The sequence below is a fragment of the Rhipicephalus sanguineus genome, chromosome 10 (genome assembly GCF_013339695.2).
Source record: "Rhipicephalus sanguineus isolate Rsan-2018 chromosome 10, BIME_Rsan_1.4, whole genome shotgun sequence".
Classification (NCBI taxonomy): domain Eukaryota; kingdom Metazoa; phylum Arthropoda; class Arachnida; order Ixodida; family Ixodidae; genus Rhipicephalus; species Rhipicephalus sanguineus.
In genome coordinates, this window is record NC_051185.1 from 3882400 (window position 1) to 3942317 (window position 59918).

Genomic DNA, 59918 nt, shown 5'->3' on the forward strand with positions numbered 1-59918 from the left:
GAAAGTTATGGTCCTTTTTTTGTGACTACACTCAAATTGAAATGACATGTTCGGAAAATTTAATTATTGTTTTTCTCGAAACTTCATTTTCAGTAGGTTTTTGTTGCGAAAAAGCTCATAGCTAATGAACAGATCAATATTTTCCCATGAAACTTTCCATGCTTCTTGCTCAGACATTTACTTGCGCCTGTGCAATGAACTAGAATCATTGAAACGATAAATAACTTTTAATGTTATAATAATTCAATTGAAATGCAACCTTCTGAAACAACACGACTTATGGTGGTTTTAGGCTATAATATACCTAATAATAATGATAGCGCAAGGATTCTAGCTCATCGCACAGCCTACATACACAGCAGGGGCGTAGCAAGAATTTTTTTTTTTGGGGGGGGGGGGGGGTGGTTCAATCATGTTCGTGCGTGCCTTTGTATGTGTGCGTGTATATATACATATGCAAAAATGAAAAATTTGGGGGGGGGGGGGGGCGGGCGGTTGAACCCCGCAACACCCGCCCCCTTGGCTACGCCCCTGGTACACAGCTATAATGCTGCGAAGCCATTTTTTTTTTTGTATGGTTGGATTGGTATAGTTATAACTATTGCCGTGATGGCCGTGTTATGCGTAATATTGTTAATTACATTATAATTACCTTCCGTTCTTTTACTGAACGCACTTGCAGAGCCCTTTTAAACTGTTCGCCCAAAGGCAAACACAAAACAATTAATTTTGGGTCAAAACCTAAGATTTCTAAAAAGGTGGAAACATACCTAAAAAATTGCCGGCTCTCGCGCTTGTACCATTACTATGCACTAGCTGCTGGTCAAAACGTCATGTGTTCGTTTTGTCGGCAGGTTGAAAGATTTATTAGTTCAAAGGAAACATTCGTACACGAAGCAAGTTTATTTGAACTCTGCAATAAAGAGCTATCTACAGAACACAGGTCTTAGCCCACTTGGCTTTCATTTTTTCCTCCTCATGGTTAACCCCCTTTAAAAATAAATGCACCCGAGTTAAGGAATAAAAGTGTACAACATATCACGCTGTACGCGCTGTGTCGTTCACTTCAGACTACGCAATACCAACGAGCCCAACGTCGTTCCCCTCTACGTGCCTTGCGTCGAAATGCTTCTCGCATTGTGCTGCGTTCCTTGTCAGCTGCCTCTCAGCTCTCGGTATCGCACGACCTTACTTCTAAAATAACTCTTTCCACGCCAGTACTCGGAACAAACATGCCTTTTCTGTCGACGAACAGTACCCAGAGTTGCAGCCAGGAACGAAGCAACAACGTGCAGCTTTCTTCTTCAGTTTATATCCTCACACCTCAAAAATCCGTGACCCTCGAGCAATAAGCACCACTTGAACGATGAAAAATACGACGCCGCGTTGCCAAGTGCTAGGCTTTCCTCCGGTAATCTGCAACGGCGGCGGCCGTACCGGCCGTACCACGCATGGATGGATGGATGGATGCTATGAGCGTCCCCTTTATAACGGGGCGGTGACATGTCTGCCACCAGGCTCGAAAAAAAAAAAAAAAAAAAAAAAGCTTCCTTGTTTCATGTTGGCCTAATACCTTATCTACATTGATTAAATCTATGTTATTATACCAAAAAATATAAATTCACGGTCCATCTCTCTGCCTCTTAAGGCAGAATGACCTTATTTTCCCCCCATTATTTATTTTTGTTCTTTATCTCTACTTTTCTGCCACCAATACTCTAACCGTCTCTTACTTATTTCTATCGCGGACGTGTTCAGCTTTCCATTGTTGTCCCTAAAACCCAAGGCTTCATGTAGACTCGTGCCCACACGTATACCTGGGTGAATATCGCCACATTCAATCAGTACATGTTCCATCGTTTCCTTAGTTCCCCCGCAGCATGTACATTGTTCTTCTTCGTTACTAAATCTCGCTTTATAACTACGCGTTCTAAGGCAGCCCGACCTTGCTTCAAACAGTAAAGCGCTTCCCCTTGAATTATCATAAAACCTTTCCCTCCTTATTTCGTTTTTTCCTTTTCGGTAGTTACTCAGAGCCGGCTTCTTTTCCATCGCTGTCATCCAATAAGTCCTCTCCGCCTCTCTGACCTTCCGCTTAATGCTCCTTGTTGCCATATCGCCCGCACTGCCAGCCGTATATTTACTGGTGAGCCTCCTAGTTCTTTTTCCGCCCCTTGCAGCAGCGCCCCTGGCGGCATCGGCGCGCAGAGGGACCCTCTCTGGCAAGGGAAACACGCTGCGCTCAGCACACCTCCCCCACCTCCCCGTTCTAGCCACCCTAGCCTGGCACCTTAGACGACTGCTGTCTGCGTAAGTAGCCGTGTTGCGCATTTTCTTCGTCGTAAAGTAAATTTTGTTGCTGGGATGACGGTTTCTTCACGGCTGGTGGCATCGCTAAACATCAATGGAGCTTTCAATATGCACTTTTTCTGTTACGCCTTTCTAGTAACGCTGATGGCCGTGCCATAGGTCTAGCTGGAGCGAAGCTGTCGGGTTCGGCGATCGATTTTGTTTCGCTGCACGGAGTGCCGCTATCCGTAGTACATGAATTACAAGATTTGAAAATATGCTGTTGTTCCTTATTGCGGTTAAGTTCTCCGTAAAAGTCCCAACTGCTGTGCTGTTTCCACGGCGAGGCAGCTGCCACTTAACAGCGCATTTGCCTGATGTGCGTCTTGTCGGGGTAAACAACCTAGTGTTTTCGCGCTGTTAATGGGTAAATATAACATGTAGCGTTATGCGTGGGTGACTTGACTGTAAGCATAGATTGCTTTCTACGGTGACACTCCTCATGGTGTCGTGACGCGCGGTTTTTTAACGCACCTAAAGTCGTCGCACAGTTGCGCTGTTTTTGGGACATCTCGCGTTGTGTCGTCATCGGCGGAAGGGGGGAGAGCTATATAAAATTTTCAACCCTCTGATAGACAGTGTTGCACAGACGAATTGGCTGGTCGGGTCTCTCGTACCCTCCTTTCTGGCCTCTGCTTAACGGCAGCTTTGGAATCAGGTACACGAAGCTTTGCGTTTGTTGTCACTTGCACACGCTAACCTCTTGGGTACGCATGGTTTATTTATTTTTTTTTTCTAAAATAGCCTACGTACCGAAGGAACGCAAACCCTAGTACACGTACGCTATTCGAAAATTGCCGAATGTCTGGTGCTGTGTGTGGCTAGCACAGTGTCGCAGAATGAATAGATACCGGATAGCAGCGGACAGTGTCAATTTCGAACTTTATTGTGAGACTTCTTTGCGACAAAAGTATGCACAATTCATTCGCCGCTTCGAGCTAAGTTCGCAAACAAACTTAACACACATCCTAGACCTGTTTCCACTATTTATGGGAAGTCCTTGAAAAGTGGCCGTAAATAGGTTCGGTGCATTCAGTTTCTAGCATTGCTGTTAAAATGACAGAAATGAAAAAATGGCACATTTATTCATCAAACTGGAACAGGTGTGAACAAATATGCACACACTAGTGTTGATGAGGGAGATACTGAATGCACGCAGCAACAGTACATTTGAAGCAAAGTCAAGTAATAACTACTCGATACTGTCACGTGGTTGTGACTCTGAAGAATGCAAAATGCAGCCAGTAAAGAGTGGCCGGTAAACACAGCTTTATTGGGCAACTTGTACCCAGTAAAGGAGTCGCGCTCAAAACGCAGCTGAAGTGGCAAGCACATGTGTCCGGTAATCTCATCATCGGCGGAGCGCGTCTTCTTTTATGCGTCAGTGATCGAACCTTTCAGCGCGTTATCGCTGGTGCTCGCTTAAGCTCTCGAATAAACTTGAGTAGTCACGTCTTGCGCGTAATCTTAATGGAACAATCTGAAACAATCACGAAGCCTCCACAACATTGCTGCACAGCCTGTGCCGAGCGATGCTAGCAGTTTTTGTGGGTGAAACCCAATCAAATCAATAAGGGTGCGTGGCAAAACAGTGCACACATCCATTTGCTCAGGTTTTCACGCTCTTTTCTGCTTATTGGACCAGGCGAGTGAACGTGGCGAAGTGATGTAGCCAGAGTCGTAGCTTTCCCACTAGTTCAGAAGGGAGTCAAGCTGGACTAACTGTGCACACAAAATAAACCTGTCATTGGCGTGATTAAAGCTTGCAAGCCTGTTTACAAGGTTCATACCAGCAGTATAGTAGAGTGTTTTAATTTGTCCATAGACTTCCTATCATTTAAGCATTACTGGAGTCATTGACGGCTGTAGCAGAGCTGTTAGCTGCATCTTGTTGCATTTTGTAAAACTACAATACCTTTGCAAATATTGTCAGTTGCATCGGTGTTCTTGTCAAAACAAGATAATGAAAGTACTGTGGGATAATTGCTGGCAGTGGTTTAAACCAATAAGTAGTCAAGTAGAACATGTAAATCAGTGCAGTATTAGCTTAAGAGCGAATGTATCAAGGGCTCATTTCTTTGTTCGACACAACATAATTAAGCCAATGCACAATGAAGCCAAGGAAAGCATAGGGGACATTATTTGTAGTTTTTAACTATTAATCAAACTTTCTGCAGGTACCGTAGGGACCAAACCTACAACATTGAATAACGCATTTGGGAGCATCAAAAAATACCTTTATTGGGTTCTTATTTGGTTCTAACAGAAAACACTAACCCCTGGTCATAACTGTATTTGTTGGTTGTAAAGTGTATGTGCAGAAATTTGATGAATCTGTATTAACCCTTTCAAATGCAACCTATGAAGAACTGTCTGTAAATGCATCAAATCGATACAATTTTATTTCAAGGCACTTGATATTATGTGCAACAAAAATAATTTCATAGCACATTCATTTACGTGTGTTATAGTAATCATTCCTAATTACTTTGGAATTAAATATCTATTTATTCTGAATTCATTCATGCTCCGTTTTTGCATAAATAGAATGAAATGTCAGGCTAGAAATATAGTGCAAATTCATTTTTGGTTATGTCCATGCTGAGCAAAGAAAAATTATGCTTTTGACGTGGGTCACGGCTAGCGGCACATTGAACTACTCGTCAAATATGGTAGTGCCTTCGGCAAAGTGATCATATGCAACAGTACACTGCAAAATGAAGTTAAATGAAGGCAAATTTATTATGCAGGAGGTTCAATTCATCCAAAGCTCAACATATTTTGTGCTTTCTTAGCCCCTAGTTGACACAAATAGCAAAAACAAGTAGTGTACACAATTGTGTACATAGCGTCACAAAGGGCGTCTTAATGTCCAGAATACTCAACAGTGCTCATGTGGCTATGAGGAAAACTAGTTCCATGTTTAGAGGCTTTAATCGTGCACAGCGCTCTCTGAAATCCAAACTCTGACTGAGCTCTGTACAAACATCTTCAAATAATTAATTGCGGTGAGCTTTTCAGCCATGATAAAGAGGGTCACTAGCTACTAGGAAAAAACAAGATGCAATATTTTTGTGTCATTACACCTTTAGCAGCCATTGAGAGGAAGGACAGTGACGTGCAAGAACTATGTACGTAACATATGTTTTTTATAATGTGATGTGTCCATTCATGGTACACAGGGTGTCACCATCATGTCTGAAGACAAGCCCATGGAAGAGGGCACGGTCTACGGTGGCTGCGAGGGGCCCGATGCTATGTACGTCAAGCTCATCTCATCTGATGGCCACGAATTCATCATCAAGCGTATGCACGCGCTCACTTCGGGCACCATCAAGGCTATGCTGTCGGGCCCAGGCCAGTTTGCTGAGAACGAGACCAACGAGGTCAACTTCCGAGAGATACCGTGAGTGCTGCCTTCAGTAGAACAGGAATTTTTCTTTCACCCAGTTGCTTTCAAGAGGGGCTCATTATTCATTGGATACTTGTTTGTAGGGGCTAACAGGCTATGAATTTCAGCGGTTAAAGGGGTCATGAAGCACCCCTTGGGCTGGTTGAAAAAACACATCCTGCAGAAAGCTGACACGGATATGAACTGCCCTGCAAAATATTACAGTCGTGCGCGCCGCGTAAAGGCCACAAGCGGAGCGCGAAGTTGCCGTTTCCCCAGGCACCCTCTTTTCAAACAGAGGCCGGTTCTCACTCTCGTCGGGGCGTCTGCAGGTTGACGTCGCAAGAGACATAGCATGCTTATTGGCCAATACCCGACATAAATAAAGGGCGGTGCTTGGATCAGATCCGCTTGTTCCCATTGACACTGTGTATAATAGTTGTAGTTAAATAAACAGGCTGAAATATGGAAGAACTTCGTTCCGAGTTTTCGAAAAGATGACTCACTTCCGGTAGAAGCCAACTGTCGTCTGCTGAACTCGGTGCGCCCGCGCACGTTCGAGCGTAACTTAAATTTGGCTGCACGACTTTTCGGTATCGCAGTTTCTTGTGCCTCGCTTGTTTCGATTAGTCTTGTACGTCATAACTGGCCTCAAACCTTACAAAACTTTTGTGTGGCGTTGAGTGCTAATGACTTGGATCTCGTGCTGACTTGATCAGTGCGTGCACAGATCGAGTTGCAAGCAAGTTCTTAATTAACAGACCGGAGAGCGGCCCCTCGTGAACCATGAGGGTTGGATTATAGCTGAGGGTTTTAACACTATTATTCTGTTGACAGAGAATGCACACGATCCTTTGACCTTTGGATAATACACTTCACGTCGAAGATATCCCGAAGATGGATTCAGCGGTAAGGTCGAAATAATACAACCTGAGTTCCACTGCCAACTCACAGAGTACTTTTGCTTCCATCGTCTTCAAAGAACAACCATCGGCCTGTGTTTAAGCTACATAATTTGTGGAGTGTCATGCAGGCAGAAGTGAACACCTTCGGCTCCGAATTCTTCGGTTCGTGGTGTCGTGCTGTTATAAAAATGATAAACGTGTGCCCTCTTGAGTGCTTCTCCATATATCAACAATGCTTCGCTCGCCTGAAATTCGTGGATACCAGCGTGACAAAGGTATCTTCAGTTGGCCGAACGTATCTGCATTTCATGGGCGTATGCTGTGGGGCAATTTTAGTAATTTCTGCTGTGAGCTGCACACGTCCAGTGGCAGCAGCGTGTTCTGAGCTGTTCTGAGACCGCCTGTATTTGCATTGTAGGGGTCTGGGCCAGCCGTAGCGCAGAACCCCTGAGAGACGAGGACGAGACGTTGAACACGGCCGCTCGATCTCCCCGTGCACTCAGCAACACGTCTTTATCATTCCAAGACTCGGCCACGACTCACTGTCAATGGCCACTGAGCGCGAGCCGCGAGCGTGTCCGTGTCCATCGTTCTCTTCTAGCCATTGGTGTGCTCGCGGCTGCCGCTCCCATAGCATATAAAAGTGACACACGAAGTCGCCACAGTTACAAGGATATTGTAACGCGCCTATATAGGTGCATTTAAAGCGCGCCTACTGTCGCGAGCTGCACGCAGGGGCAACAGCGCCTTGTGAGCAGCTGAACGATAATATATTTCCACAATGAGTACTTATTTGCAATTCGCGCTTTAGTGTGGCATACAGTGGTTCTCTATAACTGATATTTTGTATTTAGTTGCTTTCATACTCGTAGACTACCTACTATCTTACTAATTAACCGTTATTGTTAAGCATCACACCACCGCGCTAAAGCGAATGCCAAAAGCGTGCCCCCGATGTCAAGCTAATCTAGTAACGTTGGTCAAGCACAACATCCACAAATTTACCAGTGACATGTCTCCCGCCAAATAAAAAAGTTAATGCACTTAAACTTCACCCTTGTGAACGTCCATGTGTACTTGGCATTCCCCATGCACAGATGACGCAGAACGAATTAAAAAAATTGAATTGCTAGTATACTATATTCACAGCAGTAGACAGGTTGGCTTGTTCACAATTCAGAATGTTACATACATAACATAGAAACACGAGGACTATAGCAGATAGGTACAAAACCGGAAAAGCTCGGTCATATATGCACTCCCTGCACATTAAGTTGAAGTCCACCTGCACATTAAGTTGAAGTTTACTTATACAACAGGCACCTTCATTTATGCTACGATTAATGAAATATCACCCAACCTACGTTCGAACACAGTGGATGACTTGTTGCCTAACTGCCTGTCACCTATTTCTCTTCCACAATGTGTTCTAATGTGTAAATCATCTGTTCTATTTGTTTGGTAATAAAACACAATCCGTTACATTGAGCGAGCAGTGTTTCACCAATTTGTATTTACATGCAGAAGTTAATTTCTTCCATTTGCATGCACGACCAATAGCCATACCTCAACTGATGCAAGAAACAGTGTTTGCACTATTTTATTGGCATCAAAACAGTAGCAGTTCTCACGTCAGTGCAAGCATATGTATATTTCCGTCTTTGTTGCTCAGAACCTGCACCCAATACTGAACACATAGAACAACATATACAGTACAGCCCAAGCACTATATATAATTCACAGCAGTAAAGCAACATGAAAGTAGTGTGTGAAACCTCCTCATAATGCCTACTGACATGTGCACTTCACAGTGCCAGTATCTAAGCACAATCCAAAGAAATGGGATGCACAAGGAACTTGGTGTCAACCTACACATGAAGGCAACTAAATTAGTACAATAAGGCTAGCCTTACTTTTGAGAAATATGCAACCATGCAGATGGGCATGTTCTAGTATTTTTATTGCATTAGTTTGCACTATGGCATCAAAACATGTCGCACATGATCATACAGTTGAGTTTCCTGCAGAAAAGTCTAAAATTTATTGTAGATCCACTTACCACAATTTATAAAAGCATTCAGCAATGCCTACAAAATGACAATGCGGCCTTCATATACTGATGCACATATTTGCTCACAGATATCTGAAAACTAACGTAAATTTCTGGAATTATGCTTGGGAACTTGTCGGCATTATCACATGACTACAATGTACCAATACTTCTATTATGCATAATTAGTACATCTATGTTTATAATATAGCCATGCCAGCTAGTGCCATCTGCAACTTAAAGTTCTTCATATTTAATTCCTCACTTCGTGGCTTATGCATAATTACCACATCAAAAATTAAGCCCAGGATTATGGCTTCAAGATGAACTTGAAATTAGGCAATAATGTGCCCGAAATTAAAAATTTCCTATAAATAGTGGCTGATGGCTTGGCACATTGGATCCTAGGACTTGATATGCCATGAGATTGAATAAAATTTCACCACACACTTATAGAGACTGTAAAGAAGTCGGGACTTAAGTTCATAGTAAAAGAAAGCGGGAAAACAAAACCACAACACACGTAGAAATGAAGGGGACAGGACGACTCAGTACTAGCAACTGAAGTTTAACACGTGCTTGGCTTTTTTAGACATGTTTTTCTCTTTCTGCGACCGCGTTATTTTTTAATTTTGTAGTTTTTCATTCTGTGTGTGTATATCTTTCTGCAGTTGGCATTAAACTTCAGTTGCTAGTAGCGCATCATCCTGTGCCTTTCATTCTCATTTCTCTGTGCTGTGGGATTTTTTTCCGTACTTTAACTATGAATACACATCAACTCGCCCAACTGTCCATTTTAGGATAAAGTTTGCTGAATAAAGCCGGTTCCACTAAGTGCCATTTTGAACAATGCGAAATTTTCAAATGCACATGCTACAGGAAAGGTTGCATGCAGTATCATGCATAACACTCTGCATCAATCCCAGTTTTTGCCCAAATGCTGTAAGATGTAAGAAATGTTCGAGATAGTGTACAGTGAGGCACAGTGGAGTGTTCCCACAGTACGCTGTCCCGTACACAAGCAGTGGGTGAGCAACTCTTGCTGCTTTGCCAGAAATGTCTTCCTGAAAATGATATAAAAAAGAAGTTCATTAAGCTTTCTGTGTTCATTAAAATGAATTTCTCACCAAGGACTTACACTTCATTATACTTATTGCAGACCTTTTAACAAAACGTGAAACAAATGCAAAATTGTGAGGCTGCTAAGTAGTTCCTTGTCGACTTTTCAAGTACACTGGGCGAAAAATACACGAAGGTAAAGAAATGCGAAACAACACGAGAAGTGTTACTCTTGTCCTGTGTACCACCATTCGGGTTGATTTCGATGTCAGTCAAGTTATCATTATAGTGCAAAGGGGTGTGAATGTTAGTGAGGTTCACTTCGTATTTAAACATGTTGGACACTAGCTTCTTGATCAACCACAGCTGCTCTGTTTAGGACTGAATATTGGGCAACTTTGGTATTGATTCATGGCAAAAATTGACAGCATACTTGTAATGATGACAAAAGAAGCCCTGGACACAATGCCAGCGTTTTTACCTTGTCAGAAATTGTGTCAACAGTGAGAATACTGTGTACAGATAATAAACACTATGTAAACATAATTCAAAACAAAATAACGAGAGGGAAGAAACAAGGTGGTTCAACATGTTCAACTGGCTTATATCAATGTGATTAAAATAGCCTTGCATAACTAATACATCTCCTAAAGGCTATAAATATGCATATGTAATCCTGGCAAGTTCCAGTGCTGATATTTGACTAATGAAGTGACAATACCATAAAATGCATGTTCTTCACAACAACACACACTGTCGCTTAGCGGATGTCTGTCACATCATATAGTCATAATTATCTGACGATTATGCCACATGTCAACGCGCACAAATTGGCATCGAGACAGAGGATCAAAACAGGCAAATCAAGCATGAAAACAGCATAAACAGAAAACAAATTTGGCCTCAATGCACATTTCCTCACATGACAACGAGATAATACCAGCTTCTTTTTTTGCTTTGTGTACAGTGAAACCTCGGTGATGCGATCACAGCTCATACGAATTTCGGGGTGATACGAATTTTTCGTTGGTCCTGGCCAAGGCCCATTGGCGTCAATGTAATAGAGTACGGTTGTTTCGAACTGAGTTTCACGCAGCGACGCTTCATACGAACCTCCACTACCACCCAGGTTCGAAGAGGTGCTGTCCGCGCTGTCGCGGAAGACGCGCCAAACACGTGCGAGCGCGGGTACGCAAGCGTGGACATGCGCCCCTCACCGCGAAATTCTCAGAATCATGGTGTAAGAAAAACACCTACGGTCAGAATAAACCTTCAGAGACAGGCCACGGCCTCCGAGTGTCGCGGGCACCTGGTTCATTAATTAAATTTGCGCGTAGGGGCCGTATATTTACAAGTGCTCGTATGATTGCCGACATCTAAAAACTTAACTGATAATCATTCAGGATTCTTCCCGACGTTGCTGCAGCCCTGACAAACAATAAATGAAAATGCACGCCAGCTTTCTTTTGTCGCATGCTAATTTTTCATGCTTTCTGGTGATACGAATGTTTTTGGTGGTCCCGTGACATTCGTATCACCGAGGTTTCACTGTATACTCCTTGAAAGCACTCTGCTTCATTTATGCTTTATCGCAAGGAAGGAAATTATGTTGTACAAACATCTTTTTTCACAGCGCACTCGCGCATCGATTAGCTGGCTGTGCGAAGCATGTGCTATATTCACAGGAGTTTCTAAACACGCATGACACATCGCCGCTATGTGAGCTTAATGGCGGTTCTTTCTTTCTTTTTCGATTTTTCATTGCACTTTTCACTCGACGCAATGTACAGGAGGATACCTTCAGCTGCCGGAGCGACGATAAGGACACACGGACAGAAGAAACATTAGTATTACTTACCATTGTGTTCCCGATGGTACCCCGAACGCAGCGTGCCCATCATCTGCTTGGTAATACAGCGGCAGGCTCGCTTGAGTCGCCGGGACAGTGTCACACCATATCCCACCCGCAGTAAGGCATATTGCGCTGTCGTCAAACCACGCATTTCACGTCCAGCGGCAAAGAGCAGGCAGAAAACGCGCACACACGGCCGACACAGCTGGGCAGTTCAGAAGCAGCGTTCAAAAGGCCAAGGTAATCCCATGACGGCTTTGCTTGGGCATCCTGCATGCTGCTGGGGCCAGCCTACTCTTCTCGCATTTCTTTCTTTTTTGCTTTTTTTTCCCCCTTCGCGTGTGCATATGTCGCGACGCTTTTTCAAACCTCGCTTGTATTCCGACGCGTCTGATTGTCTGATTTCCTCGCTCTCGCCCACGGCAGGCGGGCTGCAGCCGCCCGAAGGTCAAAGGGCATTGTATCTCGTTGCCTCCCGTTCACAGCGGCCGCTTAAAAGCATCGCGCTTTTTTTTTTTTTTCTTGCTTTCGCGTCGCGTTTTCTCCGCACGGGATTTTATTCTGTGCGATGAGGCAGGCCGCCTTGGCCAGTTCGTTATCTACATGCCATGCTAATCGTTTGCATCGAGGGCTTGCCGGCTTTTCCTTTCAGTTTAATTTTGATTTGATGGAAAAATGACATAAGCGAAGTCACGAAGCGAAGTAACGACAGTACCAATGCGAAGTATCAATATCAATGCGACATAAGCGAAGTAACGACAGTATCAATGCAAATAGATCGCGTCAGCGCTTACAACCCAGATGCGATAGACCAAGCCGCGCCGCGAGAAGCATCCGACCGGTACTATTAGTTTCCAGCAGCAGCCGTCAACACCGCCAAGTTACGCGGAAAGGAAACCACACAACATTGAAGCGAGGTGACGTAAGGATGACGTAAGGCAGTGGGCGGGGCTCCTCGAACGGCGCTCCCTCTCTCCTCCAGAATGAAGAGAGTTGAGAGGGAGTTGAGAGGGTAAATATTGCGATTGCTATATCTCTGGTCCTTCGTTAGCTTTTCGAAAAATTCTTTCGGCTATATATTTCTGGGAAGGGTCCGAATCATTCCAGGGTGTTTTTCACGCCAAGCCCGAGGAGTGGTTCATGACCCCTTTAAGAACTAAGTTGCATCTTCGATCCCTAGCCACCGAGGCTGCATCATGATCAGGACTGGATGCTCGTGTGCTTAGAATACAGATGCAAGTTAAACACAATATTAACGAGAACTAACAGACAATAATGCCAAGGAAAGTATAGGAGATGTTATTTGTAATAAGTGGAATATAATTGTGAAGAAAGTAAAGTGGACGAAAAGATAACTTGCTGCCGGCAGGGACCGAACCTGCGACCTTCGAATAACGCGTCCGATGCTCTACCACTGAGCTACGGCGGCGGTCATCCCCCCGTGCACTTTTTAGTGTATATATGTGCATCTAAACATAGGAGTGTTAGTCAGTGCCGATCGCAGCCATGGCGGCGAGTGTGGAACACTCTTTTTCAGCCTTTTTGGCGTCACGTAGCACGTGATCTTTTTACGAGCTGGCAGCTGACCAATAATCCCTTGCATACTACCTGAAGGCATCAAGTCTGCCAGAACGAGACCCTTGCTATGAATGAAGGAAAGAAGATGTCTTTTAACGGCTCGTTTTTCTTTGTTAGACACAATATTAACGAGAACTAACAGACAATAATGCCAAGGAAAGTATAGGAGATGTTATTTGTAATAAGTGGAATATAATTGTGAAGATGCAAGTTAAAGGAGTACTGACATGAATTTTAAAATTTTTCGGGTTGTTGCTCTAAATGAAAGCACGGGTGTCGAGAACCCTAAAAAGAGTGTCGTGGTGCCTGGGGATGCATTGCATATATTTTTAATACCGCTTCCTTCAACCAGCAGTTTCGGTTTCGGTTTCGAGAGGGCGGCTTCATAGTGACGTGTCAAGTCTGCCCGTGACGTCACGGGCAGACTGCAACCCACGAAATATGCACCTGCTGTCCTTTGCTGTCAGTCGAACGTGGTTCATGATGAGTGAACTGTCGTCCAGTGCCTCCGACAGCGATTTCTGTGATTTAGGCTGCATGCAGAACCCAGATTTTGCAAACCAAGTGAGCTGACTTGAAACGTCATAGGGCTCTCCATGCGGTGAAGCTGCCTTGCAAATGCTGGGAGATGAAAACTTTAAAATCAAACTTAAATATTTATACGTGTTTCCCGCATGCGGTGTGGGGAGAGTGTTAACACTACATGCCAAGGAAACCAAAAACGTCCATTTTGCTGCACTTCAAAATCGTGTCAGTACTCCTTTAAGAGATTCTACTCGGCACCTTCCCACTTAGGCCGTCTCTCGTGGCTTTTGTACTGTGGTTATTAAAGACAGCCTAGAGCGACAATTTTTCTCGCATTAGTAAATAACACTTTCACAAATACCGAGAAGACGTTTGGTAAGCAAGAAAATGCACAGAATAAAAATGCAGGTAGCGACACCACGTTAAGTTCCTGCACAAACTTGCCATAACGTCATACCCATGTGTTCCTTTTTCTTCCCCTCTTTCTTTTTTTTTTTTAAATGCAAAACATTTCTTAGCGAACCTCTAGCACTTTGAGCGTTTCTATCTGTGTATCTATCTATCTATCTATCTATCTATCTATCTAGCCGCCTACGTCTGGGTGCTCTCATGATCGCCTCCGTAACTTGGTGTAGACGAAAATTTGCATGGGAGGGTAAGAGGATTTGACGAATATGATTGCCGGGTCATGACATGAATAACGTTAAAATCCTGTCGCATATGTCGTCGAACCCTTTCCACTAGCCACGTGTGGCACATACCTGTTTACCGCGGTCCGCGGAGTACGGGTATGGGCCACAGGTGATTGACAGTTTATATCTACCCAGGAACGGCGAGAACAGACATTGGTAACTTAAATTCTAGAGCGCTAAGGAAAACCAACATCGGCAGCGTTGACTCAACGAATGGAAAGAATGAAAATTAGGATCCCAGCAGGAATTGAACCCAAGCATTCTTTGCAATCAGGTACCATATTTATTCGAATCTAAGCCGATGTTTTTTTTTTTTTCGAAAAAACGATGTGCGAATGTGGGGGGGTCGGCTTAGATTCGAGTACAATGATTAAGCTTTTCTTTTTTCTGGCCTTGCGAATTTCTGGGGTCGGCTTAGAATCGGGGCCGGCCTAGATTCGGGTAAATATGGTATTCTGCCACTGAGCCATGCCAGGTCTATAAAGTGGCTTGGAAAAACAGCCTACACAGGCGTAATATCGGTGTCACGTCAATTGTGGTTGTGGTGCTGGCTATCTAATTTTACAAGAAAGCAATAAATACTACATGATACTCCTACGATGTGTACTCCTACGATACAGGCGTCATATCAGATTAACGTCTGTAGTTCCAGTGTTGACTCCTCTTTTATAGCAGTCTAATAAACATTATGTTTGTATTCCTATGATTCAGCAAGCTATATGGAAGCATTGCTCGACCCTGGAGGAATACATTAACGAAAGTTACATATGATATCCACATCACCGCACTGTAAAGTGCACTTCGTCCACCAGAACGATGCAGTGTCCTCTTCAATTATTACGAGGCTGGGCGATGGCCTCATGCTGACCGAGGATAATGCCAGATTGATTGAGAGCCGCTTTGCAGACTAGGCTACGTAGGCCACATACGCCCAGGTAGTCTACGAATACGACAAACACCATCCACTGATGTTGGTCTACGTAGCACTATCCAGGCCTACCAGCCTCACCGGCCTATACCTCACCAATGGAAAGGGTGGCTTCAGGTTCTGACATGTCGCCGGCTCTGTCGACAGACAATTTGTCGACGAAATGACTAAGGCATCCACGAATTCCAACAGCTCTACTACACCACATACGTCACAACACATAAGCCCCTTGTCACCACGATCACGACCAGATCCTATAACAAGTCATGAACTGCTGCTGGTGCTCACTGATCACGGTGATGATGCCCTTGTTCAAGAACTGTCAAGAACTTCTTCCACACATGTACACGGGTTCGTGAAACGTGCGTGCGCTCTCGGGACACGTATTAGCACTACATATCAGCTTACCGCTTCTGGAGTTGGTAATAACCACGTTGCGATTGGCAGCTTTGCCCAACCGTAAGCAACTGGTTATATAACACATATGCAGCTCTTCAATAAATATGTGTGCGCATAAAATTTATACATATCTTTAGCGTCGTTTTGTAACGTGTCGCTCAGTAAAAAAAAGCTACGCCGCAGTCACCTTCCCGCCACGTGCTTCGCATAACATCGACTCCCATGGTACGTGGGATCTGCCGAATTTTTTCCCCTGAGGACACATCATATATAGGGTTGTTCGTTTTCGGGTTTTATATTTTTTCAAATTCGGGGGGTAAAAATCGGGCGGTATTTTTCAAACTGATATTCGGGGAAAAATCGGTTTTTTTGCGAAACCATTCCTTACTTCGGGTTTTTTCGGGTTAAATATACGGTTGTACTTATCAGAACTTACACTGAGCTTATCAAAACGTATCACGGGCTTTTTAAGTATAACACGTTAAATTTGGTGTTTCAAGCTGGTAATTGGGACAGACACCAGAGTATTATAGCAAATACAGTATACTACCCGAAATTTTGTGTTTGTTTGAAAATGAATCAGTGGTGTTTGAAAATGAATGAATCAGTAAACATTGACTCTTAGAAATTATACATTTTATTCTCGAAAATGTGGTCATCGATTTTTTACACGTCCTTGTTGACATACATTATCATCTGCATCTGTCCGGTCGTTGAACATATGATCTCAGCTGGGAGAAAGTTCTCTCCACATCACAGCTACCATTAGCTAGGCACAACAATGTCAGTGCAGCTTTTGCAAGCCTTGGGTAGCGAGAAGTAGAGTCATGCCAATACTCGATTAGTTCGACAGCTGGGTTTGTGGGGCTCGCTTCCAGCAAATACTGGTTGAACTCGTCATTAAGGGAATCTACATTGTCGGTTACGGACATGAACAGAGGTCCTCAAATGACTGCCCCAGCAGACGCTTCTGAAACGGATCAAGGACGGCTCCCAACTTCCACAAAGTTAGCTGGTTTTCCTCTTTTTCTGAGACGTTCCGTCCAAGAGTGCAGCGCCATTTTGTGGCGAGTTTCGTGCAGAACTCTTCAGAACATGTTTTTACTAAATTAGCGCTGCGCTTGGGTAACATAGACAAAACAGCTTTGGCCTGATCGCTTTTACCGATCATCGCCGAAAGCTCCCCGACAATCTGCTGCAGCTTCACGTTTACCAGGTGATCAAAGCTGGGCATCAAAAGCTTCCCACTTTCAAGCGTTTTCTGGGCTTCCAAAAGTGGGCCGAGTGCATCTCTCATCAAGATTGCCTTCGCATAAACAACTTCTTTTTCAGAAAGTATCCCTCGAATAGCTTCCGCTTTGCTGCTATCATGCGAGCTTTCAGCAAGTTCTGTTAACGAGCTCCACATTTCTACGACTACCACAAGTGCCTTGTAGAAGCTTTGCCATCGATTCGGGACAACAGAAGGTGGCTTCTTAATGTCAGGTCCAAAGAGGCCATTAGAAGAACAAATTTCAGTGTACTTTTGGTAAAGCTTGTTAGCGTGCTTAAATAACGCTCCAAACTTGATCACTACGGATCGAACATCAGACATGCATGGTAAAGAAATGGCATGGTCAACACTCACATGAATAAGGTGTGCTATATCTTTCACATGCAAGATTTGGATCCCTTCAGCCTGACAGATTTCTCGAACCATCTTTCGCATGTACTCCGCTGAGTCTGTGGCTACTGCCACAACGTCTTTCCACGTCTTGCCAACCGTCAGGAGTGCCTTGCTAACTGCGCTGGCCACCGTGTAACTGTTCGATGCATTTACCCTGTCGACGTCGACCAGAACAACGTGCTTCTTCACGTTTTTCTGGCTATAGTAGCACAGGAGAGTGTTGATGGTAGGCACACCAGTGATGTCTGGGGATTCATCGACGATGACGCTCACTTTCACATCTCGCATATCATCGCGGATTTTCTCCATGTCCTTGTCAAAAGCTTCTTTCAGGTATTTCAGCCGAAGTCTTTGTCCTGTTGGCATGGTCTTCGCGGCCTTGCAGTATTTGCGTGCGAAGTCTCCCAGCGGTCCGTCCGCCTGGTGCATGCTTATTCCGCTGTACGCTAGGGCACGAACAAAGTCATGGATAACGCCGTCCGCTTCAGTTTCTTTCGCACGCTGTCTACAGGACATATCAAAAAGCGTCTGCTGAGACGTTCCCGCAGTCTCAGCTTCCTTGGAAGCCGTCTTGAACTTCTTATGACGAGATGACATTAGATGCTCACGAATTCGGTCGTAGGGCTTCTTCGCTGGATCGGTGACCATCTCGGTGTTGCAATATTTGCACACTAAAGTGCGGGTGCCTTCACTGTCTTTCGTTGCGATCTGGAGATCTTCATGTTCTTTACACCAGTCATCCAGTGTCTTTCGTTTTCTTCCCATCTCCACGCTGAAGTTTCCGGTGCCGCCTTATGTCCGCGACGGTGGCTTTGCGCTCACAAGACGCGCCTGGTAATGCTAAGTGAGGATGGCGATATGCGTCTCGTCTCGTGTCGCGCGAGAGAGTGAGGGGCGTTCGCGCGGGGTTGGACGCTGGGGGAGGGTATGGCTGGCTTCTTCGTCGCTCAATCTCTCCCCCACCGACTGGTCACCCGTCCCTTCCGCGTGAAATTCTTGGAAGCAGGTGCACATACCCGAGACTAATCTGCAGTGGGCAAAGGGGCAGATTTCTTTGCTTTTCTTTCACCCTAAATTTGTTCACAATGTACTCGAAGCGTGGCCGGCCTCAAACGTGTTTCCCACTTTCTTCTGCAAGCATTTTTTTAGGGGGGGGGGGGTGCATGTACGCTCTCACGCATGTGCGTGCAGAGGAGAGAGGGGATGTAAAGATTAGAGAGGAGAAAGGGGTGACAAAGGAGACAGGTAGTGGTGAGAAGAGAAGGGGAAGAGCATCAACACGAGTTAGCAGCAACTCACGATTGTGCAGATCGCTACAGGGAGGTTTATTCGGGGAGAAATCGGGTTTAACCCGATTCTCCTGAAACTTGTTCGGGGTGCAAGAATCGGGTAAAATCGGGTTTTACCCGAAAACGAACAACCCTAATCATATACAGTATAACCTCATAACAACAGACCTTCATAGTGAAGAGGATTTTGGTCTGTTGTAAAGGGAGTATGTAAAATCCAAGCACTGTTACAACAGACTTTCATGTAAACACTGAATGGGTCTGTTAAAACGGGAGAGAATTACGAGTCACAAATGCGGTCAAAGAGCAGATTTATTCTTAATGGGGGATGCAGCTTTTTTGCAGCGGAAAATAACAAAAAAAAATTGATTTTCTGAAAGCCATTTTCAGTTTCTGTAGCCCTTTTTCTATTTGATTCCAAAATATCTTCACAGAAAACTACGCAGAAGCGCTGTAAAAAATTTGCTGCACCTGCCGAGGTGGCGAAAATTAACGCTGAAATCGTGAAAAAAGAAAAGTAGTGGTTTTAAAAAAATTATAGCTATGCGACGGTGCAACCAGGCGCCGCCATTCTGGGCTCATCAAAAAGAGCATTTTTCCGTATTCAAATTACCCACTCCAGCTGGCTCCTCCGTTCAGAAATAAGTGTACAAAAAGCAAATGTTTGACGTTCGTTTTGAGGCCTCCGATTGGCTGCTTCTGCCAATCCGATGCTCGCTCCGGGAGAGCGTCGTCTGCTGCTTGCACGTTGCGAGGTCACGGCTGTCGAAAATCTCGCTACTTACTGACACGTTCGCACTCGTCCTGTGTTCACGAGTTGATCATTTAGAATATAATTACGCTTTACTTTGGCAGATTCAAGCGGAAGCTCAGTCTTCAGATTACGATATCTCGCTGCACTCGTCATGAACATCGCAGACGCGCGTTTCGGACCTCGTGACGAAGGCCATCCGGAGACAACTCTTTGTACTCACGATTGAGCATGACATACTTTGAAACATCAAGCACCGTGGCCACGCACATCACAACCGAGCTTTTGCTCAATGTCATGGCTAGGCCTAACTACGCTCACGGCGCCCATGTACGAGGCGAATCCGAGCTTTGCGGGCAAGATTGCGCTAGGGGACATCGAAAGCGAAGCTGTCACACCTTGTAAATTCGTTTTCGCCTAATGGCACACGCACATTCGGCGGGTTAGTCGTAGTTAGCGTGGTTAGGGATGGTCGATTGAAATTTTTAATCAGTTAATTGTTATTCGGTCGTCAATTTAGCCTTTCATTGATTAATTGCTTTTGATGTGATGTTTTAATCGATTAATCTACATTTTTGATGGGTGCTTTAAAAAGGATATCTCATTGTTTGAGAGGCATTATTTGTGTTTGATCTCGACCAAAATCTTTCTGTCAGACGCGCTAGAGATCACATGTGCGCATTTGCACCTTCGTGAGAATTCGCACTTTCGCCCAATGGTTACAGGGAGCCCATCGTCTTTGGGTGATGTGACAGATTGAAGGATTTGTGCCCATCATCCATGGACGATTCAGCCACACGTCGTATTTTCTCGAAGCCTGCGTCCTCGAGTGCACCGAAATCGGAGGCGTTGTCGGCTACCACACTGGTCGAAAAGACGCACCGGAAACGTGCAGCGTGACAAAATCCCACGAAAGGCAAAGCAGAGATGAGGAGGAAGTAAATAAGGCACTCGCACTCGCAGGGATGCCATCTTTTCTCCGTTTGTATGTTAGATATTGTGGAAGCCCTTGATAATACTATAATTGCAGACTGACGTGATGTCTTTTTTGAGGTCACCCATGCGAGATTGCACAGCAACATACTGGCCTCAGACAGACCACTTTATTATTATTATTATTATTATTATTATTATTGTTATTATTATTATTATCTGGTGTTTGACGTCCGAAAACCACGATATGATTATGAGAGATGCCGTAGTGGAGGGCTCCGGAAACTTCAACCACCTGGGGTTCTTAAATATGCACTTAAATCTAAGTACACGCCCCTCAAGCATTTTCGCTTCCACCGAAAAAGCGGCCGCCGCAGCCAGGATTCGCGACCTTCGGTTCAGCAGTCGAGCACCCTAACCACTAAACCACCGTGGAGCACGAACTGTGAGCGTGTCTAATGTATCATACATTAGAGCATATAAACGAGAATTTTAAGGGCTCGTTTTTCTTTGATAAGCACAAAGAAAAACATACATACCTCATCGTTAAATATTCTTTCGGAAGAGCAGCAAAGATGAAGAAGTGACAAGCGAGCGTGGGCCCGAGCGCGCGCCCGCATTCAGTTTTTAGTTTTTCTACTAAGCGTCAATAAACAAGACGTTCTCTACTTCGGCTCCGCTTCCTGGTTTTCAACAGTATGGTGCCGTGACCAGGCACTCTCCTCTTGACAAGCATAATATTTAACACCCATAAAGTGGACCGGGGGATGACCACGGCTGTAGCTCAGTTGGTAGAGCATCGGAAGTGTTATTCAAAGGTCGCAGGTTCGGTCCGTGCCAGCGGCAAGTTACCTTTTCGTTGACTTTACTGTCTTCACATTTACATCATAATTACTACAAATAACATCTCCTGTACTTTCCTTGGCTTTTTTGTCTGTTAGTTCTCATTAGAACACATTGTATTTCGTGACTGTCCTCCTTTCATGTAACAGCAGAAGACGGGGGGCCTCTATAGGCTGGCTGACGTGGGAGTGCAATCATAGTTGGAAGCTGCATTTCTCCAGGGTCTGTTAGACGATTTTCATAATCCGCGAGTGCGCTTCCTTGCGCTGCATATTCGCCCTACTAATGACGGCACCTGTCGTGCTCCAAGTGGACACGAGATCCTAGTTGCACGTGCTGGGGTTTGTCTATTATGCGTGCTTATGTCAAGAGAGCTGCTGAGTCTACATCTTCCGCGTCATAGCGCAAGCAAACTGCGCTTGAACACACTGTTTGCGGAAGTGACCAACTGCAGGAAAGCTAGCTTTAAAATCACAGGAAAGCTAGCTTTACAATATATATACACACACGCGCGCACACACACACACACACACACACACACACACACACACACACACACACACACACACACACAGACACGGATCACTTCTTTCTGTCACCATCATACTTCATCACTATTTTTCCCCCGTTGCGTTTTCCCCAGCGTAGCTGTAGGAGGCCGCGGCGTACTAGCTCAGGACACCCTCCCTGCCTTCTCATATATTTTCTCTCTTTCATTCATTGGTAAACAATAATCTTTTATTTGATAAGGAGTAAGATATAACGGCAATAAGAACCAGTCAAGAAATAAAGAACGCAAATTACAATGTGGCACTTCTTGGACCACTGTATAGTGCAGTTACAAGAAAAAAAAGAAATAAAACCTGATAGTTAAATAATAATAATATGTGGGGTTTTACGTCCCAAAACCCAGGGCTTAAAGTCTCCCTTCATTGGAGGGGGGGCCCTCATAAAGCGGCAGTTATATAATTATATATATATATATATATCTCGAAGAAAAGATCGCCTAGCAACTATCTTTTCGCCGCAAAACCGATGCTGCTGTGGCCTCAGCGGCTTTGCAACGTGTAGATCGTGGGTTGTTGGAACGCGGTGCGAGCTGGCATACCGCAGAATAAACGCAGTATTTCTAGATATATCGGTCATGATAAACTTTCGTGGTCGTATTATCCAATTTCGGGCAAAAATGTGATTGTGTTAAACGCATGAAAATTATTTCCAAGGAATGTTGGTCGGGAATAAAACAAAGACGTATTAGGCTGAAAACCTTATATTATGCAGAATCGTATCAACGCGATTCCACGGTATATATATATATATATGTTATATATTAAGCGTTAAGACAGGGTGTTTGCGATGATCACAGTGCAGTGAAGCCAACTGTCTTTAGAGCTGAACAAATGCTTATGAACGCTCAAATACATATATTATTCCGAATGTATTTTGGGCATTTATTCAACATGTCAATTCAATCAAGCATTAAATGAACTTTTGGTAACGATTTTTCAAAAATAACTCGGGATGTAAAGGCTTAAAGATATGTGAGCTCAAAGTAAGTAACATTAGTTGTCTCACTGGATTCAGACAATGCTATAGTATTTTATTTTCACTACCACTTGCCTAATAAAGTAGGCAACATACATGCGTCTTTGCAATTACAGCAGACTTGTGATGCACAACTAAAAGAATGAAAATTGAGTGGCAAACTACGCAGACCAAGGTGAACCATTACTGATTCACGAGCAGGTAGCTTCACACTCTGGTGCCTCGTGAAACAGCATGCTGTGCCAAGACGCTCTGTCGCACAGGGTGGTGACCCGTGGTTTCAGGAGGCGTTGCTTGTGGTGTTCAGTGTCTCAGTGAATTGCATTCAGCAGTACGACGATACCTGTTTTCTTCTGTTTTGCTGACACCCCGTCAACCAGACATTCACGATTAAATCATTTGGAAAATTGCCGAGTATTATTTCCCCGTACAAAGCACCACTGCCAAAAAATTCAACTCCAGAACTTGTCAAATGGGTGCCGCAGTGCCACCATCGGACTGCCGAAGGGGGGGGCCGGACCCCTCCTTAAGAAATGGAGGGGGGGGCCGGGCCTCCCCGGGCCTCCCCTGACTTTATACCCTGCCAAAACCACAATATGATTATGAGGGATGCCGAAATGGAGGGCTCCGGAAATTTTGACCATCTGGTGTTGGTTCTTTATTGGTTCAATTGGTTCTTTAACGTGTACCACATCACACAGTACACGGGCCTCTGCCATTCTGTCTCCATCGAAATGCGATCGCCGCGGCCGGGTTCGAACCTGTGACCTTCGGGTCAACAGCTGAGTGCCGTAACCACTGATCCACCATGGCGGACCTGAGAGTTAAATAAAATACTGAAAAAAGTTGCCATAGATACTGCAGGCGAAGAAAATTGCTATTTTATCAAAGTCAAGGAGAGCTGAGTTTGTGCGATGAAACACGATGAAACAGAGCGGAGCCGAAAACGAACACAAACAAATTAAGCAACTATACAATGCGTATAGAAAACTAAAAACTTCACTTGAGCGCTGGCGCACCGCCTTGGTGCTTTCGTTCAATATAGCGATGAAAACACAGGGGCCAAGGAAGAGGTCTTGCGAAGAGGACGCAGCTTTTTGAACGAATACGAATTAACAACAGTCCACCATTTTGAAACATAAAAATTGTTTATGTAATTGAAGAGCGGCCTGATTTTCAAGATAAGTTACACAAAGGATCTTGGCTAAGTAGCGAGATACTGATAACTTATCTGCAGAGGCGGATTCGTGCCTTCGGGAATGGGGTCTTCAACATTGTAATTTTATTCATGACCATTTTTCTTTGGAGGATGACTCTTTGGCACATTAATAAAGTGGGGGAGAAGCAGGTGATCTACAAAGAGTTTCTGTCGCTGGCTTCGAGTAATGCTTACCGCCTTTATCACACATCGCATTCTGTCGTATTTTAATCTTCTGTGAACAACGTCCACACTGCGCTCCTCTTGCGATTGGTCGCCATTATGAAATGACAAAGGAAACAGTATACACACCAAAATGTATTAATAACACAATACAGCAAGCAAGCATCACATGTACTATGCTGACAGTTAACCAGCACACGATAAAAGAAGGGGGGGGGGGGGGGCGAGAGGAGGTGAATGCAGTAGGCTGTGAGCGATGAGAAGCGGTCAAGTGCATCTCTGCCTCGGCGGGGTGAGGCCGCCTTTTGCCAGGACTTGGGGGTAGACGCCGTAGGCGACAGATACCAAGGCGAGTTCATTTCTGCCTCTATGGGCTAGGGTCGCCACTGGCTTTGGGCTCGTTCTACTAGCATAGAAATGTGCGCTGTAGTGAAAAAGAGCAGCTGCACTCGACTTCTGTGTCTCGGCATCGCTCGCCTCCTGCGCACCGGCCAAGGAGTGGTGTTGGGGGTGGGGGGGTTGTCATAATCGATTAATTGAAGAGTTTTAATCAATTAATTCGATTAACTGAAAGGCGGAAATCGATTATGATTAATCAATTAAAGCTGCTCCTTTAATCGATTAATCGTTCATCGATTTTACCATCCCTAAGTGTGGTTAGCCTCGCTGTCAAGCGAGAGATGGCGCCACTTGACGGGGAGTGAGGTTACATGGAAGAGCACTTTCTCTCTTTAAGAGTTTGGTGCGCTTGGCGACGGGGAGGTCCAAGCATGCGATACCATAGCTTGTTCCCGCGAACTTCCTGTGGCAAGTCTAATGTCGGCAACGCCGCATTCGCGCTATATTGTGTGTGTCGTGTTCTCTCTGTGCTGTATTTGTGTTATGTTTGGGTTATTTGTCTTAGTGCAGTTATTTCTTAGATTCGGCTAGCGAGCTCAACGTTGTAAAGGCAGCTGATAAATGTACACATGTTGCATTGCACTATGGTGTGTACTGTGTCCGTTTGTTCTGAAATAGTCTTTCAGTCCCACAAGTTGGGCGATGACAAAAACAATATTGCAGCCACTGGCAAGATTTGCTCCGTGACTCGAGCTTTTTTAACTGACATTTATACTACTCCTGCCTCCTTCACCAATTGCCGCATTAGATAAGTGCCATGGTTTGACGATCGAAGAAACAAGCACTCACAGTGCTCAACATAGCAGGTGAAACAGCAGCGCTGATGACATGGCAGAAGGTGGCAGTGACATCACTGGTAGTCGCGGTCATGTGATGGTATTTGTTCACGAGGAGGCTGAGCATGTAACAGGGCCGCCAAGTGCCTTTGACATTGAAACTGCCACAGGTGGTTACATTTGAGCGTATAATTTGTCTCGCGCTGGGGCAAATGAGTTTTGTTGCAATTAATGAGGCATGAGCCACTAATTAACAAGCAAAAAACAGAGGTTCCCAAATTTTTTGTCGGCACTTTAAGATACGAAGTTTTGGGAAGTTTTGTTGTTCCAATGTGGCCAGAATATGCAAAAAGAAACTGATATTTTTGGCGTCGCACTGGCATTCATATGTGGAGATTTGAGTGGGGAATTTAAAAGTGAAACTTTGTCCTATAGCATTTCCTCTTTTGGTAACAAAAGTCTTATCTTGTGTGCAGATCTCATGTGCTACAGAAGGTGTGCCAGTACTTCACGTACAAGGTGCGCTACACAAACAGCTCGACCGAGATCCCAGAGTTCCCCATTGCACCAGAGATTGCCCTCGAGCTGCTCATGGCAGCAAACTTCCTTGACTGCTGACGCCCATTTCTTTATTGTCCCCCCTTGAAATAAAGTTTCTTGCTGCGTTGCCTGTGATACATTTTCTGTGTAGCAGAATGGCACATGTTTTGGGCATCACTGGATTGCTTTGTGTGAACTGCATGCATCATCATTTTCACTATCCTATAATGTCTTAATTGCGCCAACAGAAAAATTTGTTGCCAAAGGCATGCACTCATACTTGTGTGCTTAGCTTTGTGAATAAAATTTTATGCACTCAACAACTACTTCTGTTATGAATTTTTTGCCCCTTGATTTCAGTTGTTCATTTAGTGGACCCTGATCTGAGATGCTTACAGTAATGTAGCTTCTGAAACAGAATTTGGGAGCCAGCATCTTGGGAGGCTGAAATGAAGCTAGTAGAAAGAAAGTTGTGTTTAATGTGAGAAAAAAGCAGCCTCAGCAGTGGTCATCCCGGTGGCAATGGTAGGTCAAGCGCAGCCACGGCCAAACGGTCAGCTTGCTCGTTGCCCGGCACACCAGAGTGGCCTCGCACGTGCACCTGCAGAATCGCAAAGCATGCATGCTTAATGACGAGAGATCGTCAGGTCGATCAGTTGCCAAACCTATGTTGCACATACCACCACAAAGACTCCTCTGGTTTGGTAATTCAACAATACCACCACTGCATAGCTATTGTACTATAAACGTGTTTATTCAACACTAAAGCACTAGTACAGTTAAACCTTGCTATAATGAAATTCTCGATATAACAAACCACTTTATTAACTTTTCATAACTTGATGTCCATAGAACAACATGTATTTTTAACCGCAATATAACGAAGTTTCACTGCTGCTACACAAACAGTAACCTAGGGAAAAATTACCATTTCCCGCTAAAGGGGACCATGAGGTGATGCGAAGCCGGAGCACTTGCACGATCGCGTTCCGTTGGCGTTCGTTGGGCATGCTACCGACCTCGCGTCGTGGAACGCGAAGAGGAACGCTTCACGCGTCTTGTCTTCCCTCTAGCCTGGCCGTTAATTCTCACAGGGCGAGCGGGGAACGTGCTCGACAGGCGCACGAGAGGAAGGCAGCGTAGGAGAGGAGAGAGGAGGGGAGGGACGCGCACATGAATTTTGCAACGAGTGGGTGTTTTAAAGGTACAAAACACTCAGACATATTCAAGTACCATCATCAGCAAAAGCATCAACAAAGTGAGCAACTGCGTAGGTTCGCGTGTTGCCTTACGGACGCGTAGTGATCCCTTCGCTGATTTGTTTCAAAAAGAATTATGGCGTAGTGGGCATTAACTGTACTTGCAGTAGGCATTTTAGGATAGTTTGAAACGGTCAATGTTACGTGCACAGACATTCGTTTCCTTGTGGCACGGTTGAGGAATGCACCAAGAACCGAAGCCAGGCTAGCAATTGAGAAGGCGATGCACACGGGGTCCATTACGCTGTCGCGTTACACTCTTGAAGGCGAAGCTTAAGCATCCTCCAAGTTTTTTCATGTCCAAAATTCAAGTTGGGTCTGTCCTAGTAAAATCCAAAGGTGTGCCATTATGTGACTCTCAGGTAATACCATCCAAAAGCAATTTTAACGGAAGAAAACACCGATGTAGGTGGAGTAACTGTGCTACAGAGATGTTACCACATAATGCGCACTGTTTAAAGCCGATAGGTGACACTGAAGGTAGTTCACTGAAGCATAGCACAGAGGCCATCAAAGAGAGCTGCTTTACCTTCTGAACCTTGCCTTTTATGCAAAAAAAAAAAAATAGCAAAGGTTGTGCATGGGCTAAGCACACCTCAACTAACACTGCATATGTTTTGGTAACTAACCTCTTGGCAAACACTCACAACATCCATGTCTTCAGGCTGGCCGTGCTGATTGCACTGCACCAAGCTCATTAAATCAGCTCTGCCACATGTAACGCTTAGAAAATTTTTGTATTAGGAGCATGTATGTTAGCGCTAGTTGGCCAAAATTTTAACAGTCCTGAAGGCAAGACAGGCTGTGCGCAAGAGATTTGCATGTGTTCGAGACCTGTGGTCCATTTGGTTCAAAGATGTTTCAGTGTCTGGCACAGCTGGTCAACATCATCTCATACTAGCAAAGCTTGTTTGCACTCACCCACTTAACACGGAGGCCCTCTGCTGCCTTGAGCAGCTCCAGGAAGTCTTCTTTGTTCTTGACAGCCTGGCCATCAGACAGCTTCCAGCCCTTCTTGATCCAACCATCCATCCACTTGGTGACACCTGGGTTGGAAACATTTCTACTGGCATATCAGCTCTCGACTGAATGGGGCCATCGTGTCACTGTTAATGATAACCACGGGTTCCATGACATCTTAGCTAATATTGTAAAAGTGGGAGATTTATTAGTATGAAACTTTATTTCTTTAATTAAATTGTATAACGACATGCTCCCTCTGTAATGCCAAATCTCCCTGATGATAAATATAGCACTATGGTTGTGAACACCCGATTAATTTTGATGACCTGGAGTTCTTTAAGGGGGGACATGGGTCATCGGACCAATAAAGTAATCAAAAAATCAATTTTAGAAAGACAGCATTCTTGGAATCCACATCTATTTATCATACTCCTTGTCTGCCAAGTTTCCTATCTCACAAATTCATATTTCAGTTGTAATACTGTCACCAGGCTAACAAGGTAGGCACTAGAGGATGTCGCAATTCAGAGGAGTCTATGTAAGAAAATGGCTGACACAAAAGACGGCACACACACCACTAACTTGGTCATTCTCGCTCAACAGGGCACTTACTCTATTACCAGCCTATCTAGTGTCAATATCAATTTAAAGACAAAGAGGGCACCTGATTGTTTGCCTGTGCTGACGTTATAACAATACGTATTCAATGATGCCTTGTTTCCATACCAGTACATTGAGGGCCTGCTAATGGTAGTCAACTAATGTTTTGGAAGTGTGCATATATACACATTTGTGACTCTTCACAATGCAATCTCACATTCTTTGTTATCTTGATTTCCTCAAAATACCAATTTTGCACAACCAGCGAGATCAATAGCTATCACAGATAAAATAATATAATTATTTTTGCAGCATGAAGCTGCATGTTTGGAGCACTGAAAGAAGGGGAATTTTAAGGGCTCGTTTTCTTTTGCTAGACACAACATTAATTAGACCTAATTAATGTTTGGAGCACACAACATAGGAAGCAAATTGTGATTTTCCTTTTTTTCTATGTTTATCTCTTGTGGAACTACGGCATGGCCATGGTAAACACACTGGAGATCTGTATCCTATAAAGTAAGAAATGATGACCCAATCATAAAACTGCTTCCATTGTTGTGAGTCTAGTGCTTTATGCAACTGACCCATACATCATTTGTATATTTTTGCAAGGCATCAATTTCTTTATTGTAGTAAGAACAAAAGAGATTGTTTTCTTAATTGTATATAATGAAACTAAGAACCTACAGAGAAAATAACTGCATTTTTAGAATCTGGAGAACCAAACAACCATTTCACAGCAAAGGTCCTTCCACATGAAAAGGGAATTAAATACTCATAAGGTTGAATTTCACTTGTTCTTTGTTGAAAATAAATATTGTGCCCAAGAAATGTACTAATTTTTTGCTAGATGCGCTCAAAGTTCAGGTATCGCAAAATTGGAGGGAAAATGCTTCTTGCGATCAAAATTTGTATATTTTTGTTTCGGCAAACAAAATATTTTTTCACAAAACTAACTTCAAAATCATTGTTCTGGGTCCAAAACCTGCACCTAGAGTAAATTTCATCAAAATCGGGAATGGTGACCGAGACCTCACGTTTGTTATCTGGATTCGCCCATACGTATCATGTTATAGATTATGTATTCAAATTTTATCTACCATGGATAGTTCTTTGCAGGAAAATAAATGCGTGAAACTTGAAAGGGACACTACAAAGAAGACACACCAACAGATCAAGCGCAAACTACTAACTGTTTTATTGACCGCAATGTGTCACTTAAATAGGCCATCCGAACAGAACTGCGCAGACGCGCACAAGCACATTAAATGCTAACGCACCTTATCCATCAAAAAAGACATTTCTGCACCTTAAAGTGATATAGAGGCCTCACTTACACAGCCCTTTCGTTTTGATGATAAAAGCTTCCAAAACTTCCCAAGCACACGTGTTCTTGCTATGCCTCAGTATCTTGAACTGATGAAATCGTGCCTCACATCCACAGGCTGCGCAGTGAGCGGGCAAATTAGCCATTTAATTATTTTTGACGTGTGCGGTCGTTTACGCAGCGGCTTGTCTGTCCCACATAAGATTTGCCGCAGGAAAGCGGAATCTCGTAAACCATTTCGCATTGCACCACCGGCTTGGCATGCTTCTTGCCATAAAGGCTAGCGCGCTCCTTACCGCAAGAAATCCGTGAGCACAAATGCGAGAGCTTCTTAGGTGCAGAAAACACCATGCTGACTCCGTGGTGATTTGCAACCTTCTTCAGGTTGTGTGTCACCCAGTGTAAATAGAGTAACACTAGCGGCTTCTTCCTCTCACATCCAGCTTTTCTGCCACAGCTTCCGCAAGCGCCCCTTAAGCTTTTTCAGGAGGGTTTCAACCACAGCCACAAGCACAGACTGCGGGAACCAACTATGCCCTCGAGACATCCTGAGCATAGTTCTTTGTTTGTGCTTATTTTGATCGTGCATAAAATGTTGTGACTTTGACATCCCCCTTACACAATGCCCTATGGGCCTCTAAGGTACTTCGAATAAATGAATAAGCCTGACCCATTTCGCCGACTGTACGACGTTTAAGGTACGATTATCCTCTGGGCAAATAGTACTGCATTTTATAACTGGGAGCTTAACACAGTGTCTTAAAGGGCAGTATGCTGCATAGATTAAGTGGTGGCATTAGTGCTTTCAAAGTATAAAACGGCAGTGAGAATGGTTCAAATTTCAAAAAGGAGACCGCATGCTCTTTTGGAAGCTGTGCCTCGAGCAACAGATATGCCTCTACATGATACGCACTGGTTTCAACCACAACACGTGACATTAATCATCCAATGACGCGTGTGTAATGCCACCACTGAGAATGCAAAATAAGCATATGTGAATGCGACGCAGTCTCTTTGCTCCAGTACATGGGGGAAAAGCAGGGGAGAAATGCGGTTGCACACAAGGCGGAAGGAGAGAGTGTGTGCAGTGGCAGCAAGCCTCTTCTCCTCCCAATGGGCATTGAAACTCCCTCAGACAACCGAATAAAATCCAAACGTCCACGTCCTAAACAGTTGTCCAGGGGACATCCGATGGATACCAATGTTGGCTTAAATTTTTACATCCGTTTGGTTTTCTCCAGCGGACGTCCTCGGGACATAACATGCAGGACATATCTCCAGTTGCGTACGATTCTAACTTGTTTTGGGCTTTATTTGCGAACTTCTGGTTTTCAGTACTTATGAATCAAGGATATGTCTTTGAGGGCCATCATGCGCGCAATAGGTCGACTTTTCAACTGAAAATGTGATGTACATAATTCACGGCGCTTTTCAAGTACTTATAATTACAGCAGCCAAGCCTATATATTGCTTTCAAAAACTACACGGTTATCCCTTACAGCGCAGAAAGCGCGCCGCGCCCGAGAAAATCCGCACGCTGCCAGTATGGCCACCACAGGTGTTTATTGGAAGCTGCAATCAATGTTGGGATTTCCATTTTGCTTTAAATCATTTTTATTGGCGCGAAGTAAGAGAACAAAGGCGGCGAATCCGCCTCCTCTGTAATATATATAGTGAGGATCCAAGCTCATGGAACGCTTAATTTTATTCTGGAAGTATTAAGGAAAATAAATTTTAAGTAAATGTCTTTTCTTTTATAAAAAATTGGCCGCGTATCTGCGTGCTTCGCTGCAAATATGTCGTCGAAAGACAATAGTCTTCCGCCGGCCGTACTAGATGAGTCCGTTGAATCGCCGCATCTGGCTCATACTGTCGCATTTTCAGCACAGCACAAAAAACACTAGCATTTTCAACGCAGCCTAAGAAACACTAGGGTCTTTATAATTACGTATCTATGTATTTTCTACTAAAGGAACACACTATCTAATACTTACGTATTGATGTTGCGCCTCGGATATGCGTAATATTTGCTCTTTGATCGACAATGTTCACGAGTATGAACCCCGTTACCAGTTCAAGATGCTGGGCGTTATGTAAGTGGTTAAACTTTGGCCAGGTGGCTGAATCGGGTGACAGACAGACAGACCAAAATATCTGCGTTTAAGTTCCTCAAGAAAGACTATTCTTTATTAATTGACGATATGGCGTGCAAAGTCACGCTGAGACGGCGACGCCCTTTGAAACAAAGTACACATATCTTGAAGCCACAAATCCTACTCGATCGTTGCAAGCGATGAAGCGACTACGGTTGATCTGTGGTTGCCACGCGTGTTTGTCCCCTCCATGGCAATAAAAACATAAATACAATAAAAAAGCTCCTGCGTCCGTTGAACATCCGCATATCCGCCGTAGACACCTGTAGGACACCTGCTGGATCGCCAATCAGTATGCGCCTTACAGTCCAGCGGATGTCCGCTGTACGCATATCGGCTATTTGCGGACGACCACTGGACGACCAAGACATCCAGAAGTGGTTATCCAGTGGACGTCCATCGGTGTTTAAATGCCCAATGGGCTGGTGGCATGGCAACAGCACAGCTCAACTCCCTCTCGAATAATGATGAGCCGAGATGCTCCGTGAACTGCACCTTACAATTTTCTGTCTGTCGATGAGAAATTGTGAGGGGGGCATGTGAGTGTGGTGCCTCTGAACTCACTGTTGATGAGAAAAGAGCTGTCTGTGTAGATGGTCACGTGGCGCCCACCAACGCTGCGCACTTGCTGCAAGGCACGGACAGCAGCCTGCAAAAACCATTTGCAACAGCATGCTCCATGAATGAGCCTCATGAGCAATACTTGCACAGCGATTGAGGCCACATTAAGGGTCCCACGCATGTCATCAACAGTTCCCAGAGTACCTTAACACAACTGGAACCTTTAGAGTAGAGATGGGTGAATATTCAAGTGATTGAAATATTCGAATTCGCTTCGACACGAACTTGCATTATTCGAAATTTCGAAGTAATCGAAATGAACGATTGGACTCATATTTGACCGCATGTGACCCATCTGAAAAGGTGGTTTCCCTGCAGCATGGGGCTGCTTTGCCATGAAACCATATATCCAGGAAAAATGCGCACTGCCGCGAAGCAACACTAGAAGGGCAAATGTAAGTTTAAAAGCGTGTTATGCAGTAAGTATAGCACTAAGCATATGCACTAAGTATAGCAAATTTTAAAAGGCACCTTATTCTAAAGCTTATGACTTGTGCCCTATTACAATTCATATCCTGCCACCATTTAAATTGGCTTCCACTTCGAACCAAAAAAGTGACATTCGCACACACCTAGTTCCAATTGTCAAACATATTGTGCAAGTTAGTTGGGTATTGACAAAAATGCTCATTTTTCTTTATAATATGTGATACATGCTATTCGAACTATTCGATTCAAAGCTATTAGACAAAATCACTATTTGCTTCGAACATTCAGTTTACTATTTGCCCATCCCTAGTTTATAGCTATAAGGTCTGTGGGGCATGGTCTTGCTCTTCATACATCTAGGTTACAAGAATGCTACAGAAACATTTAATGTGGCAAGGAAGTCCAAGTCTTATTTCTCCAGATTAAAGAAAGAAAGACGGATGGGCATAACAGACTTTTTAAGAGCTGCTCCGGAGAGCCTGACTGGATCCCTGAGGAGCTTAACTATGGCAGCACATGATGTCCACTGTCATCAGGCATAACACTCGGCCTTTTTTCCATTGGCAGCCTGTTTCCTGTCGATCCCTTCACTTTTTAAAGGAGGGCTTCTTAAGCTGCAACGACAGAGGTAGGGTAGCCAGCTGAACACAGCTGCGTGATCTGATCCTTGAAACTTTCCTGCATTTCGTGAGGACAAGATTTAACCAGTGCTCCTTCAAGGCCTTTTCTATTGTCTCGAGTCCTTCCTTGGTGATTACACATCCTTTTGTATTACAGCTTGCCTTACTATGGTTTTGGCATGTGAAGCACCCAAATTTAATTTTTAATTTAGGAAACTAGGCAAAACTGATGTTAAAGAGATACGAGGGGACAAATATTTTATTGGGAGTTTCATGGTCATGGTTATGCTTGGCCTTGCACAGTTTTCTACTAATGGTCACACTCTCTTCAATAATATAGCAACTTGAGCAAGTTTGTACATCTTCATCATGCGTAAAGTGCAGCGCATACAGGAACAATAGATGAAAGAGAAGAAGCAAACAGCACTGACTCTCAACAGAAATTTTTATTGCAAAGGAAACAATATAAATGTCTAGATTATCACAACCATGTCGGCCACCGAAAAAATTAATAAATAAAAAATACAGAAATGAACTGGACAACTTGCATTTCAATACAATCATCTCTTACAAGTGTTAGTCAGATAATCAAGTTCAAAGTCACTCAAGGTAATATTGAATTTCTTAAGCAAACCCTGTGACTATTTCTTTGTAGTACGGCACAACACGAATTGAAAGACGTCAAAGGAAAGTTTGCATCCAGTGATTCAGAGGTGCCACTCAGTCAAGCTGAGCTGAATCACAATCTTGTTTACATCACCATAAAATTTTAAAATGCTATAGGCCCGTTTACTTATATTTAGGCGCACATTAAAGAACACCAGACGGTCAAAAATTTGTACAGCCCTCCACTACAGCATCCCTCATAATCATATCAATCAATCAATCAATCAATCAATCAATCATGTTTTATTTTTCGTCCTTCGTTTACACGATAAAACGGAAAAAAGGTGGCAAGAGAAAAAGCTGCTTCGTCGCAGCTTGACAGAGCTCCTGCCACCCGTACATAGGCAACATACAGCGAATACATAAGCAAAAAATGAATACAGAATAAAGTATTTATCTTCTATTTACATTTCAACGGCCTCACAGAACATCTGTGTAACACAATATAAAATAAAGGAATAAATACAAACAATACGAACAATAAATACGAACAGTGATGAAACTACATCGCGACATGTATTTACTGATTACTCTAAGTTCTAGTACACCATTTTGTCATAATACCATTGTTGATAATCATAGTATAATTGGTTGAAGAAATTTATTTAAGGTGCAGAGTTTTTTTTTTTTTTAGGCCACGCAGAGATCCAGTATTTCTTGTTTTGTTAGTGATAATATATCTATGTCTCGTGCATAGTATGTGTTTAATGTAAGTGGCATTGTGTGTTTAACTCTCTCTGTACCATAATGTGTGCGAGAGAAGGGAATTTCGTATGGTGGTTTGTACCTAAGGGGATACAACGTGGCTGTTTCCTTTAAGCTTGCTAGGTCTAAAAACTTGTCAAGTTTGCCAAGTTGAGCACTTTTATACATTATTAGTAATTTGTGGGTGTAGATTTTTTCCGATTTTATAATTCTGTACTTACGAAAAAGTGGATCTGTGTGTTCCAAGAACGTGGCGTTTTCAATAGTCCTTAGTGCTTTTTTCTGTATTAATGTAAGTTTGTGTAGGTTTGTAAGTGTGGTGTTTCCCCATACTGATGCGTAGTAGTACAAGTGGGAGTTCAGCAAAGCGTAGTATAAAGTCCGTTTCACATTAGCCGGAAGAATGTGGCGACAACGACTCAGCACACCAGCAGCTTTACTTAATTTAGTCAGTAAGTTTTTTATGTGCTCATTCCAGGACATGTGCTCCATGAAGATAACGCCGAGTAATTTTACAGATTTTTCAATGGTGATTTGGTAGGGACCTAGTGTTATGTGCCCAGACGCTACTTCTACAGATCCCTGTGGACGAAACATGACACATTTCGTTTTGGATTCATTTAGGTTCAGCCTATTGTTTTTGCACCACACGTATAGTTGCTGACAAAACGTCGTAGCTTTAGGTATTATTTCGTTCATGTTTATTCCTTCTATAAGGGCTGAGCAATCATCTGCATATATGAGATATTGGCACTGATCATAAATTCGTACGATGTCGTTTATGTAGAACAGGAAGAATATTGGGCCCAATATACTTCCCTGAGGAACTCCGGACTCAATGGGCATCATCCTGGATTTATGTTTGCTTAATTCGACGTATTGCTGGCGGGAGTTTAAATAACTTTTAATTAGTTGCAAAGCCGTTCCTCTAAAACCATAGCGTTCTAATTTATCAAGTAGTATTAAATGGTTGACTCGGTCAAATGCCTTGCTGAAATCTAAAAAGATACCTAATGTCATGACCCTATTTTCGAAATTTTTCAAAATAGTTTCCTTTTGAACGAGGAGTGCAGTTTCAGTACTCCTTCTTTTTCTGAAATCATGTTGACAGTCAGTAAGGAGATTGTGCTTTTCGGAGAAATTTTCAATGCGAGTGTTAATGACCTTTTCTAGTCCCTTTGAAAAAATAGGAAGAACAGATACGGGTCGATAATTACTTAAGTTGTTTTTTTCGCCACTCTTATAAATCACTGACACTTTCATGGTTGTGGGACGTAAAATCCCAACAATTACTATTACATCACCTTAAAGGCATTACATAGAGGGGAGGGGGGGAACAACACACAGCACTTGAGTGTGTCGTTTCGTTCTTTGTGGTGCGTCTTTGCGTTTGTGCTGTAAATGTACTTCTAGAGGGGGGAGACAAATACATAAAAAAGCATTTTGCGCATATATACGCCCATATACAAAAACACTGTAATGGTACGTAAAAGAAAACATAAGTATGGTTAAACAAGTAGATTCTAAAAACATTTAGTAGGTATGGTTGTCATTAACCCTTTGACACACTATGTATACAATTGTGTACACCACTTGTTTTTGCTATTTGTAATAACTAGGGGCTAAGAAAGAGCGAGATATATCGAGCTTTGGATGAAATGAACCTTCTGCATAATAAGGTTGTCGTCATTTAACTTCATTATGCATTGTACTGTTGCATATGGCCACTTTCCTGACGGCACTACCATGTTCGACGAGTCGTTCAACGTGCCACTTCCAGCGAGTCGTGTGAAAAGTAAAATTTTTCTTTGCTCAAACTGGACATAACCAAAAAAGAACTTGCACTATATTTCTAGCCTGAGATTTCATTCTATTTATGCCGAAACATAGCATCAGTGACTTCAGGATAGAGAGATATTTAATTACAACTTAATTAGGATTAGCTGCTATAACACACATAAATGAACATATTATGACATTATTTTGGCTGCAATAGAATATTGAGTGCTTTAAAAAAACGTTGTATCGATTTGACACATTTACAGACAGTTCTTCATAGGTAGCGTCTGAAAGGGTTAAGGAACGATTTCACAAAATAGAAAGGATAACTCAATACCTGATACATTTACCAAGTCACTTGTTAAACTGTTTCAATCTCTTATTGATGTGCGAAAGGATGAGGGGTGAAAAGCGTTTCTTGTGCAGTTAGACCTTTTTTTTCATGGGCGCCGCCGTCTCTGGTCTGGCAACCCACTGGCATGTGCGAGGCTCCGCGTTTGTATGGCAGGTATACGTGCGGCTGCAGTTGCAGTCCGCATTTTCCGTTCTGGCGCGCTGAATTTCGTATCAAGTGATGCAGTTTAGGTAGTAAATGAGTCCGTGAGACGTCCTGAAAACGCTTGATCTGTTGAGGGTCAGTGATGTTAATATATGGCGGCGCAAACGTGTCGCAAGTGGTCGATGTCATATATTTTCGGCACTGTCTGTTTGAAAACTGCGCAAATATTTCGACTCATTTTAGCAGGGCAAGCAAGTTCCACCACTATTAGGTCATACAATGAATTTTTTTTGAGACTGTAATCTTTTAGTTCGTTTTTTCATTTACGGTGTGTTTATGCTACTGCACCAACTACCGCTAAGTACATGCAATTGTGCATGAGCACGCAGTCTCGATTTCGTGGCGCGGACGGCATCTGTTTGATGCTCAGAAGCAGTTGCCTATCTTGTTTCTCAAGTTTTAAGTGACCGTTTATTACTCGCTTGTTTATCGCTCACCAGTGTGGACGAAATTAGAGCTGTTTACTTGAAGGTGCTGGCACATAAAAACAATGCTGATGTTGACATGCCGGCACGCTTCTCTTTCTTTCTTTTCTTTTAAAAGTCGTGATATTTGATTGTATTTTAGCAGCGATAAAGTGAAGATAGTTAGAGAGTTTCTTCTGCCGGTGGGGCACGAAGCATGCACGGGCTCGAGCCCACGATCGGCATCGGATGTGATTCGCGTTTATATATATATTAGGGGTGTGCGAATATTTGAGTTTCGAATTCGAATCGAATAATACCTAATCGAATAATTCGACAGGACGAATATTAAAACGCGACGAAGAATAATGGTGCAACTTGGTTAGGGTAAATTGGCTAAAATTAACACTAACGTTGTTACAATCGGCCTTTCGTTAAAACTTTGACTGATATCCTGGTTCAAAGGGGAGCGCATGTTTATTTTGAAGGAGATCATGTCATTTCAGCACATAAAAAACACACACGGGAAAACTGCCAAGCCCGTCGCAACTTCGCTTCCGAAACGAAAGCACGGACTTTTTGTATACTTCGGTCGCGTATGCCGCAAACGCCGTAAAAAGTCCTGACTTTGGCCCGCGAAACCTTCAGTGAATGGCTTCGCACGCGAAAATTTGTTCACGCTGTATCGCTGCTGCACCGCACCACTCGTTCAGAAACTCCCGTCGTTCCGGCGCACAGTTAAAACACTGCTGTGAATGGACGCCTGAAGATTTTTGGGCCCGGAGCATTCATAACGATGTAGCACAACATTACTGTTGTTCTTTCTTTCTATTTTCAATAAAATCTTTGGTATTCGATATTTGATATTTTTGGCCACTATTCGGCACTATTCGATTCGAGATAAAATTTCACTATTCGCACACCCCTCATCATCATCAGCCTGTCTACGCCCACTGCAGGGCAAAGGCCTCTCCCATGTTCCGCCAATCAACCCGGTCCTGTGCTTTCTGTTGCCACGTTATACCTACAAACTTCCTAATCTCATCTACCCACCTAATTTTCTGTCTTCCCCTCATGCGTTTGCCCTCTCTTGGAATCCAGTCAGTTACCCTTAATGACCACCGGTTATCCTGCCGACGTGCTACGTGCCCGGCCCATATCCATTTCTTCTTCTTAATTTCAACTATGATGTCCTTAACCCCCGTTTGTTCCCTGACCCACTCTGCTCTCTTCCTGTCTCTTAAGGTTACACCTATCATTTTCCTTTCCATCCCTCGCTGCGTCGTCCTCAATTTAAGTTGAACCCTCTTTGTAAGTCTCCAGGTTTCTGCTCCGTAGGTAAGTACCGGTAAGATGCAGCTGTTATATACCTTCCTCTTGAGAGATAGTGGTAGACTACCATTCATGATTTGATAATGCTTGCCGAATGAGCCCCATCCCATCCTTATTCTTCTATTTATTTCACTCTCATGGTTCGGCTCCGCGGTTACTACCTGTCCTAAGTAGACGTACTCTTTACAACTTCCAGTGTCTCGCCACCTATTGCAAAGCGCTGTTCTCTGCCAAGATTGTTCCACATTACTTTAGTTTTATGCATATTAATTTTCAGACCTACTCTTCTACTTTCCGTATCCAGTTCAGTAATCATGAGCTGTAATTCGTCTCCCGCGTTACTCATCAATGCAATGTCATCAGCGAATCGAAAGTTACTGAGATACTCTCCATTAACTCTTATCCCTAATTCTTCCCAATCTAGGGCCCTGAAAACCTCCTGTAAACACGCGGTGAATAGCATTGGAGAGATCGTGTCTCCCTGTCGTACGCCCTTCTTTATTGGGATTCTGTCGCTTTCTTTATGAAGGACTATAGTGGCTGTGGATACGCTGTAGATTTCTTCCATTATGTTTATATAGGCTTCGTCGATGCCCTGATTCCGCAGTGCCTGCATGACTGCTGATGTCTCCACCGAATCAAATGCCTTCTCGTAATCTATGAAGGCTATGTATAGGGGTTGGTTGTATTCCGCGCATTTCTCTATCACCTGATTGATAGTATGAATATGGTCTATTGTTGAGAAGCCTGTATGAAATCCTGCCTGGTCCCTTGGTTGATTAAACTCTAATGTGGTATTAATTCTGTTAGCAATTACTTTTGTGAATAGCTTGTAGACAACGGACAGTAAGCTGATGGGCCTGCAATTTTTCAGGTCCTTGACATTCCCTTTCTTATGGATCAAGATGATATTGGCATTCTTCCAAGATTCTGGTATCCTCCCTGTCGAGAGACACTTCGCACACCCGTAATATATATATAAAGTTGAAATTCTTGCTGTCGTTTGCAAAGCTAAGCAGCAAGATTGGTCGCTCAAGAAACACTAGACAAGCGTAACAATGTGGTTTTTGTATCGTGCTCTGGAGAGAATTAACTATGTCGTTATATCACTGCGCAACTTGTCGGACACGGTTCTTCACCACATAAAAATTTGTCTTTCTGAGGTAGTTGTTCTACACACGAAGTGACAGAACTCTTTTTCTTTTTCTTTCTTTTTTTTCCTTTTACTATTCGGCTTTCATAACTCTCATCGTATATGATACACCACGCTGTCTTATGGAAGTTGTAACCTCACGACAAAGATCTTGCCACGTCCTTTTCATGTAGTGTTCAGTGAATGTTCGGGTTTTACAAGGCTGGTACGGAGCACAAATTAAATGTATGATGCCGGTTACCCTGCTGCGACGTGAGGGATTTCTCATCCGTGCTAATATCGCTACATCAACTGCAGCGATCACCCCACTGAGCCGAGCAACGAAGCTAATTGTCAGACCAAACATCATATTAAAATATGACAACAAAACGAAGCGAAAACTACTCAGGTGGCTACTCGAATGGTACTTTGATGTTTTGCACTATACCGGACAGGGCTGTGCTTGACCACTTATGTTTGTTCGCAAATCTGCCCATATCCGATCGACATTTGACTGCGTGGAACATTGACTGCGTGGAACACTGGGAACTCCGGATATATTGTGGCACTTGCCGATTTAGAATCTGTAACGTAGCACAAACGATGTACAGTCACGATCATAAGTTTGGAGACCACGCGATCGCGTGGTGGTGTGCATGCGCGTGTTGTTTAACAGCTCATCTGCTGTTGAAAGCCTCGGAGTGCGCATGCGCGGCCATTTTATCTCGTTCGCCTGCTTGCTCGCTTGCTGCATGCTGGCTCGCGAGCCGATTATCGAAATTAGCGATCGCTGCCACCAGTAATGATGACGACACAGCAGCCACAGCCTAGACACGGCTCTTTTGCGTTAAATAGAAGTGTCTCCTAGCAACGGGGGTTGAGGCGTCTGCCCAGCAGGCAACATTTCGCTGTGCTCCTTAATGGGGGTGCGTTATGTTGCTGACTGAGATCTGTTTAGCAGATTGCAGATATGGCGCTGTGGTTCGTGGCGGCATGCTTGCGGAAGACAAACCGGCAATATGCCAAATTTATTGTATACCTTTCGCTGTGTAAGAATTTTCAAAGAGCATGTTTGTTCCCCGATAGGGAGACGCGATGACACAGTGAAAATACATGAGCATGTTCAAGTGAACGGCTAGTGCTTTTTCGAACGTGACATTCTGCCAGCGATAGCTATCTGTGCCGGGAACGCTTCAGTTTTATGTGGTTCGGAAACAGTGCCGAGATCAGACCAAGGAGTTCCAGGCTGCCGTGCTGCTGCTTCATGATGAAGCACTACTAGTGGCGGCAGCCACAAATTCCGATGATCGGCCCGCGCGCTGTTGTGCAGCAAGTGAGCGAGCAGGCCACTGACAAAGAATGGCCGCGCATGCGCACTCTGAGGCTCTCGACAGCAGGCAGCGAGCCGTTAGACGGCGCGCGCATGCACACCACCACACGATCGCGTGGTCTCCAAACTTATGATCGCGACTGTACCTGGAAGAGTCAAACACTCCGCGTTTGATGATGCTCATCGCATACTTATTCAGACAGCAGTTTTCGTTTTTCTGTAGTTGTTAGAACAACCAAAAATGGCACAGTGGTTTCCCGTTGACCTTTTGCTGGCTGACATTGCAATAAAAGAGAACAAAATCCGCAGGTCGACCTAAAACATGCAAAAATTGTTTGACAACGCCACTCATCCAAGCACCAGCCCGCACACTCCGCACCATCATGCACGAGCCAGAAAGGAGGAAAGCGCTAGTTGCCAGACTGGTCCTCCTCGGCCAATTAGGGATGGTCAATTAAAATGTTTAATCGGTTAATCGTTCGTCGATTTAGCCTTTGGTCGATTAATTGCTTTCGATGTGACGTTTTAATCGTTAATCGATTAACCGAAATTTTTTATGGGTGCTTTAAAAAGGATATCTCATTCTTTCAGAGGCATTGCTTGTGTTTGATCTCGGCCGAAGTCTTTCTATCAGACACGCTGAGATCACATGTGCGCATTTGCGCCTTCGTGAAAATTCGCACTTTAGTCCAATGGACACAGGGGGCCCGTCGTCTTTCGGTGATGTCACGGATTCAAGTATCTGTAGCCATCATTCATGGACGATTCGGCAGCAGGTCATATTTCCTCGAAGCCTCCCTACTCGAGCGCACCGAAATTGGAAGCGTTTTCGGTGACCACATTTGTCGAAAAGTCGCACTGGAAACATGCAGCGTGGACGAGGGTGATGAAATTCCGAGAAAGGTAAACCAGAGACGAGGAGGAAGAGGAAGTAAATAAAATGCTCGCACTCATAGGGACGGCATCTTTTCTCATTCTGTCCGTTAGACATTGTTGAAGCCCTCGATAATACAGTCGCCGACCGATAAATCGGACACCGATAATTCGAACATGCTCGGTAATTCGGACAGTCGCGCGGCACCGCCGATGATCCCATAGAAGTAATGTGTAAAGACGACCGATATTTCGGACAGCTGCGAGATCTACATTCGATAATCCGGACCCTGTCCGAGACTCGCGCACGCCGAATCGCCATCCATTATCTCCTCCGGCACCCGTACCATACAAAGTATGGCCTCAGAGATAAAACGAAAGCTAATTGGTGATCTATGAGGCTCTATTTCGATCGCTACTTTATGCCTCAGATTTGTGATTTGAAATGCCGATCTTGGAGGCACTGGTCAACTGTGGGAAATCCTATCGACATCGCGAACATCCTACATTCCGGTTCCTGTATCCCCGCGCTGCGCTGCTATAGTCCTCGTGCGCTCAGTTGATGGCGCCACCACTCTCCCGAGTGCGCAGCGCCAATGCGGCCAATTCGCGCATTTTGTCCCTGTTTTCCTCCCGGCGCCTACCTCGAAGTTGTGTGTGGCGAACGTCGATGCGTGAAAATGTGAACGCAAAACAAGCCCTGCTTGCTTTTTTGCGGCTACGGACGGATAGAAAACGTTCAGGAATACTTCAAACGAAGTAGTTCGCTTCGGCGTGGCGACTTGTACGCCGCTAATCACGTTTACTGCGTGAGGTAAGAACTCCAAGTGCCGTCGGTCCGTCGAAAATATTCGGAAAATGCTTCGCACAAATAAAAAGCGTGGAGTACGACGAGCGTTTAAAAGCGAGTAAACTTTTTTCTTGGCGTACGATAGAGAATACTTTTTATCGGCAACCTCGCGCGTCGCTTGTCCTGTGACCGGCGCGCATTAGCAGAAAGCGGGAATAGTTGAAATGACATATTAGCAACGATAAAAAGATAGAGACCGCATGAAGTTCCTGTCTTTTAGTTTTCTAGCGTTGTTGGTACGTCAAACACTTTACTAAATTATATTTTTGAACATGTGCAACTGTGTTTTTTGTCTAGATCGTGCGATCATGAAGCCGATCCTGAGGCCCCTCAGTCCTACAGTAGTGCACAGCCGACATATTGGGCACTGCAGAGGAGTGTCTTGCGCCGCAATCGTTGCCACAAATCTCCGTTCGGGCGAACAGTAAATAAGAGGATCAAGGGAACCAACAATGTGTCAATATTACCTGGGGCAGTAGCGCAGCCAGAACTTTTTTTTTTCGGTGGGGGTTAAATCATACTTTATGTATCTTCGTCCGTGCGCGTTTCAATGTGTGCGTGTATACATATCATAGGCCGGCAAAAAAATTGGAGCTCACTCAGACTCACTCAAGAAATATATTTTGCTCTGAGGGCTCACTCGGACTCAGACTCACTCAACTTTTTCTCAATCGGGCTCACTCAGACTCAAACTCACCTATACATTACTCAGCCGGACTCACTCATGGCTTCACCTTAGTCTGAGTGAGCCTAAGTGAGTTGACTCATTAGTCCGTTGCCGTAAAATTAGCTTTTTTGATCATAGTGTCAATCCTTTTTAACGCCAATATCTCACATAATCGGTGCTCTACGATACGCCTTTCGATCTAGCACCTTCAAATACGAGTTATCATATATCATCATTATCGTATATCAATCCAGTAAGGACATTTTTATGAAATATGCAACTCACAAGAGATATTTTTATCAAGAGCTTCCCATTAAAGAGTTTGCTGGGGGAGGTCATAGCACCCCTTCCTCTAACTCATACCTCTGATCAATAAATATTAAGGTGGCACGTGAATCCTAGTGTGTTGAGATATGTGTGAATAGACTTGAGTATGAACTTAAGCCGATATGAGGCTGATAGTAATGCTGAAGATGAGTAGATAGGACCATAAGTCGGCAGCAAAAGGTGGAGCTCACCCGGGCTCACTCAAGAAATATATATTGCGCTTAGGGCTCACTCGAACTCAGACTCACCAATATTTCCCTCAACTGGACTCAGTCGGACTCAGACTCGCTAAAATTTTCTTCAAACCGGACTCACTCGGACTCAAACTCACCAAAATATTACTCACCCAGACTCAGACTCACGACCCGATCTAAATCAGTCGACTCATGAGTGAGTTTGCCGACCTATGATACATACACATGCAAAATTAAAAAAAAAATCGGGAGTAAGGGCAAGGAAGGGTGTCAATAGCCAGTGACTTCAATAGAAATCGAAAGAAACTGTGCGAAGACAGGACCAGTTTGCTTATCGGGCGCGCCGAACGGCTGCGATCCAACGTTTTCGCCGATCAGCCTCGTACGAATTCCATGGAAAATGATAACATTGCACATTCGGCAGTTTCCCGGCCGTGTTCTTGTAGCTCTTATGACATGCGAACTCGCAAGAGCAGATAGAAGTCGACTTTTTTTCGCTGCGTACACACGCTTGCGCTGCTAGGGGTCATTGCCAACCTGCTGCGACCAAGCGCGGCAGTACGGAGGGAACAGGGACATTTTGCCAGCAGCCGCCGCAGTGGCGCTGCATATCCGATTTGAAACAGCAGCGCACGAGGCCTATAGCCACCATTCTGTCGAATGCGTCTGCGGTAAAGCATTTTGCGCGCGCGTTCATTTTTATCTTGAGACTTGCTTTATTTTACGCTCTGCTGTCTCAAAAGATCCGAGTTAAATGGCGCCAACGGTGTCCTCACAGCCAGCGCCGAAGGCCGCGCCGACGACAACGAAACGCGGCAGATACAGTCAATTGCCGATTTTCCGGACATGCTCGAAAATTCGGACGCTTTCGCGGCACTGTCACCAGCCCCATAGACATCAAAGGTCAAGAACGTCGGAAATTTCGGACGCTAAAACTCTTCGGCGACCGATTTTCGGACTTTCTGCCCAAATTGCAGGTCCGAAAGGCAATAATTGAAGCCCCCACCTCTGCCGCGTCTATTATCTCGTAGGTTCGAACCAGCGCTTTCGCGAGTCGACCTGTTTGCGACAGTAGCAGAGTCCGAAAGTCAGCTTTGTCGCGATGCCGACGTGTTATGGGGTAAAGCGGACCGGAAATTCAAAGGGGCCGCTATCACGGCGCCGTGCGGCGATGTCTTACGGATAAGCAGTGGAAATGCACGGAGGCGTGATAGCGGCAGGTGGCAATAACAATAATAATGACTATTATTATCTGGTGTGTTGCATCCTAAAACCACGATATGATCATGAGAAACACCGTGGTGGAGGGCTCCGGAAACTTCGACCACATGGGGTTCTTGAACCTGCACCTAAATCTAAGTACACGGGCCTCAAGCATTTTTGCTTCCACAGAAACAGCAGCCACCGTAGCCAGGATTCGATCCCACGACCTTCGGGTCAGCAGCCGAGCACCGTAACCACTAGACCACCGTGGAGCCCGAACTGTGAATGTGTCAAATGTATCACACAATAGAACATATAAACGAAAGAAGGAGAATTTGAAGGGCTGGTTTTTCATTGGTAAGCACAAAGAAAAATATATATACCCCACAAAGTAGACGGAGGGATGACCCCCGCTGTAGCTCAGTTGGTAGAGCATAGGACATGTTATTCGAAGGCTGCAGGTTCAGTTTCTGCCAGCGGCAAGCTATCTTTTCATCCACTTTAATTTCTTCACATTTACATCAAAATTACTACAAATAACATCCCCTATACTATCCTTGGCTTTCTTGTCTGTTAGTTCTCATTAGGACGTATTGTATTTCGCGGCTGTCCTCCTTTCGCGTCACAACAGAAGAAGGGGGCCTCTATAGGCTGTCTCACATGGGAGTGCAAGCCTTAGCTGAAAGCTGCATTTCTCCAGGGCCTGTTAGACCATTTTCATAATCCACGAATGCACTTCCTTGCACTGCATATTAGCCCAACTAATGGCGGCACCTGTTGTTCTTCAGGTGGAGACGAGGTCGCAGTTGCACATGCTGGTATTTGTCTATTATGCGTGCTTATGTCAAGAGCGCTGGTGAGTCTACATTTTCTGCGTCATAGCACAAGCAAATTGCGCTTGAAAACGCTGTTTGCGGAAGTGACTAACTGCTATAAAATGGATTAACTGCATCGCAGGAAAGCTAGCTCTACAATCATGAAAAGGGTATATATACGCTATGCGGTGGACAGTTTATATATATATATACATATATATATATATAGGCACGAACCCGGCTCTTCAGGTACGTTACCAGTATCTCGCTACTTAGCCAAGATCCTTCGTGTTACTTTTTATTTTTCTCGTTTAACTGCAATATACAGTGGTCCAAGAAGTGCCACATTGTAATATGTGTTGTTTATTTCTTGACTGGCTCCTATTGCCGTTATATTTTATTTATCACACATCACAGTCGTCGTATTCGAATCTTCTGTGAACAACGTCGGCACCGCGCTACTCTTGCGATTGCTCGCCATTATGACATAACAAAGGAAACACTATACTCACCAAAAAGTAATAACGCAATATAGCACGCAAGCATCACATGCACTTTGCCGACGATTAACCAGCACACGATAGAAGAAAGGGGGCGAGAGGATTTGAATGCAGTAGGCTGCGAGCGGAGCGAAGCGGGCAAGTGCACTTCTGCCTTGTCGGGGTGGGGCCGCCTCCTGCCCGCGCTTGAAGCCTTGGGCAGGGCTTGGAGGTGGACGCCGTAGGCGACGGAGACCAGGCCGTGTTCATTTCTGCCTCTATGGTTTAGAGCCGCCGCCGGCTTTGGGCTCGTTCTACTAGCGTACACATATGCGTGGTAGTGAAAAAGGGTAGGTGCGCTCGCCTTCTGCATCTCGGCATCGCTCGACTCACTGGCCAATGGGCGGTGTTGGAGGTGGGGGGGTTTATCGAAGAGTTTTAATCGATTAATTGAACGGCGGAAATTGACGACCATTAATCGATTAACTGTGGTCCTTTAATCGATTAATCGTTCATCGATTTTACCATCCCCACGCCCAATGCAACGGTTTATATGCTGAAATGTTTTGTCACAGTGAATGGATATGTAGTGTGGTTCCGTACTTGTAGCAAATGACACCCGTCTCACAGTTTCCAGGCTGCAGTGATAGTAGTCTTAATGGCTCTGTGGCGAGTTTTCATTGATGCCAGTTGTGGAAATTATGACAGCCAGCCAACTTTCATGCTACCAAAATACAAGACAAAAACACCTCCAGTCAGTTAATGGATTGATGTTTATCATATGGCTGCACTTTATAGTGGAATTTTGAATTTATTATAATGGCATCACTTAACTCCAGATAATCCGTGACGTTTGAGCTCACAAAAAAATGAAAATCTTCTGGTTAATATTTATCACTCTGAAAATGTTCCCGATTAACTTACATGGATCTCGGCACGGTTGTTTGTTTGTCGACCTGGAAGCCGCTCGCTGATGTTCCTGCACAAATGAACACGGCAGGTGGTTTGAAATAGCCTCGGGTGTGGCCTCCTCCTTACATTGGATGATTGGGTCCCCAGTAGACACCGATGGCAGCTCTTGGCGTCCCGTTTATGCCACCATTGTGCGTGCACGCTCCATCCGTGTACACATGCAGCATGTCAGTCGGTTCTGAAATCAATGCTTGCTTTAACAAGAACCCAGGACTTAGAACAGCATCTGCATTTCAGCACTTGTTTTAGGGGAACTACTGCAGCATCTGGCAAATTGTCATTAACCAGCGCGCAAGTTAATCCGGAAATATTCTGCGGAGCTCTTATTTCTGAAAAATGGCAATCAGTCAAGAGGCACAAAGTATGAAACCAGCCACAACAGCACCTGGTTTCTGTTGGGTACAGCAGAAAGTACGTTTTCTAAGATGCTGATGCAATGAGAGAATGTGCAAGCGACACCTATCATAAGCTTGTGGGCCTGCATGCCTTCTTGGGACAAAGAATGCAAAGCCATCAGGAAGAATTTTGAAACTTTGCAAAGCATGAGTAAAGACAAAATCATTGTGTAAAAGCTTCCACTTGAAGAGGTTTCCTAGTGGCATCCACAGTTGTAAGTCTAGCACATTGCAAGCGTTTTCTAGTGCAACAACACATGAAGCTGAGATCCCTTTCCGTACCACTGTTGGTGAAAAATGCTCCTGGCAGCAGCAGGCTAACGTATTTCTGCGAGAACACCTGAACAAGTTTAATGTGTGTGTTCAATCTTTCTGTGTGTATTCTATTTTGCAGTTTTCATGCATTTAGCAGTTAATTAGTAGGATGAACCAACCAACCTCTCAAGGCATTCTAATTGTCCAGTTTGAATTGGAGGACCACAGGCATTTTGTTTCATGTGGGACCCTTTGGCTACATTTACAGAGAGGAAACATTGCTGTGCGACTACGTTTTTCTGCACTAGAATGAGATAATATTTGTCAGACTATGTTTTCTTTTAAGTTCAAGCGCCACATGGTAAACTTTATTTTCTCAGTGCTTTTATAAGTGGGAGAAGTGCTTGTAAGAGCTAGTATTCATTTTCACAGTGGTGGTAGCAATCCTTCTCTACACACATGGGTGCTGAAACACTTTTCCAAGTAATCATCGAATGACCTACCTATCGGAATTTATTGCCTCGTGAACTGATTAAAGCAAAAAATGTTTCGAATCTGTCAAGTACGAGTGGAGTTACGGGGATATGTCACAAGCTTTAAGCTCTGCTGCTCTCCTTTTGTCCCCATGAGCGCGCTGGAAGCTACACAGGGAGAGAAGCTACATCAGTGCACATCATGAACTTGAGCACACATCATGAAATGCATTCACTCACTTCTGGTGATTCTGGTGCACACCAGTGTGACTACTGCGTAATTGTAGCACACTATACAGCGCAGCGCCGGCACCCTGTGGCAAGAAGCATATCTGATCCAAATGCCACTCTTAATTCATGTCAGCTATTGGCCAACAGCAGCACTCTGCTCTAGGACGAAAGAGAGATGGCGCAGGCATCACCGAGGAGAGTGAGGATAGGCCTCTGTATGAAGAGAGGGCGCTTGAGAAAGTAGCAACTTTGCGCTCCACTTGTAAACTCTCCTTGCTGCGCATGACTGCATGATTTGGTCGAGCTGTTCACAGCAGCCTCTGCTGTCCACAGTATGTGTTAACGCGACAGCGTTACAGAGCAATTCTGGCGGCGGCATTGGTTGTGGGCGAAAAATCGGCATTGTCCATGAGCGAAAATTCGAGATAGATGCAAATAAATACACAGCAAAAATCCTTGGCTCGAGTGCGAATCAAACCCAGGGCTTCTGCGTGGCAAGCAGGTGTTCTAACATGGAGCCACACCAGTGCTTGAAACGCCTTTGTAAAAACATGCTATAAGAATATCATGTGGTGGGATGAGTCTTCTTAACGCATGTAATATTGCGTGGCAGAAGCATAGAATCACACCAGGTGTCAAAACATGTGAATTGTGCAACGAGTGGGTGGTTTAAAGCTGCCCACCCATTAAAAAGTGTGCAGCTGCGCATGGCACCTTACAGAGGTGTAGTGGGTACTTTGGCAATTTGCAAAAGGAAGGATTATGGCGTAGTGAGCACTTCGCAACTGTATTTGCAGTAGGCATCTAGGACAGTTTGAAACGGCCAATACTACGCGCACAAACATTCCTTTCCTAGCGGCACATTTGAAGGCAATGCGCACGGTGCTCTATCGCATTCTGCTCTTGAAGGCGAAGCTCACACATCCCCAAGCTCGAGGGGTGGTCCTGGACCTAAATTTAAGCCTTTCGCAATCGTTGCCGAGTATAGTCGTCATGAGATTTTTTTTTTTAACAAAATGACCGATGAAAACTATACTTGTCATCAACAAAAATTGGTCCCACAGGAAAGCAATGAAGACCATACTCGTCATACTTGTGTTTCTTGACACTTGATGGCCACACTTGTCCATGTTGGGCCATTTGTGCCTCGGTTTTCATTCTATTGTCATTTTTCATTGTAATGCATCTGGGGAAGCCACTTTCGAGTTATCTTTTTTTACACGATTAGTGAAATAAAGGAACCCCACTGAATTAAAAGAATGGTGCCATTTTATTCACAAAAAGAAAGCTCCACAAAGTGAGCAAAAAAAGGTTTTCAGTAATTTTGGCACATTCTTTAGTCGCAAAAGGGTTCTTAATGCAGGATGTGCAAGCAGTGATGATTATGAGCACGGACTCACCATTAGGATCTGGGCAGAAGCGCTGGGCTCTCTGGTCCTCCACAGGGTCGGATCCTGCAATGCCAGAGGAGCTCTGCACAAAGGGCCACACAGTCGGGTGCCACTCACCTTGCTTGCGCTTGCGTCCCTGCAATGCTTTGCCGACAGAGTGGCAGCTCACCCCAAAGGCCCCTGAACACAAAACCACAAGCTGTGCACGAGTAACGTTTGGCCACAGATGCATCGTATGCACCAGTTAAGACAACCTTTCCACACAGTCAATTGGGGGCACGTCAAGTGCACGAGCATGGTTTACACAATGGTCAGGAACATGCGCTCCTTGTGGTTAACATGAGGTTGCTTTAAATAAAAGCAAGCACCAGCTGTGAGGGTGTACACCCAGCAAGAGAGGAGGACAGGGTCAGCAGTGAAGGCAATCAAGACAGAGATTATGCAAATGACGAAAACTGTAGATCAGAGTGGTGAAATCCTCTGTGAATTCCCGCCAGCACTCATGATTTGCAGTGAGCATGAAATCACAAGCAAATTATGCCAACCCATCCATTCTGGCATGGGATGGCCATATGAAGGAACAGCAATGGGACCTCAGAGTAGAAGTGACACAAACTTTTGAACGAGAGGCAACTTGTGAGACAGATTTGTGTGGGCACACACACGTTGTCTACAAAACATCAACGGCAAATACAAGCCTAGAACATGTTTAAAACCAATTTTAAAGTGTATGCGAAGCAAGTGAGCATGAAACAGATTGCCTTGCGAAATCGAAATGAAAGTGAACACCCAACAACCACTACGTCACGAGTTTGTCTTGGCTGCCATGCTCCTACACGCTCTCTGGCACAGTGTAAACGCGGCATGCATGCGTCACTGTTTTGTGTGGCCACGTGGCCAGCTGTGTTTACATAAAAACCAACCTGGTGCCACCTCTTTTCAGTGGTCCCTGAAACCGAAACTGGGTGCTATAAAAACATCTCCATATAATGAATTGCCGTGCACTTGAGTAAATTCGGTATCCAGCCATAATAAGTGAGTTATTAGCTAGCAACTGCAACAGAAAACACAAGATGCAGAACTTTTGGACAAAGGATGAAATAGACACAGACAGGAACTAACTTCCAAGTGAAATGGCGAGACATGTGTGTCCCAAAAAAAAAACAAATGAAATGAACAAACGAAGACAAGACAAGTGCTGTCTCATCTTTTTTCCAAGTTCTTAGTGCTTTCATTTGATGCTCTAGGTGATCGGCCAAGAAAGTAATCTTGCATCAAGTTCTGCTTACCTGAACCACTAAGGGTTATCTCTCCATTGGGATCGTTGTTGACAAAAGCCCAAGCTTCCTGCTCGGTGCTGAACTTTTTGTACACAGGTCGGGGGTAACCCTTGACCTGGCTCTCACACTCTGGCCTGCATTTAATAAGTAATACAACTCATGAATGGGTCACACGTGCCCAAATACAACTTAATCAGCTGAATTTGCACACAGCTACGTACAAAAGGCTCAGATCCGCACTCATTTAAGTCTGCCTGTCACGCATAAATGTGTGCACAAACAACAGTGTAATAAGTATGTTGGACAACCAAGCAAACCATATGAAATGTCATTATCTTTGTACAGATTCACTGTGCTGCAGCGTGAAAATATTCACTTTGTTTTCTTGTGGGTGAGAATGTCCAGCTGGTCTAAACTAAATTCACTTCATGTACATTTTTAACGAGTAAGAAATACCAGAAACTAACTGCTACAAATTAGGAACCGGACAATAATACAGGTTGGCCGATTATAATTGTTGCGAAATTGAGCTGGTTCCTTTCCGAGCTGGCAAAATACGGGTAATGCTTTTACATTGTTAAAAGTGGGACAATACGCCATGTGGAACCAGTTACACATTAGACAGGCCCGTTATTACCCAACATAAATAAGAAGGTTTTTTCAGGCGGTGTGTTTGCTGCGTGCATTTGTTGCAAGCAGACAAAGGTCGGAATGAAACGAGGGAGATCCGTTGGGCTTTGTTCCCTGTGGTCAAGAAAAGCGTCACAGCGCTCACGACAGTCGAGTCAAGCAAAGCAAAGCGAACGTGTTGGGGCAACCAGATTTCGGTATTGAGAAAACAGCGCCAAGCTCGATCGCTTACCATGTCAAAAATACGCCTTTCTGGCGCCCGTTGCGGACGGCGTAGTAGAATTGGCCTTTCTTCGGCATCAAGCCCAATGCCACAGTAAGTAGGCGCCGAAATACCATGCAAATTTCGTGCTCACGGGATGAAGACTTGTGCTCGCCTAGTATTTGTCAACAAACCAAACGAAGCGTCAAGCGCCTTCCGTTCACTAAAGCGCACCTCTCGCCCAACAACTGCGGTGAGCTGATTCAAGAACAAAACAGTAGGCGAAAGCTGACGAGTGTCGCATAATTAATTTTGACGCTTGTCAGAACAGCACGACGACACTGCTGTAGTTGTGAGTGAAACTGTATAGATTCCTTTGTTTCCATCGCAAAATAAAAACATCGTCTGCACGAGCCGCGGTAGGTTGTAGTGAAGATAGCGATGTGAATCCTCCATGATGTGAATAGACAAAAGAAAGAAAGACTACTACTTTGTTGTAAGACGCACACATTACAGCTTACAACAAAATATTAATGAACTTAGATTGAAACTTGCGTCACTTTAAAATAATTTGTTTATGTAGGCATTGTAGTGGCGCTGTCGTCAGTAGCAATGACAGCAATGACAGAAATTTTTTTTTTTCTTGTATACTTCTCGTTCTGTTTTTGGCATTTAGATTTGTTCAAGAAAGTCGACATTACGGTGAAACTTTTTTGTTAAAACGTTGTCTCGTGCGGCGATGTCAGAGCAATTTGCCATGGGTAGCCATGGGCTGGTGAAAAGCTTGTCACCTGCTGAAGGCTATGTTTTTGAGGTACGAACAAATGTTGGAGACTGCGGTAACTCCAACTCTAGCACTTTTTTTTTTTTTAGCCCTTCGGGTAATCAACACAAAACCAAAGTGCCCTCGGGCATTTCAGTGTCATCGCGATGAACGGGCCAATGGCGCTGGGACAACACAGCTGGGCGTTTGGTTGGAACGTGATTGGTCGAAGCGGGGGCGCGTGTTCTACTCCCATTGGCGGAACATCCAACATGGGACGCTCGCCGGCCATTGCACTTTTCATTCAGTAACCGGCGTGCGTGGTGTGCGTGTTTGCTAGCTTTGGTGCCCAAGTTTTGCAGTAGGATTCCGCATTCGCGGCCGATTGCCACTGGGTAGATCGCCAAGATGCGGGCTCTCCTCCTGGGCATTGTTGTCCTGTGCCTCTTTGCGGGTGAGCTTATTTATTTGCATGTTTTCTGCTGCACTGCGCCGGCGTGCGAACTTTTCCGGTTCGGCAGTTTACGGTATTCGATTCACCAGCGTACTTTCGAGATTGTTGTCACCTGTATGTTTCCGTGAGCACTGCTAAGAGCTGAGAAAGAAAGAAAAAGATCACGAGCTTGTTTCTTTAGATGTGGTGCTGGCGCCGTCGGCCCAACATGTAAGAGCTTGAGAATGATGGAGACTTCCGACGTTACAGGACTGACGAGAGCAGAGGATGAAGATTCGAGCGCTCCCAAGGTGGACCAGGATTTGGGCAGCAGCCGCGATGGGTCACGGACGGACGACCAAGTTGTGGAGAGGTATGTGCTTGAAAACGCTCCTTCGTATCAAAAAGACGTCTTTGCCGAGCTGCCGACGTGTTCTCTTCGCAGGGAAGAGGAGGCGATAAAACTGGACGGTCTGAACGTAGCCCAGATGAAGGAGATGCGCGAGAAGGCCGAGAAGCATGCCTTCCAGGCGGAGGTTACGCGAATGATGAAGTTGATCATAAACTCACTCTACCGAAACAAGGAGGTGAGCTGTGGTGGGCTACCGCCTTTTCATTTTTTTTTTTTTTATTCTTCGTCGGGTGTGGTCGTCTAATCGTTCCAATCATTTTCAGATCTTCTTGAGGGAGTTGATTTCGAACGCCTCCGACGCCTTGGACAAGATCAGGCTTCTCTCGTTGACGAATCCTGACGTGTTGAACTCGAATCCAGAGCTGACGATACGCGTAAAGGTAGGCTATTGTGGGTTACTTATGACACTTTGCAGCTCTTCGCTCGTGTTTCAAGCTGTAGGCCAGGCGGAATAGGTCCTGCTCATTTCTTCGTGATGCCTTGCTGTCGACGTACCGATGACGTGTTAGTGTCAGCGACAGAAAAATAAAATGTCAGGTTGTGTGCATCATACGACAGCACCGTTCGAATTCGCGCATCTGGCGGTTACTTGGCATTTCGGTAGTTGTAACAATCGGCGCCCTTAGACATCTAGTGCTCTGACTGCTCATCGTAATGTCGGCGTTTGACTTACCGCACTACTGGACACAACAGTTTAGCAAAAGCCAGTTCGCGTAACCCTTGCAACTACTCTCATGTTTGCCTTGCTTTCGTTATGCAATGTACAGCCCAGAAAAGTAATGTCGCGTTTTTTGTATTTTTTTTTACTTCTGTCACTTGTGCTCACTGGCTCATTTAAATGTGACCATGTTGGTCTTCTGGGGAAGTCCATTGGGTCACTGCATTTGCCAATTGTCCACTTCACTTGCCTGTTTATGCACACTGGTACAAGCGTTCAGTAAGTGGCTGTTTACTTCAGAAAGTGCAAACAAAAAGAGATCTTTACTGATGGCCGCACTTCAACTGTTTTGTCTGGCGGCGGTGTTCAGGAAAGCCACTCTTATATTGCTTGCGGAGGCACCCCCTCAAAATTGTCACCTGGCCCACTGGTAGAAGATGGAAAACTATGCAACATCGGTGGTTTCATTCTAGCAATTGTTCTCCTGGCGAGTGTCTCATTACGTTTGTTTGTCATGGCGTTTATCGTTTAAGGTTGTATGAAATGTTGGTCTGAAGGAAAGATGACTTTTCAGGGCTCGTTTTCGGTGTTAGACGCAATATTGATGAGAACAGACAATAATGCCAAGGAAAGTATAGGGGATGTTATTTGTACGAGGGTTGCACCAAAAGTAAGCTTCCCATATTTTTTTTACAAATGGAAAACATTTGTTTATTGTTATTAATTTATACATTAAATCTTACACTTTTGTCTATTTTTCAACATAGTCTCCATTGTTTTCGACACACTTTTCAAGACAGTGCTCCAGCTTTTGTATTCCTATGTCAGTCTCCCGCCAACCCGTTGAGGAAGCGTGTGACCTCTGCTCGGACTTCATCGTTGCTTCCTTTACCTTGGGGAAGCGGTTCCTTCATTTGTGCCGTGGGAAGCTCCAGGAATGCGTTAAAAAAGTTCACGAAGAGTGATCCTCAGATCTTTGAGCAGCTCGCTGTTGATCATCCGAAACCGGCGGTCTTCCTCTGTTCATCATCGTGAACGTCTGCGCGACCCTCGGCAAAAGCACTGCACCATTTGTGGACGGGCACTCTTCACCATAAACCTCAGTCAGTTGCCAATGAATCTCCATGGACGGTAACTTTGCTTGGAGAAAACTGATTACTGTTCAAACCTCTCACTTTGTGGGAGCGGCAATCAACGCTTCCATCTCTGACGGCTGCCTAGCGAACACTGAGCAACGTAGCGAATCGCGGACGGGTGGGCTCAAGGAAGGGGGAACCACTGCGCACGGCACTGCTGTCGGATTTAGCCTAGCACCTTCTCTCGAGGCTGTAGCTCAGTGGGAATCTTACTTTTGGTACAACCCTCGTAGTAACGCGCCTAGATTTAAATGCACATATATACCCCATCAAGTGCACAGAGGGATGACTGCCGCCGTAGCTCAGTGGTAGAGCATCGGACGCGTTATTCGAAGGTTGCAGGTTCGGTCCCTGCCGGCGGCAAGTTATCTTTTTGTCCACTTTACTTTCTTCCCATTTATATCCTAATTACTGCAAATAACATCCCCTATACTTTCCTTGGCATTATTGGCTGTTCGTTCTCATTAATGTAGGTCTGACATTCTTAGTTGCACTCTTACGTTTGCAGACAGTTTATCTGGGATGTGACATGGATTGTGCTTTGCATTGCACTTGGGTGTGCAAAATAGAGCATGCATCACTGTTCCAGATTAACCGCTGGCAACTGTGGTCTGGGTGCTTGCATTTGTAATGCTGGGTTTCATGCTTTTTAGCTGCATTTTCGCTTTGTCAAAGTTTCACAGTGCTGATAATGAAATTTCTGCATTGCTTTGCAGAGTGACAAAGAAAATGGACTGCTGCACATAATAGACACTGGCATTGGCATGACTAAATCGGACCTGGTCAACAATTTGGGTACCATAGCCAAGTCGGGCACAGCAGAGTTTCTACAAAAGGTGGCCGAGAGTGCTGAAGCACCCAAGGAACTGAATGACCTCATTGGCCAGTTTGGTGTCGGCTTCTATTCCGCATTCTTGGTGGCTGATCGTGTCATTGTGACCAGCAAGAATAATGAGGATGAACAGCACGTGTGGGAGTCTGACTCCGGTGAGTTCACGGTGGTCAAGGATCCCAGAGGCAACACGCTTGGCCGTGGTACCCAGGTGACCCTGCAGCTGAAAGAGGAAGCCCGGGACTTCTTGGAACTGGACACACTGAAAAAATTGATTGAGAAGTATTCCCAGTTCATTAACTTCAACATCTACCTGTGGACATCCAAGACTGAAACTGTGGAAGAACCTGTGGAGGAGACCAAGCCCGATGTTGAAGAGAAAGATGAGGACAAAGTTGAAGAGGAAGAAGACGATGAGCCAAAGACAAAGAAGGTTGAGAAGACTACGTGGGACTGGGAGCTCATCAACAGTGCCAAGCCTATCTGGACACGCAAGCCAGCCGAAATTGAAGACAATGAGTACGAAGAATTCTATAAGGCTATCACTAAGGACACAAAGGCACCACTAGCTAAAACCCATTTCATAGCAGAGGGAGAGTTGACGTTTAAGGCCCTGCTGTACATACCCACAGTTCAACCAACAGAGTCCTTCAACCGATACGGAGGGAAGGTAGATCACATCAAACTCTATGTTCGACGTGTGTTCATCACTGACGATTTCCAGGACATGATGCCCAGTTACCTTAGTTTCATCCGTGGTGTGGTTGACTCTGATGACTTGCCGTTGAATGTGAGCCGTGAAACGCTGCAGCAGCACAAATTGCTCAAGGTAATAAAGAAGAAACTTGTCCGCAAGGCCTTGGATATGATGAAGCGCATTCCTGCTGAACAGTATGAGCAGTTCTGGAAGGAGTACTCTACCAACCTGAAGCTGGGCATCATTGAGGACACTACAAACCGCACTCGGCTGGCAAAGCTGGTGCGCTTCCACTCGTCGCATGGCGAAAGCCTGACGTCCCTGTCCGAATATGTGTCTCGTATGAAGGACGGTCAGCAGACAATCTACTACATTGCCGGAGCCTCTCTCGATGAAGTGAAGCGGTCTCCCTTTGTGGAACGGCTGTTGAAGAAGGGCTACGAAGTGCTTTACCTGGTGGAGCCTGTGGACGAGTATTCCATCTCGTCACTGACAGAGTTTGAGGGGAAGAAGTTCCAGAATGTTGCCAAGGAAGGTCTCAAGGTTGACGAGGGGACCCGTGCTCGTGAACGCCACGATGCTATTGCACGCGAGTTTGAGCCATTGACCAAATGGTTGGAAGACGAAGTGTTCAAGGGACGCATTCTCAAGGCCATGATCTCCGAGCGGCTTGCCACTTCTCCATGTGCCCTTGTGGCCAACCAGTTTGGCTGGACGGGCAACATGGAACGACTTGCTCGGAGCAATGCTCATGCCAAATCGCACGACACGATGCGCGACTACTACCTGAGTCAGAAGAAGAACATGGAGTTGAACCCAAGGCACCCACTCATCAAGGAGCTTCTGCGCAGAGTCAAGGATGACAAGAATGACCCGCAGGCGCGCAACATGGCAGAGCTGGTGTACGAGACTGCAACACTTCGTTCGGGCTTCCTTCTTGAAGACACGCTTTCATTTGCTGAGCGTGTGGAGGTGCTGATGAGGAAAACACTTGGGCTTCCAGAAGATCAAGGGGTATGATTCAGCAATTTTTTTGTGTGAAACTAGCCACCTCATAATCGACTGCCATATTGAATGCATCTTAAATTATTTTTCAGGTCGATGAGGAACCAGATGAAGATGCATTTGAGGAGGGAATTCCCATTGATCTAGGCAAGAAGACTGATGAGAAGACAGAAGAGGAAGAGGAACCGGTATGAACAGGCTTCAATTTCAGTGCCACTTTGTCATATTTTGTAAACCAGAATTGCAGTCTCAAAAGCTTGAATTTAGGAAGAAGCTGCGCATGAGGGCTGTAGAATGCTGAATGTTGTCTTTTGTGCATGGGTTTCAAACAGACTCCTCCCTTTCTTTTTCCAGAGAGATGAGCATGAAGAACTTTGAAAAAAATAATTTGGACAAACTTCACGCATAGGTCAACACCTTTCATCGCCCATGTCATCGTCACCTTGTATATTTATACTAGCCTCATGCTGGTGCCGTTGTCTTCTCTTTTTCTGTGAAATAAAACATTTGTTCATGTTTTCAACATCAGGGTTGCTTTGTCTTGGAAATTTTCTGCAGTTGTCTTGTGCAGTAGGTTACAATGCGTGGTATGCCAAAATCTGCTTGAAGATAATCTACCATGCATTATTACAAACCTTTAGTTTTATTTGTGCAGACATTTAGGCAAGTAATACAACTGGTGCCTGTCCTGTACAGTTATTTGTGGCTAGATGCTTTGGGACTTTTGCTTGATATGTTCTGTACAGTGTGTGGAGGTAGTTATCTGCATGCCCCCTGTTTCAAGACTGCTGGCTGCCAGTGGATACCCTTCAGATTCCCACAGGAAGCTCTCCCTGGCTGTCTGAGAAGCCAGGCAGATTGTGTAGATTAACATGCTCCTTCCAACTGCTGTTGTCATTAGCTTTGTGCGGAGAAAGCCCCCCACGTAATACACGCTTGGTTACTGTGTATGTAAATTAAGGTAGGTCTCTAAAAAGGCTGACACTGTGCTTGTATGTCATGCGCCTACGAG

The 59918-nt window shown here is 44.6% G+C and overlaps 3 protein-coding genes across 4 annotated transcripts; 2 read left to right on the plus strand and 1 right to left on the minus strand.

The window, feature by feature from the left end:
- Positions 1-2211: 2211 nt before the first annotated feature.
- Positions 2212-25967, plus strand: LOC119406841 (elongin-C). The gene is made up of 3 exons (XM_037673581.2): positions 2212-2310; positions 5532-5755; positions 25788-25967. The coding sequence occupies exons 2-3, from the start codon at positions 5544-5546 to the stop codon at positions 25927-25929; spliced, it is 354 nt and encodes a 117-aa protein (XP_037529509.1). The 5' UTR covers positions 2212-2310; positions 5532-5543; the 3' UTR covers positions 25930-25967.
- Positions 25968-26315: 348 nt separating this feature from the next.
- On the minus strand, positions 26316-53318 carry LOC119406840 (ribonuclease H1). The gene is made up of 9 exons (XM_037673579.2): positions 53001-53318; positions 52148-52272; positions 50976-51038; positions 50868-50921; positions 48180-48291; positions 48066-48120; positions 32721-32805; positions 28032-28156; positions 26316-26452 (listed from the first exon to the last, which is right to left on the minus strand). Exons 1-9 carry the CDS (start codon positions 53105-53107, stop codon positions 26360-26362), a joined length of 819 nt encoding a protein of 272 aa, XP_037529507.1. The 5' UTR covers positions 53108-53318; the 3' UTR covers positions 26316-26359.
- Positions 53319-54005: 687 nt separating this feature from the next.
- LOC119406842 (endoplasmin) lies at positions 54006-59429 on the plus strand. Of its 2 annotated transcripts, none has more exons than XM_037673583.2 (7): positions 54006-54187; positions 54437-54539; positions 54612-54753; positions 54842-54958; positions 57089-58915; positions 58999-59094; positions 59261-59429. In XM_037673583.2, the coding sequence occupies exons 1-7, from the start codon at positions 54142-54144 to the stop codon at positions 59282-59284; spliced, it is 2355 nt and encodes a 784-aa protein (XP_037529511.1). In that variant the 5' UTR covers positions 54006-54141; the 3' UTR covers positions 59285-59429. The 2 variants fall into 2 exon arrangements, with proteins under 2 accessions (XP_037529511.1, XP_049275648.1); XM_049419691.1 differs by having other exon boundaries at positions 54059-54207; positions 54454-54539.
- Positions 59430-59918: the final 489 nt, after the last annotated feature.

Coding starts and splice junctions, on each gene's coding strand:
- LOC119406841 (XM_037673581.2), top strand. CDS start 5,544: ATGTCTGAAGACAAGCCCATGGAAGAGGGCACGGTCTACGGTGGCTGC. Junction 5,756..25,787: donor GTCAACTTCCGAGAGATACC/GTGAGTGCTGCC, acceptor TCTTGTGTGCAG/ATCTCATGTGCTACAGAAGG.
- LOC119406840 (XM_037673579.2), bottom strand. CDS start 53,107: ATGGTATTTCGGCGCCTACTTACTGTGGCATTGGGCTTGATGCCGAAG. Junction 32,806..48,065: donor ACAACCGTGCCGAGATCCAT/GTAAGTTAATCG, acceptor TGGTTTTTGCAG/GCTGCTGTCCGTGCCTTGCA. Junction 28,157..32,720: donor CAGCTCTTTTCTCATCAACA/GTGAGTTCAGAG, acceptor TTTCCAACCCAG/GTGTCACCAAGTGGATGGAT.
- LOC119406842 (XM_049419691.1), top strand. CDS start 54,142: ATGCGGGCTCTCCTCCTGGGCATTGTTGTCCTGTGCCTCTTTGCGGGT. Junction 54,540..54,611: donor GACGACCAAGTTGTGGAGAG/GTATGTGCTTGA, acceptor TTCTCTTCGCAG/GGAAGAGGAGGCGATAAAAC. Junction 54,754..54,841: donor CACTCTACCGAAACAAGGAG/GTGAGCTGTGGT, acceptor AATCATTTTCAG/ATCTTCTTGAGGGAGTTGAT.